This window comes from Lathyrus oleraceus, chromosome 3 (genome assembly GCF_024323335.1).
Source record: "Lathyrus oleraceus cultivar Zhongwan6 chromosome 3, CAAS_Psat_ZW6_1.0, whole genome shotgun sequence".
Lineage (NCBI taxonomy): Eukaryota > Viridiplantae > Streptophyta > Magnoliopsida > Fabales > Fabaceae > Lathyrus > Lathyrus oleraceus.
The window spans coordinates 262,827,487-262,899,575 of NC_066581.1; the positions used below are offsets into that span (position 1 = coordinate 262,827,487).

Genomic DNA, 72,089 nt, shown 5'->3' on the forward strand with positions numbered 1-72,089 from the left:
CATATACTGCATGTCTCTTTATTTTCCCTCTCTATAAGCTATTTCGTTTACGTAACTGGGTTTTCTCTCTACTGCGATTACTCTCTACTGCGATTACTCTCGTCCTCCGTTCATTCTCCCTCCCTCACCGTCATCGTCGCCGTCGCCTTTTTCTGCTGCTGCGTTCACGTTCACGTCCACCGTCACTGTTCACTTTCTTCTCCATCGTTACCGTCACCTTGAAGGTATTTCTCTTCTCCATCTTTACCGTTCACTTTCTTCATGTGTTTGATTAGGGCATTTTCTAAACTTAGTTTTACATTTTGTGCATTATGTTGATTAATGTTGTTTAGGGCAAACTGAGTTTTTTATTTCTGATTGAAAACTGATATCATTTGAAGTGTGTTTGAGCTTGTGCTTGGAAGTTTTATGATTATGGATGCAAGTTTGTTCATGTTCCAAACACCATAAGTTTGCATTGGTCTTTTGCATGCAGTAGGTGTGTGTGAGTTTGTATTCAATAATGATAAAAAAAAGAGTTTAGATTGTTGTAACATGAGAGAAATGGAAGGTATATGAATGTGTTCACGTATTGAATCATTGTCTTACTTGGGTCTTATTGAATCATTTCTATATTACAGATAAAATGGCTAACCAAGACGATACCCATGACGCGAATGGATCACGTAACAATGTTGAAAAAGAAATCAAACGAGGATTGACTGTTATGAAGTCAATCATTCGTGCAAGAGACAAGGGTGTAAAATTTGAAGTACATTGGAGTGCTGAAGACCAACTAATTGAGCCTAACGGTTCAATGTTGGCAAGTTACATTGGTTTCCTTGTTCGACAACATATTCCGATTACATGTGATAATTGGAGAAGTCCGGACTTGAAGGTTGGCAAAGAAAAAATATGGTCGGAGATACAGGTACTTACCATATATTGTTATATGTTTTTTTTGTTGACTATTTGTTGACCATATATTGTTATAATATTACTTTATAATAACACACTCCATGTGTATGTTTTTTAGAGATCCTTTCACATCGATGAAAGCCGGCAAAAATATTGTATTCAATTGGCCGGAAAAAGACTCCGAGGATTTCGATCCTTTTTGTCCAACAAATTTCTCAAGGATGAGGAAGGAAAATTTGTTGAAGCAGAACGGCCAATGAAGTATGCCGAGATTATTTCAGCCGATGAATGGAATAACTTTGTCGCCAAACGAAGAAACGAAAAATTCCATGTAATGTCTATTAATTATGGTATTATACAATTGTTAAGTTACTTGGTTCTAATATGCCTTAAACTTTCTTATCCAGGAAGTAAGCGACATAAATCGGAAAAGGGCATCAAAACCCGCGTATCCGTACAAGAAAGGGCGTACGGGATATGCACGGTTACAACAAAGAATTGTGAGTATATTCAAATGCTATGAGCTTATACATTGTCACAATATGTTATAATTGATGATCTTATAATCTAATTCAATGTGTAGCTAGCCGAGGAGAAAAGTGACGCAACATCTCTTCCGGAGCACGTATTATGGAAGGCTGCTCGGGTTGGGAAGGATGGGGCTGTCGTTGAAGCGGTCCAAACTGTTTATGACGAATGTGTAAGTATATGTAACATTATTTCTTTAATTATATCGAAAATTTTGTTAGACATATAATTCATTTTTAATCTCCTCTAATAATATTTCAGGAGACTTTATCCCAAACCGTACCTTCAACCGAGGTCCAGGATTGCAGGAGCATACTTAGTCGAGTACTAAATGTTCCTGAGTATTCCGGTCGTGTGAGGGGTAAGGGTTTTGGTGTGACTCCGTCGTCATTTTATAAAAAACCAAAAACAAAAAATCCTACCAACAAAGAGGTGATGGAGACCTTGGCGGAGTTAAGGGCACAAGTACTCCAACTGCAAAACGAGAATGCAAGGTATAGAGAGGAAAGGTGCGCCTCCAAGGCAAAAGATACTAGTGACCGAGCTAGTATCAATTGTCAACCGAAATTTCCCGAGGTAATTATATATGTTATTATGAAATTAAAATAGCACTTTTTTACTTGACACATATACACGTTAACAATAACATTTATTATGGGTTTAGGGCATTTCACCTTGTCAGCTGTATCTATCGTCACCAACTTATCGCATGGTTGGCAAGGGAAAAGTGCACAACACTTCGGGTGAATTACTTCACCATAATCCCCTCCCGGTGGGATATATGAAAGTTTCGGTTGACCTTGTATTAGATACCGACGCGCTTCTACCATTACCTGACGTTGTTTCAGAGACAACGTTGATGCGAGAAGCAGTCGGATCCTTTGTTGGATGGCCGTCAGATCTAATTTTCCCAGATGCCGAGGTATATATGTTCTAAATGATTATGAATCTTTAGTATTCACATTTCAATTCAGCTACAATTATGATATTTAATCAATCCTTATTACATGGTAATGTTAGACTCCTACAAGACCCACGCATAAAGCTGGTAAAGGGATTTCAAGACGCATCGAGTCGGTTGCATCTCTAAAAGAGGTACAAATATATATACCTATTGAATTATATACGCAACAATTCTGTTGCATCACAAAAAGTCATGATTTAATTTATATGAATTTTTAGGTTCCCGGTCGAAAGTTGAAAAAAGCTGGTAACGATATTCCTCCAACGACGTCCGGGACAAAATCTCAAATTATGAGGCGTCTTGAGAAAATGGTGAATGAGTCCGATATTATGCACGGGGCCATTCGTAGTATAGATTTTGATGAAGGTGTTTTCGGAGCTGCTCATTTCGAAATAATTGCAAAGGAGGACATGCAACAACTTTTTAAACACGACGAATTGGGCATCGCTGTCATTCATACATACATATGGTACTCCGATCAATCTATAATTTACTTAGTTGAACAATTTATTTACACATTTCAATGAGTAGTCTAATGTTTATTATGTTTCTATTTAAGGTATATGTATGTAACATTGCTGCGGGGAACTGAATTGTGTAACTGTTTCAATTTTATTGCTGCTTCCCGTATCAACGCAACGTTAATAACGAAAAATCCAACATCCGTAAAGAATGATCTAGTCGATAGATTCATGGCGGCCGGCGATAAGACTACACCCAGTTTGTATTTTTTACCGTTTAATTCTGGCAACGGGTTAGATTTTCTTTCTAATAATTTCATTCTAATCTATGTATATCTTTTACGTAGAAAATTTTCATTCATCTAAATTTTTGTTTTATTTTACAGTGGTCACTGGGTGTTGGTTGCTATGGATCTTTCGAGACTAATAGTGTATTATCTCGATTCGTTATCGGGTGATTGGAGTAAATATCCGAGTATGAAGAAGACGGTTGACGCGTAAGTGAAATTCCCCTAAATATTCGTGTGTATTTGTATATTTAATTATGTCTGTCAGATTGATCTCAATATACGTTTTTATTTTGTTAGGGCAATAATAAAATTTAGATCGAAAAAGAATTATCGCAATAGGAAGGACATTACCTGGATCAGAGTTCAGGTATATATTAAGTATCTTATTTTTGCTTATAATAGTGTTTGTTTTTTTGCTTATAATAGTGTTTGTAAGAAATTAACTATATATATATATATATATATATATATATATATATATATATATATATATATATATATATATATATATATATATATATAATATATATATATATATATATATATATATATTGTTTGTTTTTCTGTGTAGTGTCCTCAGCAAAATAATTCGGTCGATTGCGGATTTTTTGTATTGAGATTTATGAGAGATATCATTGCGTTGAATCGTATAGACATCCCAAAAATGGTATGGAATAATAACTTAGGGTTTATTTTAATATTATCGGATATTTCATCTAATTTGTTACTAAATCATGAATATGTTTTATTCTCTTAATTGTAGTACTTTGAGGAATACAAATCTTACTCAAGAGCTCATTTGGATGAAATGAAGGATAAATTGTGTCAATTCATTGTTGATCAAAGAATCATATAGCTAGGTTGTATATTGTTGTACATATATGTATGGAATGTTGTTGTTGTATGTTGTTGTTGTATATATGTTGTATATTGTTGTTGTACTTTTACTAACTCATGAATATGTTGTTGTATATTGTTGATCAAAGAATCATATATTATGTTGTATATATGGAGGATTAATGTTGTATATAAATGGATTCATGTTGTATATATCAATGGATTAATGGTGTATAACATTGGATTAAAGGATGAAATCTGTAACACCCTTCTAAAATACCCCAAATATTTAATTAAAATAACAATATATCAATCAGAGTAATTATGCAATTAAGGGTGTCACACAATCATTACACACCATTCACCATAATAACTGTCATGCTCTTTTATTAATTCAAAACATAAAACATTTGCACAATACGCAGCGGATAGAAATCAAATCAATCATGCAAAACATGTAACACATTACATGTAAAATTATTCAACAAGGTAAAACATCCCGTCCCGATGTTACATCTATCAGAGCATGACCCACTAAGGAGACTACACTAGACTCCAAGCACTAGCTTCTACTCAATCACTGCTCGTTACCTGAAAAATAGTTGTAAGGGTGAGTTCCTCAATCGATATAATAAGCATTATAAAATATCATGTAATGCTAAGTAAATAACACATTAATCACCCTAATCATATCACACATTCGGTAACGGCAACCTCCACTCAAACATCATAATCATGCTCAACATAAACATCAAAACACACGTATAATATTGGAACACATCCATTCATATTATACACAATACATACATTATGCAATGAGACTCCATGCATGCGGTACCTGTAACACCCCGATAATAATAAAATAATTATTTAAAATTGAGTTAATAATTTATTTATTAATTTAATTAAATAATTGGGAATTTTATTATTATTATTATTATTTGTTGGATTATTATTATTATTATTATTATTTGGAAAATATATAAGTTGGAAATAAGAGAAAAGAGCCTCATTTTGGAACAGAAGGGTTTTCACGTGAAAAGTTGAGAAGCTGCAGAAAAGAGGAAAAAGGGCAAGAGAAAAACTGAAGAGCACGGTTGAAGAACGGAAAAAGCTAAAGCTTAGAATCGCCGGATTAACTCAGGTAAGGGGGGTTTATCGTCGATTAATGGGTATTATGGGATAATATGTCGTGGGTAGTGATAAGCCGTTAAGTTAGCCCTAATTGGAACTGTATATGCTGAAATTGATGTTGGTTAAACTGTGTAAAATCTGTAAATTGAATCGGTAGTTGTGTGAGTCTTGAATGTTAGACTAGGGCAAGAACCCCAACCAAAAACTTGAATCGGTACTACCAATTTACCAAAACAAATTGTTATGTTTAGAGATGGTTTCAGATGAGGAAACGGCCGGAAAACCGGGTCTGCGTAAGCCGACAGAACCCTGGAATAATGCAGAAAATCTGAGTCTGCGCGCGAGCGGTCGACCATAGGGTCGGCGTGTGCTGACCCGTGAAGCATGCGCCGACTGCATGCGTCGACGCAAGGGACTTTTGCGCTGACCCGTGAAGCATGCGCCGACTGCATGCGTCGACGCAAAGGAGTTTCGCGCTGACTCCCTCCAGTTGAGCAGAGTGGAAAAATTGGATATTTAATGTGGTGTACATAATTGAGAGCTGACCTATGTTGGTATACGATGTGATAGGGAATTATACCCCGCTGTTGTGAGCAGTATAAGTATTAGTAGAGAGTGCTAATACTGTGTTTAATTGAATTGCATAATAATGATGTGTTGATGATGTATGATGGCATGCATAGTGATGTGAATATATATATATTGCCTGTGTTGTGAATGGACTGTTGTATGGCTTATATGTGTGAGCTTATGTCCGTTGTGAATTGTTGTTGATGCTGCATTGCTAGATGATTAGCGTGCATAGCATAGCCTTCGGGGCTGTAGCTAATTCCCATGGTGAGGAATTAGTGAGTGAATCATTGTGGAGTTGTCGTTGATGTTTGCATACTAGAGGATTAGTGTGCATAGTCTAGCCTTCGGGGCTGTAGCTAATTCCCATGGTGAGGAATTAGTGAGTGAGTCATTAGATCTCAATGAGTGGGACTAATGAGCTTAGTAGCCGTATCCGGAGGGATCGGTGAGCTTGAACTATATGTTCAAGAATAGTCGGTACCGCATGTGTAGAGTCTCATTGCATAATGAAAGTATGGCATATAATATGAATGGATGTATTCCAGTATTATATGTGTGTGGTGTGTTGTGTTGTTGATGTTGATTGTGGTCGAGAATCTACTGTTAAGTATGTTGTTGGAACGGATATTGCTGTTGCTGAATGCGTAGTATGATTAGGGTGATTTAATACGTTAATTACTTAACATTACATAATGTTGTATAATGCTTATTTATCGATTGAGGAACTCACCCTTACACCTATTTTTCAGGTAACGAGAAATGAATCGAGTAGAAGCTAATGCTTGGAGTCTAGAGTAGTTCTTATGGGTCATGCTCTGATAGATGTAACATCGGGAGGGGGTGTTTTAATTAATTTGATATTGGTCGTTGAATGATTTACATGTATCGTGTTACATGCTTTACATTGATGTTGGATTTTATTCCGCTGCGTATTATGCAACTGTTTTATTTGATAAATAAATGAGCATGACAGGATGTTTTGATAAATGTTGTGAAATGATGGTGTGACACCCTTCGGGGCATAATTACTCTGATTGATAGGTTATTATATTAAATTAAATATTTTGGGGTATTTAGAAGGGTGTTACATTAGTGGTATCAGAGCATAGTCGGTCGTGTCGAGTCGTAATTATTCTGTTTCCCCTGTACGGATAGGTGTTGTGTAACCCTATCAGTACTTATTGTTTTGGTTTGTTGGGTTTTCAGAATAGAGATGGCTGGAAGAGGTAGAGATGATGCTGCAATTGCTGAGGCTCTGGGTATGCTAGCTGGAGTGCTTGGAGGAAATCAGAATGTTATGGGAATGGGAGCTGCTCGTCAACTGAGTGAGTTCCAGAAGAACAATCCTCCAATGTTCAAAGGAGCATACGATCCAGATGGTGCTCAGAAGTGGTTGAAGGAGATTGAGAGAATCTTCAGAGTAACTGAGTGTGCTGATAACCAGAAGGTCAGGTTCGGTACACATATGCTGTCAGAAGAAGCTGATGATTGGTGGGTTGCTACCCGCACTGAGTTGGAATCTGCTGGGAATGCTGAGATTACTTGGGCTGTGTTCAGGGAGAGATTTCTGAGGAAGTATTTTCCAGAGGATGTCAGAGGGAAGAAAGAAATAGAATTCTTGGAATTGAAACAGGGTAACAGGACTGTTACTGAGTATGCTGCGAAGTTCACAGAGCTGTCAAAGTACTATACTCCCTATAATGATGCTGCTGGAGAATTTTCGAAATGTGTGAAGTTTGAGAACGGGTTGCGTCCTGAGATCAAACAAGCTATTGGATATCAGAGGATCAGAGTGTTTTCTGACTTGGTTGACTGTTGCAGAATTTTTGAACAGGATTCCAAGGCTAGAGCAGAGAGCTATCAGCAGAGGGCTGATAGGAAGGGTAAGAATCAGATGGATCGTGGAAAACCGTATGCAGCTGGCAGAGGTTTTCAGAAGCAGAGTGGGATGAAGAGGCCTAGTGGGGGAGACTCTAGTGCTCCTGTTAAGTGTTATAGATGTGGTCGGGCTGGACATCGTGTTCACGAGTGTACCAGTGCTGAGATGAAGTGTTTCAAGTGTGGGAAAGGTGGTCACTTGGCTGCAGAGTGCCGATTGAAGACTGTAACTTGTTTCAACTGTGGAGAGTTGGGTCATATCAGTCCCCAGTGTCCTAAGCCGAAGAAGGAGAATCAGTCGGGAGGCAAGGTTTTTGCTCTATCAGGTTCTGAGACTTCTGCAGATGATCGTTTGATCAGAGGTACGTGTTATATTAACGGCTTTCCTCTTATAGCTATTATTGACATAGGTGCTACTCATTCTTTTATATCTGTGGATTGTGCTGTGAAGCTTAAGTTAGAAATAGCTGAGATGCGTGGGAGTATGGTGATTGATACTCCTGCAAAGGGTTCAGTGACTACTACTTCGGTTTGTTTGAGTTGTCCTTTGAATATTTTTGGTAGAGATTTTGGGATAGACCTTGTGTGTCTTCCATTAGTGCAGATTGACGTTATCTTGGGAATGAACTGGTTGGTGTTTAACCGAGTCTATATCAACTGTTTTGCTAAGACTGTGATATTTCCTGAGATTGAAGAAGGAAAGAGTTTGTTTCTATCAGCGAGGCAGGTGAATGAGGAAGTAGCAGATGGGGCAGAGTTGTTTATGCTGTTAGCGACTTTGGAAGCTAAAGATAAACTGGTGATTTGTGATCTGGCTGTGGTGTGTGATTTTCCTGATGTGTTTCCAGAAGAAGTGAATGAATTGCCGCCAGAGCGTGAAGTTGAGTTCTCGATTGATTTGGTACCTGGTACTAGACCGATATCGATGGCTCCGTACCGTATGTCCGCTGTTGAGTTAGCTGAATTGAAGAGTCAGCTGGAAGATCTGTTGGATAAGAAATTTATTCGTCCGAGTGTGTCACCGTGGGGTGCACCAGTGTTGTTGGTTAAGAAGAAAGAAGGTACTATGAGGTTGTGTGTGGACTACAGGCAACTGAATAAAGTGACGATCAAGAATCGGTATCCTTTGCCGAGGATTGATGATTTGATGGATCAATTGGTTGGTGCGAGTGTGTTCAACAAGATAGATTTGAGATCTGGGTATCATCAGATACGTGTGAAAACTGAGGATATTCAGAAGACTGCTTTCAGAACGAGGTATGGACATTATGAGTATTCTGTAATGCCTTTTGGTGTGACTAATGCGCCTGGAGTATTTATGGAGTACATGAATAGGATTTTTCATCCGTACCTGGACAAGTTTGTTGTGGTGTTTATTGATGACATTTTGGTGTATTCGAAATCTGAAGAAGAGCATTCTGAGCATTTGAGATTGGTTTTAGGAGTTCTACGAGAAAAGAAGTTGTTTGCTAAACTCTCTAAATATGAATTTTGGTTAGAAGAGGTTAGTTTTCTTGGTCATGTGATTTCAAGAGGTGGTGTTGCTGTTGATCCTTCTAAGATAGAAGCGGTATCTAAGTGGGAAGCTCCTAAGTCTGTTGCTGAGATTCGAAGTTTCCTTGGTTTGGCCGGTTATTATAGGAAGTTCATTGAGGGATTTTCTAAGTTGGCGTTACCGTTGACGATGCTGACCAGAAAGGGGCAAGCGTTCGTTTGGGACTCAAAATGTGAAGAAGGTTTCCAAGAGTTAAAGAGGAGGTTGACTACTGCTCCTATTCTGATATTACCGAGTTCGTCGGAACTATTTGAGGTTTATTGTGACGCTTCATTGTTGGGTTTAGGTGGTGTGTTGATGCAGAATAAGCAGGTTATAGCTTATGCTTCGAGACAACTGAGGATTCATGAGAGGAACTATCCGACGCATGATTTAGAGTTGGCAGCTGTGGTATTTGTTCTGAAATTATGGAGACATTATTTGTACGGGTCAAGATTCGAGGTTTTCAGTGACCATAAAAGTTTAAAGTACCTGTTTGATCAGAAAGAGCTGAATATGAGACAGAGGAGATGGTTAGAGTTTCTGAAGGATTATGACTTTGGTTTGAATTACCATCCGGGTAAAGCAAACGTAGTGGCTGATGCATTGAGTCGGAAATCGTTACATATGTCTATGTTAATGGTTAAGGAATTGGATTTGATTGAACAGTTTAGAGACTTGAGTTTGGTGTGTGAGAGTACTCACAATAGTGTCAAATTGGGAATGTTGAAGTTAACGAGTGGTATTCTGGATGAGATCAGAGAGGGTCAGAAATCCGACATGCGTTTGGTAGATAAGTTGACTTTAGTGAATCAAGGTCAAGGTGGTGAATTCAGAGTTGATGAGAATGGTGTTTTGAGATTTAGTGATCGGGTGTGTATTCCGGATGTTATTGAGCTTAAGAAGAGTATTCTTGAGGAAGGACATCGTAGTGGTTTGAGTATTCATCCTGGAGCTACGAAGATGTATCATGATTTGAAGAAGTTATTTTGGTGGCCGGGAATGAAAAGAGAAATTGCGAGTTTTGTTTACTCCTGTTTGACTTGTCAGAAGTCAAAGATTGAGCATCAGAAGCCGTCTGGGCTAATGCAACCGTTGGCTATTCCAGAGTGGAAGTGGGACAGTATCAGTATGGATTTTGTTTCTGGTTTACCGAGGACGAGTAAGAATTTTGAAGCTATTTGGGTGATTGTTGACAGATTGACGAAATCGGCTCATTTCATTCCGATCAGAATGGATTATCCGTTAGAAAGATTAGCCGAGTTGTATATTGAGAAGATCGTAAGTTTGCATGGTATTCCGTCGAGTATTGTTTCGGACAGAGATCCTAGATTTACATCGAAGTTCTGGGAAAGTTTGCAGAGGGCGTTGGGAACTAAGCTGAGATTGAGTTCTGCATATCATCCGCAGACTGATGGCCAGACTGAGAGGACGATTCAGTCATTAGAGGATCTGTTGAGGGCTTGTGTTTTGGAAAAAGGAGGTGCTTGGGATTGTTATTTGCCTTTGATTGAGTTTACCTACAACAATAGTTTTCATTCGAGCATTGGTATGGCACCGTTTGAAGCTTTGTATGGTAGGCGATGTCGGACACCTTTATGTTGGTATGAGTCCGGTGAGAGTGCTGTGGTTGGACCAGAGATTGTTCAACAGACTACAGAAAAGATTAAGATGATTCAGGAGAAGATGAGAATTGCTCAGAGTCGTCAGAAGAGTTATCATGACAAGAGGAGGAAGTCACTTGAGTTCCAAGAGGGAGATCATGTGTTTCTTCGTGTTACTCCGATAACTGGTGTTGGTCGAGCTTTGAAGTCAAAGAAGTTGACACCTCGATTCATTGGTCCTTATCAGATTTTAGAAAGGATAGGAGAGGTAGCCTATCGTGTCGCTTTACCGCCGTCGCTTGCGAATTTGCATGAGGTTTTTCATGTGTCTCAGTTGAGGAGGTATATTCATGATCCGTCGCATGTAATCCAAGTAGATGATGTACAGGTGAGAGATAACCTGACTGTTGAAACATCACCTATGAGGATCGAGGATCGAGAGTTGAAGCAGTTGCGGGGTAAAGAGATTGCCTTGGTGAAGGTAGCTTGGGGAGGGCCAGCAGGTGGCAACGTGACTTGGGAACTGGAGAGTAAGATGAAGGAATCTTACCCAGAGTTGTTCGCTTGAGGTATGTTTTCGAGGACGAAAACTCTTTTAGTGGGGGAGAGTTGTAACACCCCGATAATAATAAAATAATTATTTAAAATTGAGTTAATAATTTATTTATTAATTTAATTAAATAATTGGGAATTTTATTATTATTATTATTATTTGTTGGATTATTATTATTATTATTATTATTTGGAAAATATATAAGTTGGAAATAAGAGAAAAGAGCCTCATTTTGGAACAGAAGGGTTTTCACGTGAAAAGTTGAGAAGCTGCAGAAAAGAGGAAAAAGGGCAAGAGAAAAACTGAAGAGCACGGTTGAAGAACGGAAAAAGCTAAAGCTTAGAATCGCCGGATTAACTCAGGTAAGGGGGGTTTATCGTCGATTAATGGGTATTATGGGATAATATGTCGTGGGTAGTGATAAGCCGTTAAGTTAGCCCTAATTGGAACTGTATATGCTGAAATTGATGTTGGTTAAACTGTGTAAAATCTGTAAATTGAATCGGTAGTTGTGTGAGTCTTGAATGTTAGACTAGGGCAAGAACCCCAACCAAAAACTTGAATCGGTACTACCAATTTACCAAAACAAATTGTTATGTTTAGAGATGGTTTCAGATGAGGAAACGGCCGGAAAACCGGGTCTGCGTAAGCCGACAGAACCCTGGAATAATGCAGAAAATCTGAGTCTGCGCGCGAGCGGTCGACCATAGGGTCGGCGTGCGCTGACCCGTGAAGCATGCGCCGACTGCATGCGTCGACGCAAGGGACTTTTGCGCTGACCCGTGAAGCATGCGCCGACTGCATGCGTCGACGCAAAGGAGTTTCGCGCTGACTCCCTCCAGTTGAGCAGAGTGGAAAAATTGGATATTTAATGTGGTGTACATAATTGAGAGCTGACCTATGTTGGTATACGATGTGATAGGGAATTATACCCCGCTGTTGTGAGCAGTATAAGTATTAGTAGAGAGTGCTAATACTGTGTTTAATTGAATTGCATAATAATGATGTGTTGATGATGTATGATGGCATGCATAGTGATGTGAATATATATATATTGCCTGTGTTGTGAATGGACTGTTGTATGGCTTATATGTGTGAGCTTATGTCCGTTGTGAATTGTTGTTGATGCTGCATTGCTAGATGATTAGCGTGCATAGCATAGCCTTCGGGGCTGTAGCTAATTCCCATGGTGAGGAATTAGTGAGTGAATCATTGTGGAGTTGTCGTTGATGTTTGCATACTAGAGGATTAGTGTGCATAGTCTAGCCTTCGGGGCTGTAGCTAATTCCCATGGTGAGGAATTAGTGAGTGAGTCATTAGATCTCAATGAGTGGGACTAATGAGCTTAGTAGCCGTATCCGAAGGGATCGGTGAGCTTGAACTATATGTTCAAGAATAGTCGGTACCGCATGTGTAGAGTCTCATTGCATAATGAAAGTATGGCATATAATATGAATGGATGTATTCCAGTATTATATGTGTGTGGTGTGTTGTGTTGTTGATGTTGATTGTGGTCGAGAATCTACTGTTAAGTATGTTGTTGGAACGGATATTGCTGTTGCTGAATGCGTAGTATGATTAGGGTGATTTAATACGTTAATTACTTAACATTACATAATGTTGTATAATGCTTATTTATCGATTGAGGAACTCACCCTTACACCTATTTTTCAGGTAACGAGAAATGAATCGAGTAGAAGCTAATGCTTGGAGTCTAGAGTAGTTCTTATGGGTCATGCTCTGATAGATGTAACATCGGGAGGGGGTGTTTTAATTAATTTGATATTGGTCGTTGAATGATTTACATGTATCGTGTTACATGCTTTACATTGATGTTGGATTTTATTCCGCTGCGTATTATGCAACTGTTTTATTTGATAAATAAATGAGCATGACAGGATGTTTTGATAAATGTTGTGAAATGATGGTGTGACACCCTTCGGGGCATAATTACTCTGATTGATAGGTTATTATATTAAATTAAATATTTTGGGGTATTTAGAAGGGTGTTACAGTACCGACTATTCGTGAACATATAGTTCACCTCACCGATCAAATCCAGATACGGCTACCAAGCCCACTAGTCCCACTCATTTGAGACCTAGTGACTCACTCACTAATTCCTCACCATGGGAATTAGCTACCACCCCAAGGGCTATGCTATGCACGCTAATCACCTAGCATGCAAACATCAACAACAATCCACAATGATTTACTCACTAATTCCTCACCATGGGAATTAGCTACCACAATAAAGGCCACAATATGCATGCTAATTCACCTAGCAATGCAACATCATCAACAACAATCCACAATGGACATATGCTCACACTCTAAGCCATAAAATAGTCCATTCACCAACACATGCATAATATATACATTCACAACATCATGCATATTTTCACACATCATCAGCATATTTATCACATAATCATATCATGTCATGCCAATTAATCAATCACAGTATTAGCACACTCTACTAATACCTATATTACTCAAAACAACGGGAAATGATCCCTACTATATCACATACCGATATAGGCCAACCATCAATTATGTATACAACATTTAAATACCAATTTTCCCACTTTTCAACAGTGTTAACCGGTTAACGCCCTGGGTTAACCGGTTAACGCAGACCAAAACACGCTTCCTGGCAAAACTTAACAGTGTTAACCGGTTAACGCCCTGGGTTAACCGGTTAACGCAAACAGAACAGCAATTTTCACAAATCACAACAGTGTTAACCGGTTAACGCCCTGGGTTAACCGGTTAACGCAAGCAAAACAGCAATACTTCACAATTCCTAACAGTGTTAACCGGTTAACACCCTGGGTTAACCGGTTAACGCAAGACAGAAAGCTGTTCCTGCGCTAACACAAAGCAGAATGCAGAATTCTCCGCATTTTCCGCCGTTGGAGGACTTCCGGACCTCCGATTCCGATTCCGTAAAAAGCTATACGTTCGGGAAATCACTACCCATCCAATTACAGATTCAATTTCAGTTTTAACACAACTTATCCAACACAATTTTTCAGTATTCAACCTCCCAATTAGGGTCAAATCAATGGTTCATCACTACCCATTACATGTTAACCCATAATACCCATTAAACGACGATAAACCCCCCTTACCTGAGTTAATCCGGTGAATCTTTAAGCTTCAAGCTTTTCTCTTCTCCAACCTTCTTCCTCTTGCTCTGCCTCTTTGCCCTTTTCCTCTTTTTGAGCCGCTTCTCTGTTTTCACGTGAAAACTCTTTTTAACCAAAATGAAACTCTTTTTCCTTATTTCCAACTTATATATTTTCCAATAATTATTATTCCAATAATAATAATAATAATAATAATCCGATAATTCCAATTATTTAATTAAACTAATAAATATAATATTAACTTAAATTAAATAATTATCTTATTTTTATCGGGGTGTTACAAAATCAATATGAATTTTACACTTTTGCAGCATGCGAACAGGTTACCAATTAAATATCCACTGTTTTTCAAACAAATTTTTTTAAAATAACTAACACTTTAGAGGGCGCTTTCTGTAGGAAGCGCCCTCTAAACATTTTACATTGACAACTTTAGAGGGCGCTTTATCCAGAAAGCGCCCTCTAAACACTTTACATTGACAACTTTAGAGGGCGCTTAACACTTTAGAGGGCGCTTTATGTAGGAAGCGCCCTCTAAACATTTTACATTGACAACTTTAGAGGGCGCTTTGTCCAGAAAGCGCCCTCTAAACACTTTACATTGACAACTTTAGAGGGCGCTTTTTCCAGAAAGCGCCCTCTAAACACTTTACATTGACAACTTTAGAGGGCGCTTTTTCCAGAAAGCGCCCTCTAAGATGTCCCTTTATGGACCACTCCAGAGGGCGCTTTTTTCTGAAAGCGCACTATAATGTGGCCCTTAAAGGGCCACTTTAGACAGCATTTTCTCCAGGAAAACAAAGCGCTGTCTTTACCTATGCCAGCGCCACTTTAGCGGGCGCTTAAAAGCGCTGTTATAGGCCAAAATAAGCGCCCTCTTTTCCCTTATTTGGCGTAGTGACGTTCTACTTCAACATGATTAAAACTTCTCAAAAGAAGTTGGAAGTGTTTTTGAGAGGAAAGATGGCTCAATACTTAGAGAAAACTCTCAACATGGAGTTGAGAGTGAAAGAATTTGAAGAATTATACCAATCCCTTTTTGAAAAGATTAATGATGAAGACTTGGAAGTTATTAGATAATCTCTATGTCTCCTAGGGACGACATGGTTGGATACAACCAAATCTGTTGAAAAGACTATATTTCAAATGGATTTGAGGTCTATACCAAAAGTGTGATGCCAATTATGAAGCATTCCCTAATGCCAACTACATACAAAGAAACTATCAACAAGGTTAAGTTAGTATTACATCACTGCTTGCACACCTATCAACATTATCCAAATCATCTTCCAAGAGATACATGCATGGGAGAAGAAGAAGGATATAATGCTTTACTTTCCATGCCTAATTAGTGCACTATGCAAAATTCATGGAGTTCCAAAGAAGCCAACAAATGAAATCTCCAACCCTCAAGCATGATTTGATAAGACTGGTGTGTTAAACTTGCTGAAGACTAAAGGGAGAAAGACCGGATAAGAGATGTGCCAGAAGCCATATGAACTAAGTTCTTCACACAAAAACAAGAATCTCTTGTGGTAAACTCTACAATAAATGAAAAATGACCAACAAGAGTTCTTCATATTTGTGAAGAAACAACACACTTGGCATAAGAGATTGTACAACCTCCATAAGGGTTGAGTTATGAACAGACCTCCTGTGTTTTTGGATCACACTTTGGGTGACCAACCAACTGAAGAGAAACAACACCAGGATGAGAAACCTGCAAGGAAATACAAACCATAAGGAAGCCTAAAAAGAAAAAGAAGACGGAAAAATTCTATAACAAGATGGTGTATTTCTTGATGACTGATGTTGTACCAGAGACGACCTCTGGCATGACTTTAGATGAACCACCAAATTTGAAGAAAAATACCAAAAAGGTTGCAAAGAAAGTGAAGAGACCATCCAAAAAGACAAGGTAGTAAAAAATCTTTATACCTCTTTGCAAGAGGTAAAGAAAGTTCTAGCTCCATTCTATTTTCCTAGTTCAGTGGGTAGTTAGGTGATGCATCTGGCGAGAATGATGGAGGGAAAGACTGAGGCTCTTAATTCCTTTCAAAAGGAATTGGATTTCCTTCCCAACCAAAATGCTTCTCTATCCCAAAAATTGAAATAATTTTCTTTCGTGAGCCTTAAGGCAGTTATAGAGTCATTCGAGAATGCATTGTAGTAGGTGGAACATTTGCGCCGTCCACTAGGTGTTTCGAGAGAGCAGATCTGGTCGGATCAGATACTCTTAGATATGAGGATTGTCTCAATTCTCGAATAGCCTAATGCCCCCCCTCCTTTCTTTTTTATTTTAAATAATACTTTGTTTTTATTTGTATTATTTACCTTCTGCATCCTTATTTTTTTATTTTTCATTGTATTCCTGTCAATCGTAAGGAGTTCCAGGGTTTTTTGAACCCTACACTTTTATAATTTATCGATATATATAAATAGAGGCAAATAATATTTGCTTGAAACGTAAAAAACCTTAAGTTTTTCGCAAGGTCATGAATGGTTGTCTCATTTGCAAGCGTGTTGTGTTAAGATGTGTGTGTTGTCCTAGAAGAATGTCAAGCTGGTTAGGTGTGACTATAATTGAAACGTTTCTGTAATGATTTTGCTTGGAACCGGATGGATGCGACCATGCCTTAAATTGCACCTGTAATAAATTCGCGTGGTACCGGTTAGACGCGTTTATGTTTTGTTCGAAGAGATCATGTATAAAAGCAACATAAAGTTAACTGTCTAGTCAGTCTTCAAGACATCTTTACTTGTCTCAGTTTCTTGTTTTCATACGTCAACATATTGACGACATTGCTGATGTGGTTCAAGATGGAAATTATGATTTCTGTGCTATTATAGATTTACTTGGATGGGACGAAGAGTCTTAGCCTTTAGTTCAAACGCAGCTAGATGCTGAAGTGTATCAACACCATCAAATGTATTCTAATGTGTTTTATTGCATGATATCTGAAGTTAGGAGTTCGTTGCACATAGTTAGCTTGGGTGTGCAGGGTCATGAGAAGTGGATAATGATTCCTGATATGGGTTACTTTATTACTTATGGATACAGTGTCATATCGGACGCGTTGTCCAGGAACCTTAACATCATATTCTTCCTATTAGTGATATATCCATGTATAACTATGAGTAGACAAAAAATTATTGCAGTTGGTTTTGTGAACAACAATCACTGGATTTAGCTGAAGTTGAAACTCAATTGTTCATTGCCTTTTGTCACTGACCGATTGAGACATAACTGTAATGAGGGTGCAAGAGCATGAGAAACAACATTGGTGGGACGTATAAGACACTAGGAAGAAGAAGTTAGGAAGACAAAATTATTTGTTTTGAATGGATATTGTAGCATATTTTGCATTATATACATATATATTATCGGGTATATTTTATTTAAAATGTCAAAACTTAAGGATTTTTCAAAACTCTTCACTGCCTACCGGATTTTTCATATATGTAGAAAATTTGGTACGTACTCGAGTTTTCAAAATATCTGGTGTGTTTGATAGGTTACTGGTTTTTTTTTAAAAATATTCGGTATACATGCATAGGATATTTGAAAAAACTGGCATTTCTTCATGCAATTAAAAAAAACATTGTTTCTTTCAAAATTTTCTGATATTTCTTCAAAAAAATCTTAAAATATTCGGTGTTTTTTTGCGATATCTGATATTTCTTCATATAAACGCAAAAAAAGAAAATTTGGTAATCTTTTAAAAAATCCAATAATTGTCAATACTTTTTAAAAATGGACTAATTAAGAAAGGGCGTAACGCTAAAAGCATGGCTCATTTGGGGGTCACAGGTTAAATTTGATGGTGACTGGATAAGTTTCGCTCATATTCTTTAGGTGGTTCCTATTTGTTTTTTCTTCTTTTGAAAATTCTTAATACACACCCACTTAAACACTTTTTTTTAATCTTAAATTCACTTTTAGTCATCCTATTTTGATTATTTATTTTTTTCCCTATTTTAAAATCTAATTTTTTTGACCCTTTAAAAAAAATTATCCACCTTCACTTATGCACATGTGGTGTCCTCATGCACATGTGGTGTCCTTATTTAATACATGACACTACCATTGTGATGCCAAATAAGCAATCATGCCTTTTTAAAGACGATTTATTAGTTTTTAAATAAAATCTAAACAAAATTAGAATTAATTTATGTTTTAAATATTCCTCATATTTTTTCTAGATTTTTCCACGCTCATCTTCTTCCTTCCAAACTTATATGAACCCTAGAAATCCAGATTTTACAAATGATACTCTTTCTTCATCGCCCTCTCAAAGAAAATCAAAGAAAATTGAATCATCCTTGCTAATCAAGATAACACTCGGTTTTTACCACATGAAACATATGTTGTCCTTCGAGGTACGAATGCAAATGCGGTCTTGATGATTCATTGATGATGGCATGGACTGATGCGAATCCATGTCGTAATTTCTATGGTTGTGGGATGTATATGTTTTCGTTTTTGCAGACTTTGATGTTGTCTTATTTTACCCATGTCACGATTTGGAATTCATTAAACTTTTTTCATCTCCATTGATGTTTTCAAGTTTAAGGCTACAAGAAATGTAGTCATTTTATTTGGTTGGATGAAGAAATGAATCTTATAGCAAAGGAAATAATATCTTCATTACTACATAATTTAAACAAAGAGAAGTAAAAGGTTAATTATACCAAAGTAAAAGATAAAGATGAAGTTATTGAAGAAGCAATTGAAGTTTAAATGGATGATCACATTCATTATGTTGTTTCCTTTATTTGCTTCAACAATAATGAAATATGTGTTTATACGATCCTTAATTGTTTAGTTGATTAGGTCATAGGTGATGTTTAGGTTATCACGTATTGTTTAGTTGATCAAGTTATTAGGTTGCGTGTTTAGGAGATTATGTTGTAACAAGTGATCTGCTATATTGCGACACATTTGGTTAAGGAATGGAAAAATAATTTTATTTATGTGGTAATTTCTACCAATTCTATCAATTGAACAAGCAAATTTGGACATGTTTTGCACAGACTATCTATCTGTTAACAAATTTGGAGTCTATCAAGGTTTACACATAACTAGTTGGACTTGTGTTGCACATGACCTGTTTTGGACATAGGACATGTTTTGCTCACACGACCTCTTTTAATTCCAATGCAATGTACTTTTTCTTCCAATTACCATAAAGATTATTTACACACAACTTTTGCTCCACGTTATTTACACACAACTTTTGCTCCACAAGAATACTAATATATTAAATTGGATGGACCAAAACATGTTACATACAATGGAATTATAAATAGATGTAAAATCAATAAATCAGAAGCATAAACAAAATATATGATATACTACCTTGTGTTGGTCTGAAATAAATACATATGATCTTCGATTGAAGTTTTATAAATCTTAAAGGAGAAGTATAAGAATCACTCCCATAATGGCGGAGCCAGATAAAAAAATTTGGGATGACCGCTAACTTAAAATTATAAATAAAATATAAATAGTATTTTAAATAAAACATTAAAGTTAAAATAAATACAAAGTTAATTACTAAAAATTTAAATTACATGACTTAAAACTACCTTAAAGTAATGTTTTACGCGTTCCGAGTGACTTGAAATCGTCAATAATTGACTCCGAACTAATGCTTGCACTAATCTCCCTTTCAATATATACTGTCATGCTATCTCCAAGAAACCCATCATCCATCTTGTTTCTCAACTTAGTCTTAATAATTTTCATTGTTGAAAAAGACCTCTCAGTTGTGGCCGTAGAAACGGGAAGAGTCATGATAAGACGAAGTAGTCTATCAATCAAGAAGTAAGTTTCAGCCTGTCCAGATGCAACCAAACATGAACATAATTCTTGAATAGTTGATAAATTATTCAAGTTTGATGCTTGACGAGCAACAAATAGAAAATGTTGGAGTTGAAATTGTAAATTATTCTTCTCTTGATCACTAAAATCCATAGGATAATATTTTTCAACTAAAGAATAAATAGTATCAATGCTAAAAGCTTTATATCCATCCTTAGGAGATAAAGAACAAGAAAGAGTTAACAAATCCATTGCCTGCTCACTGAATCTGCTATTCAACTCTTGTAACTGTTTGTCAATGGTAGTGAAAAAGATTTCAACTTTAAAGTAATGTTGAATTGTGACTTGATTCTCTTCAAGACGGGAGCGTCCAAATTTTGTTGTTGAATGAACATCATTAAGATCAGGAATCTCAATACCATGCTTTTCACAAAAAGATACCACTTTAGTAAACAATATATCCCAACCATTTTCTCTCAAACCTTGAGTAAGATGTTTTGTTGAACGAACCAAGTTCATAGCATTAACTACATCTTGATTTTTTTTGTAAGGCTTGACAAAGCATATCTGTTATTCCCATGATTTCTTTCATCAAGTTCAAAATAAATATAAAATCAAATGCCTTCAAGTAATTGTAACAACTATCTGCATCCCCACGTGTAGCATAACTCCCTCTATCTTTTGCATTTTTTTTTAAAACTAAACAAGTTGCTTCATACATGTTTATCAAACTAGAAATTGAATCGTAATGTGATCCCCAACGAGTATCTCCAGCTCGTTTCAATGTACCAACTTGATTTGCACCTTTACTAGTTACAATCTCATCAATCTCTAACAAATAAGCAATTTCTTCTAATTTGGCAGCTTGTAACTCATCATGACGCTTTGTAGAAGAACAAACAACATTCACAACAAAGATCAGCTTCTCAAAAAATTTATGAACAGGTTTGACTTCTCTTGATGATGTAACTAATGCAAGTTGCAATCGATGAGCAAAACAATGAACATAGTATGCATAAGGACAATCCTTCATAAAGAGGGCTTGTAAACCATTCCATTCTCCTCTCATATTGCTAGCACCATCATACCCTTGGCCACGTATGTTAGAAACATCAAGGTTATGTCGAGAAAGTATATCACATATTGCTTCCTCAAGAGTTAAAGATGTGGTGTCTTTAACATGTGCCACATCAAAAAATATCTCTTGTATTAAACCAACTTTATCAACAAAACTTAATACAAGAGCCATTTGTTCCTTTTTTGACTTATCACGAGCTTCATCAACAACGATACAAAATTTGGAATCACCAATTTCCTCACGAATACTCTTTTTCACCCTACTAGAAAGAATTTGCAAGAGCTCTTTTTGAATTTGATGTGAAGTATACTTGCAATTTTGTGGAGCATTTTCCAACACAACTTTTGCAACTTCATCATTGTAGGATGCTAAAAGTTTCAATAACTCAAGAAAATTACCTTGATTTCTTGATTTGCTACTTTCGTCGTGACCCCTAAAAGCACAAGCTTGTAGTGTTAACCAACGAGCAGTGTCAATTGAAGTCTTGAGTCGTAACCGATTATTCATTCTTTGACTTGAACTTTGCACTTGAATAACATTTCTAATATGACCATCTTGATTCAACAAGTCTTGACAAGCTTTCATTGCATTGTTGTGTGGTGAGCAAGGATCCTTCCCTATGTGTTTAAGAAAGGAACAATGTTTTCCATTCATAACTTTCTTCCAATTTCTAAAACCCATAGAAATAAAAACAAGTGATCCGGGACGTCCACTTAGTTTTTTGCTAAAAAGGTAACATGGTAAGCAATATGCGGCATCTTCAGATGGTGAATATTCTAACCATGATGGAAATATGCTAAACCAAGTATGTTGAAACCTTCTCGGATGATCCTCGTTACCGGATAAAGAATAATTTTCTAAATGAATTTGATATGGACCCCATTTTAGATAAGCTCTTCGTATTGCATCCACTTGATTTGGTGGATATTGCCAAATCGGAGGACGCTTTCCAGGATCGCGTTCCAAAGAATTTTCAAAACCATGATGCTCTTCAATTGTTGGATTCTCAAGAACTGTTTCAATTTCGGATGTCGGGATTATAATTTCTTCATCTCTCTCTTCTCTTTCAATTTCACATGCTTTCTTTTGAAAAAAGAATCAATTTTCCTATTATTCATCTTTACTCTTCCTATAATATCATATCAGATCCAAAAATCAATTTAGAGAACATAAAAATTAAAAGAGAAAAAAATTAATAAACTTAATTAATCAACTTTAATCCGTTTTCAAATACCGGTAACTTCACTATTAGAAATTAACCGCAACAATGATTAAATAAACCTTATTACAGTGTATAACTATATTTGTAAATTACAGTGTTATGAATTGGCTTAATAAACCTCATATAGATTATTTTAACACATCAAGAAAGAAGAACCCTAAAAATCTCAAAAACACAAATCAAGCAATCACTTTAATTTGTTACTTTTTATAAAAGAAGAATGAATAAAGTTTTTTACCTGTTAGATGTCGATCACTTTAATCTGTCCCGATTCCGGTGCCGGTAGCAAACCCATATGAGAAAGAAAGGAAAGGTATGAGCTTTTTACCTTATCTGTATTTTAACCTAACTTTAAATGAAAAATAAAAAATAAAAAATAATTTTAATTTAAAATAAAGATGTTTTAGTAATTTAATATATATGAATTAAAAAAAAAGTTGAGGGGTGGTCGTGGCCTTCCCACGTCCCCCCTCAGTTCCGCCACTACACTCCCATGAGTCTTTGGTCTCAACTTCTACAACAACATATGTAATTGAAAATATTAGATTGTTTTCATCCCTACCTATGCTGCCATTAAATTTCCACCATAATCCTCTTTCGAAGAAATAGACATATAAACCTATAAGAGACCTACATGTCCTTGCAAATCCAACATTTGTAAGCCTTCAAACAATATATATTCTTTCAAATACACAATTCTCATTGGATTCAACACATTGTAAAATTATAGTGCTATTAAGATTTGATTTTAGCAATTTTTGTGTATAACTTTTCAAATGGTGAATTGTTCAATCCTAGCATCATAAATCAAGTTTCTCGTCCTTATTTTGGCAGGATATGTCTAATCATATAAAAATTTCACTCTCTGCCTTTCAATGGATTGAGCTATGAACTCAGTTGGTTTAATATATGGACTATGTCTAAGAATATGTACAAACATTTTTGCAAGTGACTCGGCTTTTACATTCCTAGTGTGTAATCTTGTGGCATGTGTGGTCATCATTAAAACTCACAATTTTTCAAATTTCAAATCACGTTATAATGAACGCATTTTTCTAATTTTCTATGGCATAATCCTTGATTGCATCCCTTATCACCCTCCTTATTGGTAAACATCATTCCTAATTGAAACTTCACTCCCTCACCAATCTTATAAGTAGGAATCTTCATACAATCTTTTCATCATCAATCCCAAGAGAGGTATTCAAATTGTCTTATAAGTAGGAATCTTCATACAATCTTTTCATCATCAATCCCAAGAGAGGTATTCAAATTGTCAGAATCTTCTCATTCTTCATGATCCATATCAATTGCAACATTGTCTTTGTTACCACTAAAAACCTCAGTTAAATTCTCAGGAGGTTGGACTGCAGTCCAATCCATTTGGTCAGACTCATCACTACACTAAGACTCATTATCCTCATAAGTGTCAATTCCACTTGCAACACAATCATCATCGGTTCCTTCTTGTAAGGGCTCATATGAAGTCTCTCCAACATATGTCAATCTTGAGAAAATCTTGTTTTAAGTTATACCAACAAAGTATTATTATTTCATTGTCTCTCCAAAAAATTTTTAAGTTCATATGAAGTCAAAGTCAAGTCGCACACTGTTAAGAGTCCCACATCGGACAATATATGGTCTGAACATGTGTTTATAAATGGAGGCAGTCCTCACTCTACCAACCGGTTTTGTAGAGTTGAGTTAGGCCCAACCACACATTCTTAACATGGTATCAAAGCCTCGTTTAAGATCCGGTGGGCCACCTACTATGGTTTCCGCTGTCGGGCCACCCACCATTTATTTCCACGCTCCAGATGTCCAGTCCTGGACATGAGGGAGTGTGTTAAGAGTCCCACATCGGACAATATATGATCTGAACATGTGTTTATAAATGGAGGCAGTCCTCACTCTACTAACCGGTTTTGTAGGGTTGAGTTAGGCCCAATCACACGTTCTTAACACCTTTGCCAAAAATGACTTTTTAAAGCAATGTTATTTCATATTTTGTTTAGTCTTTCTTGTTAAACCGTGGTAATAAAATTCGGTTTAGTCACGTCTTTAACAAACACACAAAAATCATTTGTCATTATCATTGTGTATTACCCATTCATGAATTCATGAAGATGTTAACTCAAATTAATGGCGGAGTGAAAAATCGTGCTCAAAATAACAGCAGAGTCAAAAAAGGTTTCGTTAAAGTGGGTCGGCGTTAATCAAGTTTCAAAGCCATATATACATGGGAACAAAAAAGACAAGAAAGATAATACACTAATGTATACAAAAATGCAAAACATTAAAACATCTTCAGTAAGCTGCCTAGAAATACTTTACAATGAGAACATAGTATATACATAAGAAACAAACCAATGTTCAACCTTCAGTTGTCACATCCATCTTCCGAGTCTGCGAATGAAACATTTCAACTATATCGGCAGCTGTGCTACATTCTTCTGGATTTCTGTCTGACACGCTGCAAATAAATCTCGGAAATCTGATTGAGATGCCTCGAGATGGATGAACTAAACCAATAGCAGCATGATGAACTGGTGATACTGTGAAGTCTGCACCTCTTATTTCCCAAACAAGTTGCGGACAAAACCACATGTCTGGTGTCTCTCCTGTTTGATAATATGGTGGCTTTTTTGACAAGACTTTGTCCCCAGAAAAAATTTCTTTCATCTGCATCACAATATCAATCTTCATGTCAATGATGATAAAAGAAGGTTGCCACCAAACCACATTCTCTACAGATGATTACAAACTAATTTCAAAAATTTGATTTCCCTAAAGATGTCCGAAAGAGAGCGTCAGACCAGGGAGGTACCCAAAATATGTGATTTTCTGCAATTTAATTTTGAATATTCTAATTATGTAACAACATAGGTTGTTTCCTCTGCCATGAAAAATTGCTCTGGTCTTCACCTCAAGTTCTACTTTCCGGAATATTAATGACTACTAGCTTCTAAAAGTCTACACAAGTAAAAGTAACAGATATTTGATATGGCATATTGACGACTTTAAGTAAAGTGAAAGGACTGAAATAAATAATTATGATAATATCCTTCAACTTTCTAGATGGAATGTCTAGAGTACTTTAGGGGTTAGCTGGCACAGCCAAGAGGGTTCTGTATCTTCTGCACAGATACATAATTAGCATGCACAGAGTATTTAAAGCATATGTCAAAACTATTTGTACCTCTATGTAAAAAGAGTCTGAGAACCCAGACATCACTCGGCATACACTTTGATACTCCTCAGTTTCAGGATTGAAACATGCCATGAGAAATGGACTATACCTGCAAAGTAAAAGATTCAGACCAACTACAGTGCAGCAATTCACTCACTTATAAAAAAGGATTATCATAAACAAAGGGGAAAAGGGCATATAATGCCATCAAGCTCCTGCCATGGCAGGATCCAGGGAAGAGTTATTGCACATCCTCGAGATTGATTCCACAACTCAAACCCGTGACTTCTAGTTATAACTAACAGCATCAATCACTGCATCAAGCTCCCCTACTTAAAAACAAAATATCATGAAGCCGCTGAAAAATGCAGGTTTTTTTTTCTGCCACTTCCTTTTCCATTTGATGTATGTTATTCTTAAGTATTACATGCAGTTCTAACGTTGTTTATCCAATGAAGTTATGAAAAGGAGCTGCTCACCATGAAATACAGTTTAACCTAAACTACTTAACTTGGAAGTTCTTATTAGCCCAGCCCCTTCTTTTTTACGATCTAATATCTAATATAATATTCTTTCATGGGTCATCTCGTGTTTGGTCAAGCCCAGAACTAAATACGCTCACCAATTTTACTGATTGGAAGTAAGTTCTTGTATTCATAAAGTTGTTCAAATTATATTTCTTTCCTTTAACACTTGTGCCTTTGAATGCCACAGAGCTTCTCAAGATGCAAAACCGTTCTTGAGTCTCCATCTAACAGTCTAAGCATTTAGAGAGCTGTTTATTAATAGAACTAATGTAGTAATGCGAGAGAAAATGCTTTAAATTTTAGGACAGTTTTATTGCAGTGTCTTAAAAGATTTCAAAAGACAAAAAAGAAAGATGATATACTACCATCCAGCTTTCCTTCCATTTCCATGCCAAGCACCAATTGGTACTAAATCAAGAGTATCATTTAATCCTTCTACATAATCTCGCTTGACCTATAAAATGAAGCCATAGGATATTAGACAGGTTTAATACCTCCATCTCTGTGTGTATCTTGTATAAAGCAACAAAAGTCCTGTAAGACAAATAATAACCTTTAACCATTTGTCTGATCGCTTCGATGGAGAATACCCAGCATCAATATCCAATGTTTTCACCATAATTCCTTCACATGAAGAGCGGAGTGCATCTTCAAGGAAAGCATTTATTCTAGTTAATGTGGCTTCACATGTTAAGCAAGCATCATCTGCTTCGATCTAAAATTGAAGTGTTCATTTATACATAAGTACATTAAACGAGTTTCACTCAAGAAAGATAAAAAGAAAATAATAATAATAATAATAAATTGAAACACCTACAGTTGTTTCTTTTGCATATTCAAAATACCCAGGTCGTTCATCATAGAACAAATCCTTCAGATCTGATGATTTTGAAGACATGAAAAAGCATTAGTGGAAGTAAAATTATGAGCTATCGTAGCTTATTGTCTTGCCTGAAAATGCAGAAAATTCGTAATCTAAATGACCAGACACGCATACACTTTCGTCTTAGGCGGAGTGGAAAACCCAGTAACCTGCAAACAGCACTTCAATGGATCAGCACAGACTGTATTTGAAACGCAATATCCACTGCTTGACACGAATAATGTTAGTGTCTTAAATATTATAAAAACATTAATACTGACTGAATACATCTACTTTCCTTTTACTTGAGATCTACATCTTAATTATTATTGATCAACTGCAACACTAAGTAATAAGTATAGAAAATGTCACATTATTGCCCTATCGGTTTTTCTAGATCTAAACACAAGATAACATTAACGACACCACCTTGCATTCTATCAATCAATAGACCAAAAATATGATAAACTAGAAGCTTATTAGGTGGATAGTTTAGCGGTGTTGTCAATCGTGGATAGAGGATTGTTACAAATCTGCTGCACAATAGGGCTATAGTGTAGCCGCTTATTAACAATATATTGTACTAAATGGCATATTGCAAAACAACAGTGGTTTGTCTAAACTTCGCTGTGCTATAGCAGTATAGGGCCGCTTAGGGCTGACAATGAACCGAACCAACTCAAATATAGTTCAAACTCGATTCGACAACTGAATCGTTGAACTTGGTTCATGAACCAAATGAGTTGAATATATATATATATATATATATATATATATATATATATATATATATATATATATATATATATATATATATATATATATATATATATATATATATATATATATATATATATATATATTAGTTCTTTATTTTCTTTCAATGGTATAACTTTTATTTTATTTCAATTTTGTTTTAAATGTTAATTTAAAATGTCAAATATATATAAAAAAAATTAAAAATGACTTATAAGTCTGTGAAGCAAACGAGTTGAACCTAACAAGATGAATCTAATGAATTGAACCAAGTTGTTCGTGAACTTAAAACGTGTCAGGTTTGAGCTTAAAAATAAGTTTGTGTCAAACTCGAGTCGAGATTTGAGCTGAATCAATTTTTATCAAGTCGAGACGAGCTGAGACAAATTCGACTCAACTCGACTCATTTTCAGCTGTAGACTCATTTTCAGCCCTAGGGCCGCCATTTAACAACACTGGTTTAGCATATATACTCTCTTTTTATTACTGATTTACTATATTACACTGCCATATACAGTACAGTGACCCAAAAAAGCCAATGCAGCAAAAATCACTTGTATATGGTCCATCAAAATTCCTACCAAGTTTGCAAATAATTCTCATAAAATTGGGTAAAATAAAGTTTTAGATAATTACTGTTCTCCATTTGCAAACATGATATCAAAGACAAAGACGCAAATGCCCACCTGTAAGAACAATATATTAGAAACAGATCCTGAGAATTCAACTAAAAAGAGTCAGAATAGAAGTACAGAGTGTTAGAAATCTCCCTAGAACGGTAACAAAGGCTCAACACTTCTATTAAATGAAAGAGAAAATGATAAATCGTGATATTTATAAACTAAAATACCACAATTGAAATTTCCATTGTCGTTGATGAAAATGAAGACTTAAAACACAGAAAAGGGACGGTATCCAAGATGTTTGTGATGAAACCAAATTTGGCTGGTAGAATTCTTGTGGCACGTGTTTCCCACGCATTGGCACATGAAGCAGAAAAGCAATAATTGGTAAATGTGTGCTGTGTCTTACCAGAATGATCTTATATTCTTATGAGAGTTTTAGGAGTACACAATAATAATGATACTCCATTATTGAATATTAATCAATCCTACTACTCACTTAAAGAGTTTTAGGAGTACACAATAATAATGATACTCCACCATCCTAAAGGTGGTTTATCCATTTCATAAATATGTTTAACTAGTTGTCTAGTTTTACTCCCTCTGTTCCTTTTTAAGTGTTCTTTTATGATAAATTTTTGCTTCATTTTAACTATCATTTTCAAAATTCAATGAAATATTAATTGCAGTTTTGTCAATATTACCCTTAGTTATTTATTAGAGAGAAAAAAGTCAAATGAATTAATAAATACCTAGGGATATTATAGTTAAAAGAACAACTATCGTTTGAAAAGTAACAAAATTTATTAACTTAATGTGTAAAATGTCAAAAAAATAACACTTAAAAAGGAACGGAAGGAGTATTTTCCGAGTTGCCTTAAAATCTGTGTCCATAATTGCACTTTTAATGTATCAATATTTCCTAGAACTTAATTAAGGGACACAGCATGTAAAATTTTACTTGAATAAAAACACAACAGATTAGGAGGATTGTCACCCTCTTCCACTGTAATTATTTTCCTTTCTCAATAAATTTCTTCTTTTATCTACAAAAATATAGATCTTAGAGACAACATTACCCAGAAACATTTGATAGAAAAAAAAATCCAGCATTTTGAAGAAAAAAAATTATCATCTTTGGTAAATTTCAACTAAAGGCTCTAAAGTACCGAGCATATGAAGCTTGATGCATACGAGAAAAAATTCTAAGCAAGCAAGCAACCCACTGTCACACATTCCTGCAATGGATCAAGTGAATGATATCCATGCCAAGCCTTTTTCCATCTACGTTTCAGTTCAATCAGAGACAAACACGGCGTATTGACTACTTCTCAATCAGAGAATGATAAGAGTTACTCATCATGTACCCGGTTAAATCCTGTGTATCATAAGTAGTAGGCAAGTTCTAGGACACTCGAGAAAACACCAAAGTTAGCTAAGTATTGACTGTTAGTGGTGATAATTGTGTTAAAGACCTAGTTAGATCTGAAATAACTAACGTGATTCATAGCATAATTAGAAATAAATCCAGACTCAGATTTTCTTTCCATAATTCTACCTATCATGGAATTCTCTTGAGCATGAATGTTTTTCTGTCTCTTTTGTGCATGCAAGTTACTGACCTTTATGCTCTCTTTAGTAACTAAAGTATCTTTGCCTCCTCTCCCACGTGAAGATAGCTCCTGGAAAGACATAATCCTATATCCATTTTTTCTATCAATAGCAACAACCTGAAAGGAACACAAACCATAAAATTAGGAGGGAATAACAGAACATTAATTAACCAAGAACAAATAAAAATTATTATATGGCAGAAAACAGTTATGTACCTCTGCATCGATTATGAAAGCTGATGCAACAGGCTTGCAAGATTCCTTGATCATGTCAATCAGATCAGGGAATCTCGAAGTTGATTCATCTCCATTTCTCGAAAAAACATGAATTGATCCATCGACTAATCTGTGAATTTGAGCTCGCTGACCATCATACCTGGAATTATATTCATCTCAGTTTGGCAAGTCATGAAAAGGAGGTATGATTCGTCCCTTTGCAACAGAGACAAGTAATGCCAAAGGATCTCAATATATTTAATAAAATCACTAAATTTAAACGTATTGCCAGTAGACGGGACATATCAAATGAAAATGAATTTATACATGATTCACTTAAAAAAATGTTTTGATCCTAGCCATCCAAGTTAATCTAATGCTTCCTATCTATTCTTTTCATTCTCATATAAAAAAAAAGTCATTCTCACATAATATGTCCCCTGCCAGAAGAATAAGCAAGATCAGAAATTTTAAGTTCTCACAAGTACTTGGGAATGCCAAGAGTTTAGACTTGTTGCACATAAAACTTAAATTACAAATGTTACAGTTTAATTTTTTTCATTTCTTACCACTTCATTTTTGTAAAACAGTGGAAGTAGGTTTATGTACAACAAGTGTTACCATTTTTTCACGACTGTAAGTATTCACTATATCATCAAATATGCAAAATTGAGCTTATGAAATGGTCAGAAAATAAATGTATACATTGGTTTAAATATAAGTGTAATAATTCATCAGGAACTAGCTCACACTAGTGTGAATGACTCTAATCCCAAACTAAGGAGCACAGAACAAAACAGCAAAACAATAGTACAGCTAGATTAGAAATTGCTTTTTATAAATTACAAGATTTGCACATCAGAATTTAAATGACAGAATGTTAATGGTACAGTTTTGAATTGGCAATAATCTAATGAGTCTGCCTTGCACCACCTTCCTATCTAAAAGCCCATTTTGAAAAAGTACATAACTTTGATTCAGCTAATTTCAACTAATTTTTCTTTGATTATCGATTTCTTTTTTATTACTTCTATTCATCTCACAAAATATTTTGATTAAAAAATCAATCTGCAAATCTTTTAGCATGTGTTTTAATAAAACATTATATAGTAATGCCTGAGCATGCATACACTAAATCTCTACCAGACTCCTCATATTAAATGTTCTGTTGCTATAACACTCACTTTTAACTTTCAAAGGACGTAGAAGTAATGTAGATCAAAACATCATATCACTCATTATTATTATTATTATTATATCCAAACAAGACTTTAAATGACTACATGCTACACCGTGTCCATGGTTGTATGCAATGAGATGTCAAGGGAGACATGAAGAGAATAAAGATAAGTGGAAAGTAACATATTAAATAATAAGACATACTTATATTCACATGTAAATGCTTTATTTTGAAATAGCTTCAATGCTTGGGGAATGCCATTGGTGATCCTACAAAGAAAAATACAAAGTAAAAAAACCAGAGGTTGTTATAAATTGAGTACCCTTGTGTTAAGAAAAGAAGATTCTAGAAACTTTGAAATTAATCATAAAGCACTCAAAAAAGGGCCAAAATGTGGAATAGTATATACTTTGCAAGCATAGGCTTAATTGGGATTCCTGGAACCATTGATAAACTCGAAACTGAAAACTCAATGCCTTTGTTCATGAGAGATGGGACTATGATATCCTGCATAAAAAGACAATGAAAATGTGAAACATCACGAGAATACTGCATTATTGGTCATATGAGGCCAAAACTATTTACATAAACAAATAAGACTTGTTAAGCGTCTCACATTGAATATAAGGCATGAAAATATGTTTATAAGTGGTGGACAAACCTCACCTTACAAGCAGATTTTGTAAGGATTGGGTTAAGCCCAACATAAATTCTAAAGAAGACCATCAAGAGAAATTAATAATGTTTTAACATGAACGAAGTTATAGGATATTCACATTGCTATGAATCTCACATTGGATGCGATATATCCTGAAAATTTAGAAGTGAAACCAAGATTCTAAGTTGGAATTCCAATCCAAAATCTGTTGGACCACCTGCTAACATATTATTTGGATCATGCTCCAAATATTCAATCGTGGACATGAAGGGTGTGTGTTGAGAGTCTCACATTGAATGTTGATATGACTTGAACAAAAATTTATTAGTAAGAGTCAACTCTCACCTTATGAGCTGGTTTTGTAGGGTTGAGTTGGAACAAACACAATTTCTAAGATGCATAATAAGCAAATCAGCAACTACTAGTAAAAGTTATATTCAACATAAATAACTATTTGGTCACATTTAATACTGGTGACCTAAACCTATAATGTTTCTGTATTCCAACCTTTAACATAGCTATTTAGAAACACAAATACATGCACACAAACATTTAGCACCAAACTATATATCTTTTAATGAGAGTAAGAAAAGTGAGAGCAACACACTCTCTAATACATTTTTCAACACTTCCTCCTTGGTGGGTGAAACTCATGTGAGCCGTCTCACCACTTTGGGGAGTCATTTTCAATATAATGGGACCTACACAAATTGTATCCAATAGGAGAGGGAGTGTTCAAAATATAGTTACTATTTGTCCTCATAAGAGTAATGTAGAATGGCTTAATGAGAGCAAAAATACAATAGTTTCAAGAGAAATGCTAGCCATACATTCTTTCAACACCTTTAATTATTGGTTGATATTCATGTGGCTCTCACAATTTAAGGAGTGAACTCTACTAACAAAAAGAGTGGAATCCACATGAATTTCACCCACTAATTAAGAGTGTGTCACTAACATTCTTCTTAGTTTTAGTCATACAATCTATATATAGGTAAGACTAACTATTCAAATATATTAAATACTTACCAAATTTGGGAGTATGTTATATGCTTCAACAACTGCCAAAGAAAGGACCTGGAGAGGTTGGAAAATTCATTAGTAAAGATACAGATCTATTTCGATTGGAGTGTTTTTGGCACACAAAACAAGCCCCGCCAACCTTGTGAACATGTAACAAATTATTAATGTCAATCCTAATAAGCATTGCCTCCCAAATAAAAGTGACAACGTTGCACGAGGCTTCATCATTCCACATAGAAGTTTTCAAAGCTTATTTTGGAGAATGCTTACAAGTCATTATATATTCATATAAAATTGACGAGGCAAAAGATGAATGGTAAGCCTTCAAAGTTTGGACCAACAGGAACATTAGATAAACGAAAAGGAACCATGAAACCTAGTAATTAAACATAATCTATAGATTGCCAAATCACTGAAGTTATACAGAAAGTTGGAAGCTGCCATACAATTGCTTTTGCGTTACCTGGGAAGTAATTACAAAAACAATAACTTTTTGGATCTCATAAATCTAGGCTTACCCTGAGTTTGACATGAAGATTTGTTAGTTGTAAAGGTTTTGGCAGGGAATGTAGAAGATAAATATCTCATGAATGTGAAATATTTTTGCTGCTACTTGGTGAGAGCATGGCAAATGAATAATTAAGAAGTTCCTTTCATTGGTTTCCCCATTGGACTGAATTTTTTATTTATTTGGAGGGGGCTCAGTTAAGTTTGGGGCCTACGGCATCTACCCGTGGAATCACATTTTCATCGGAATTACATAATAATTCAGATCAATGATTATACAGAATAGATAGGATTGGCAAACATTGCATAACTGATTTGATTTCTTTTCTATCATCTTGTTTTACATTTTTCTTTCTCTAACGACAATTTACAATCATCTTTTCCTGAACCTCTTTTTTGTAGTATATCTCATCATGCTTCTACTTTTCTTAAGTGTCGCTTTCCTAGGTATACAAACGGATTTAAAGGGATTTCGATATAATTGATGTCCACGTGTACTATTCATGTATATCTTTCATCATAGATTCTCCAATGAGGTAATCCTGTTTCCTATTGTCCCACTAAATGAAAGCTCCTCTATACCTCTACAAAGAAAATGGCAAATGAAAAGTAACCATTATGACAAAAAAATAATATCAACCACTACAAAATAGGCAGAATAGTAAAATAGCATATTAATATGTAAGTTTGGTCATAGTAAAAAAAAATGATTCCAGAATGAACCTGAAGCTCCGCCTTCAAATTCTCTGCCGTTCCTTCTTGGCACACAGTATGGCGAGAGTTCAAAACAACAGCGTGAGCCAATGCAGGCAAAACAGTTCTAAGCATTGCCCCAATCCTCAAGTTCCTGACCTACACAAAAAGAAAATTTGAGAAGCAAAGACACTTGCATACAGATAGAATCTAGAAAAAATGATATTTGATACTCCCTCAAAAAATGATATTTGATACTCCCTCCGTTCCTTTTTAAGTGTCTCTTTTTTGAAAAAGTTTTGTTCCTTTTTAATTGTCATTTACAAAGCTCAAGGTAGTATTAGTTGTATTTTGTCAAAACTATCCCTAGGTAATTATTACATAGAGAAAAAAAGTAAAATGAATGTATAAATAGTTAAGGATATTATAGGTAAAATGAGAATTATTGTTGAAAAAGTAACAATAATGATTAATTTTATTGGTATGTGTAAAAAGTCAAAAAATGACACTTAAAAAGGAACGGAGGGAGTAAATATAATCAGCCACCATCATTTTTTTTTACTCAGAATAGTAAATCTTGAAATATGATGTGTTGAGAGAGGAGACCATCAATCTGAAGTACAGTAATTCATGAAATAACTTCACATAGTTCCAGGATTTGAGATAAAACAGAGAATGGGAAGGGTGTAATCTGTATTATGATTAACTGAATGTAAAACGGTTACATCAATGCTATATACAGTAGAACTGTTATGTGAATAACTAAGGGTGCCAGCTGTAACTAAATACAGTTAGTTACTAGTAGTACTATATTATAACTAACTGACCTGAAAAGATATATAGAGATACGTGATACAGCCCACACATGACAATATATAATGAAATAAATGTCTAATAAAATCCACGTCCTCACATGAAGGCTATTGCTTTAGGAATAACCTCTGTAATAATGATAATTTTAATATTGGTAATTTGGAATCTAAACAGAGGCTATTGCTAAAACAAATGAAGGTCCACACCAGCAATTGTCTCTTTTAATTTTTTAGCTCTGGTGAGAACGTAAGGTATAACAATCATTTTAAGACATTATTAGGCATCAACTTTTGTAGCTCACAGATCCAACTTGAAATGGAATAACCTCCCCTCCCTCTAAACTCCTATGCACCCAAGAACGGGGAATAATTACCAAGGTCCGGACAAGAAACTTCATCTCCTTTTCACGGCAGGAACGCATGAGATGAACAATGATGCCTTTCTTTCGTGATGTGCTTCCATTGCCTGTTTGCACACTGATGAGCATTATATAAGAACATGTGGAACAAAACTAAAAGATTAACCAAGTAGAAATAGAAAAATAAAAGAATTAGTAGAAAAGAAAAGCAATAAAAACACAAGAGAAATAAATATTACTGCTAATTAGGTTTAATACATTTATGGCCCATTTACTTCATAATTGTCTGATTTTGGAGCAACTGTTTGTTCTGGAAACAAGACTACGACCAAGAAACTGATCTCCTAAATACCTAATAGTGACCATGATCACTGTATAAGATGCCACAACCTGGAGCACTTATTAAAGGTTTAAAATGTGTTAATAACTTCATTGTGTGTGGTTAAAAAAAGAGTATAGGACATAAATTGAAATTACATAGAAAAGGTAATGTCACTATGTCAGCAACTGTGATTTTGAACAAGTAAATCCTAGTGAGCCTCTTCTTCAATATCTCCGGATCCTTTAGAAAATGCCCATCGCCAAACATGATTCGTGCAGTTTGGCTTTACCAGTAATCGTAAGATTCCCCAAAATACTTGTGCAGTTTGGTTTATAGATTGGGGTTTTGACAATTCCTAAAAGAATTATCTGTAAGTCAAAAACTTTAAAGTTGGTCCATTCCAAATGGTATGAGCAGTGGTAGCCAGTCAGCCCTGAGGAAAATTCAATTTTTTTTTAGGAAAATTCGAAGGACCAAAGACACACTAACTTGAAGGAAACCTTAAGCCAATAATTCAAATATTCAAACAGTTAATATAAACAAAACTACAACTACCACTAGCAAATACCACTCAATGCACACATACTTTACTTTACTCTATAACAAACATCATCTAGTTTAAGTCGTCAACTAGGAGTTTTGTTACAAGTAGCTCAGGTTCATGGTTCATTTATTAAAATATATATAATTTAAATAAAGTCAATGGCATGTTACTACCACATTTAGGGTTCATACTGAACCTAAGTCCACGGTAACAATTCTCAACTAAGCACATGAGGAGCAAACCATTGAGTGGTATATTAACTATACCCCTAGTAAGGATATGAGTTACAATACAAAAGAGAACAGTTGTTGACACCTTATCTTTCGTAGTGCAGAGTAAATATCCTTAATCAGAAGTGGCGTAGGTGGTGCGAGCAATCTCTGTGTTTGACGACACTCTTGAGCAACATCACCTTTAAAAAACCAGGTTATTTCAATTATTCAGAATCCTCAAGAGCTAAATAGGTTTAGTTAAAAAATCAAAACACTATAATAATATCCAACCAAGGTCGCCAAGTTTGTTATACATCTCCCTAATTTTCAATCGATTTGTCCCGCATGCCTCTTCAAGTGCTGTAGTGACTAAACTTCCACCAATATTTAGTTCCTGCGTTAAATGCATGCCGCACGGAACTTTATTAGTGCATAATAACCCTCATTGCCATATAGTAAACTCCTATATTTAGTGTCAAACATGACGATTTTTCATCTGGAAGAAGCTAAAGAAACATAAATAGTAATTAACAACCAGAAATAGTAATGTACTTTTCCATTAGAAACCTCAATAAAATGACCATTAAATTGACTTTTGGATTACAGAGACAACTTTTTTAATTAGTACTATGAATCCCTGCTTCGTACATGCCCATGTGTTATTTACCATCAAATAATCAATAAATAACTCTGGTCTTGAAACCAAGGTTACACTCCTTGCAGCCATGACCCAGAGAAAAGGAGGATCAAAACAAAAAGGGAATATAAACTCAAAAGCTAAGAGATGAAAAAGGGTGGGTTTTGATCCAAAGAGGCAATAACAATGAAGGGCTAAAATACAATAAATTAATGTGTTTTATTTTAGGAACTTCGGTTTGTCACTTTCAAGAGAAGAGAACTTTTAAGTCTTGACACCACACATAAAAAAGCACATGAACAGTATAAAGGTTCAGCACTTTCAAGTGAAGTTTCGATGATCAATGCTAAATATGGTGAAAGTAACAACTTCCAGAATATCAAGACTGAAAATAAACCTACCACATTTTCATGGTCTGCGGCAATTTTGTTTGTACATAGATACACAGCAGGAAGCACATCTTCTGGAGACAAGGCCAACAAACTATAGAAACATTATATGTACATCATTTTTCTCAATCAGCCAAATGCTGGTAAGACTATTTCATTATTCCAAAAAGAAAATGGAGGGAAAATGAATAATACAAAGACTATGATCAGTATGAAAGGACCTTCTGAACATGTTGCATAGCATTGAAGTAGCTTTTATCTTTCCTTTTTCATCCTCAAGCAGGTTGAAGGTTCGTGCAAGATGTAAATATGGTGCAGGCTGTCCATCAATCCAACACGCTGCTCATTTATGCCAGTTGTAAACATATTTTACAAAACAGATCTTGACTAAAAAGTGCAAATATATAGTAGAATAATTACTTCTTATTTATAAAGGGAGTAAATTTAGAGTTAGTGAGGGGGAATAAAATAAAATCAACACAAACCATGTTCTTTGGGGTTGTATTTCTCAGATGGTAAAGATACGTGAGTTACATCTACATTATCTTTTAACACTCTATGCATAGAAATATCAGGTATAACTCTCAACTCTTGTGACACATTCTTCTTCTCTATTGGTCTGTCGATATCACACTCCCCTTGAACTGATATTTCACTTTCACCAAGATTGCAAGAATTACAGTAATATATATCCAATGCCTTATTGATATCTCCTTTTGCCTTTTCAATTATAGTAATTGCTTGCTTTTTTAGTGACTCGTCCCCATTTATTATTTGTATAAACTGATCAATCTCATGCTTATACAAGTTTCCAGCAGCAGTTGGCAACAATTCTTCAACTTTGGGGCTTTCCCCCGGATTTGTTTCACATTGATCAGATTGGGTATCACCAGGAATCTCAGGCATTGCTTTGCTGAAGAATTTTGTTATTGTTGCCTGCTTTGAACCACTCGATTCTGATTTTGCTTTGACTTTTACTTTCTTGTTTGGCTTACTTTCACTACTCCTCTTTCTTTTGGAAGGGGAAATCTGATTTGGTAGTGTGTGCCTTAGTTTAGTCAATTTGGAGTTGGTCAATTTAGAGACTTGACTTGGAAAAATGTCCAAATTTCTTAAAGGGCTGTTTGTATTGTTGAGGCTTGATTTTGAAATAGGACTGGAGTCATTCGATGGGCAACACCTGGGTGTTGGAACTGAAGTTTGACCAGAATTTACTTGCTCATGAAATTCAGTTTCACGTTCAAAGAAATTAGAAACTGCTTCAACGATATTGCTCCCACAGATGCTGATCAAATCTAACATTTGGCTTCGGGTGACCCATGCTGGCAAACAACAACTCAGTTCTTGAATGACCCTCTCTTTTTCTTCTTCATTTAGCAATGTAGGATCTTCTATGCAAGTATCTCCCAAACAAGATGACAGACTCACAATAACATCCGGATTACTATTATCCTCTCCCACATCAGATGGCTTCACTTTTTTCTCGATGCTCTGCCCCGGTTCCAAATCATCAGTTGCATCCTTCCCAGCCTCGATACCCACTACACCAGAGTCACACCGCTTAAACCCCCTTAAAAACTCTTGCTTGTTGGCCTTCTCATCAACCAAACCAGCAAAATACTTCCTCATTTTGTCAACATGTTTACTATCACTCTTCTCAACATCTAAACCCACAGTCGGAACAACCCTCTTTGGTTTCAAAAACCTCACATATTCCCTAAGCTCATCGTAGTTTGAATGCTCGCTATACGGCACAAGATGAATCTGACAAGAATCCTTGGACCTAACCGCAAACTTATCACGCTTCACTTCATAAGTCCATCCAGTAGGCACAAAACCAACAACCTTGGAGTACCCTCTCTCAATCATGACCTCCTTCATCCTAACAAAATTAGGCCTAAAATAAGGCCAAGTCTCCCCCAACATATTCCACCCAACAACATGAATATTAGTCTCTAAAACATCCTCGGTGAACTCACCACTCTCTCCATACCCAAGAGCCTTCAAAACCTCCATTTTCCTAGCATCCACATGTACCTTCTTTCCAAACTTCCTAGCAAGCTCAAGCAAAATCTTCTCCTTACCAACAACATAAGTAGCAACAAGAAACAATACATCATCACCATCACACTGGTTTACAGCATCAACAATATAATTAATAGACTCGTCTTGCGAAGGGAAAACAAACTTAGGGTGACAATAAGTTGTATCCAAAAACACAGCATCAGCACCAATAAATGAGGCAAGTGCAGGCTCCAATATCATTTCAGGAGTAAACCGAAAATCACCAGTATGAACGTACCTCATGGATTGTTGTTCGGACAAGGGAACCTGGAAGAGGAACTGAACGGCACCGGGACAGTGATTGGCGTCGATGAGGGTGATAGAAGAGCCATCGATTAGAACAGGTTGGTGAAGAGGGAGAGGGTAGATGAAAGGGGAAGGGATGTTGAGGATGCGGATGAGGAGGGTAGCGGTGGTGGGGGAACAGAAGATGATACCGCGAGACCAGGAGGATGTGAGACCGGTGTAGTGATCGGAGTGGAAGTGAGAGAGGAAGTAGGAGACGGAGAAGTCGCCTGAGTGACGGAATGCGTCGATGAGGAAGCGGGTGTTGGGGATGAGTTTGGAGTGGGGAATGGAGGAAGATGATGGGAGTGGAGGGAGTGGGAGGGAGGGTTTAGGGAGATTGAGGGATTGAAGAGCGGTGGTGAATAACTGGGTGGAGTTTAACTCTAGGGTTTGGGATTTGGAGGCCATGAAATCGATACAATGGATCAGATATTGTGGTGATGATGCAGGGGTTGGGGTTGGAAATGGAATAGGATAGGAAGTAGAAGAAGAATCAGGATCATGCTTCGGCCCAATGATCAGAAGAATGAGTCATGAGCGGTTCGTTGGTGTTTTTCTTGGCTTTTCCTAACTATGGCGCCAAAACAAACTTCTTCCTTTTGCCACCGGAGTGCTCTTTATTTTCTTCTCTTTAGTACTCCTTTTTTTTAGAATTACATTTTCAATATTTATTTTCCTATTTTTAAAATCCTTGACGAAAAACTAAAAATGTCTCTAACTTTTTGAGATTATCTCCTAATCTATTGTTATTTCATTTTTATAATATTTAATTCGAAAAAGATACATCTTCGTATTTGTTTTTGAGTTTGTTCACGGATGCATCTCCAAAATAATCTTAATTTAAATCCAAAAAAAAAAATATCGGAGATACATCTCCGAATATGTGTTAATGTATATATACTACGTCAAATTCTCCCTCTTTTCCTTCTTTATTTTCTTATCCTCAACTTCATTGGAGATCGTAGCAACATACTTCCAGACCATTTTTCAAGCTTCTACAAGGATGGGCATTATCATTTCAATCTCAACTCTACTTATTCATCCCAACACTTTTTTGAATAAGTTTCTGATTTAACTTATTTTGATTTTTGATTAATGTACTAGGTGAAATAGTTTGTTATAAATGTATTAGGTAGTAGTCAAATTCATAATAAATAAATTGTTGGAGACATGTATTGTGATTTGATTGCATTTTGGGTTGTTACGGCAAGACTCGTATCAGATTTTGTCATTAATCCAAAACGAGCTTTTTCGGATATGCATCTCCGAATTGTTGGTTTACTAGTTTTCGAAGATACATATTCAAAACTTACCTAAATGCTAATTTATGTCTTTTCCTGGTCTTGTTGTAAGTGTATAGTGCACTTAAGAGGGGTGAATTAGATACTTTGATCAATTTTTTAATTTTAATGAAATGTTAGTTTAACTTTCTAGTTTGATAGTGTTTATGGAAGCTGTAAAATGCATAAAAGTAAAGAACACATAGGGATTATCCTAGTTCATCTCATAATCTGAGATTATGTTTAATCCCCTTACCACATGTAAGATATTTCACTATTTGTTAAAATCGTGTACAAGTCTGATCTTAACCTCTATACATAAGTTACTAACTAAATCAATAAGGCACACTTCCTTATGATTTTACAAAGTAAAAAAAGAAAAAAAATCTCGTCTTTTTTATTCTCTTATTTTCAACAATCCTGGATAACAATGTATTTACACAAGCATCTGATTTTTTGATATAATGAGATTTTGTAGCAGAATGGTGATACTAAATCCTAATTTGTAGGATTTCTTCTCTTTCAATCAATATAATATTTTACAAAAAATATTTATAAATGTTCAAGAATCTTTGTTTTATTTATAAAAATAAAGAACTAGTTCTTGATGCTCGGAAGTTTACTAAGTAGTGAAATGCAGTGAGAAATTTTAGGAAGAGAATTTGAAAGAGGTGAATTTTTCAGATAAAAATGCTTCTCCTTCTATATTATCATTCATACCTCTTTGAATCAAGACAAATCTCTTAATGATTCATGATAAGGTGTTAAATTTATATGAAAAAATATAATGAAGGAGGTATGAAAAGATGTAATCAATGAAAGTATTTTTCTTTTATGGTGACAATCAGTTGTAGGGGTATATGCAACGTGTATAAAAAAATTGAAATTTATAACTATGTTAATCTATTGTAAAGCTCTTCCAATCTATTGAAGTAAAAGATTTTCCAAAAATAAATTGTGTCAATGGATTGATGAATCCAATCAATCTATAAACGCCTTAAAATTTTCCAATTATAGATTATGTCAATCGATTGATGAATCCAATCCAATCAATCTATTAACCCCTTAAAATTTTGGTTTTAAATTTCTAAACTAAAAAGTGAAATACACAAGATTCGATCCATGACAATAAAATAACTTAAGACATGATTTTCAATCATTAGAGTATATTCATCATTAATTAAAAATATGCCTAAGATATATGTAATGGCAAAAATTATTATTGAGATGAAAAAGTAAAACATGAAAAGTTGTGTCTTTTGTATGATATGTTATGATTATTTTTAAGATGGTTTGAGCACTTAAGATATATAATCATAATATAACATATTATACCATTTTTGCTTGATCATCCATAACTAAATCATTTGAGAAGTTTCTTCATTATTTCTTATTTGAACATGACTTCAGTATCTTGATTGTCTTTATCAAAACACCTTCGTTGAAAGTTTGAAATTACATTCTCCCCATTTTTTATGATGACAAACAAATATATGATTGTTGTGCTTGTTTGACAATAATTTAAAACACTCCTCCTACGTTGGACAATTCCCCTTAATATATGAATCTTCTTAAGATTGAATTTTTTAAATTAGTCATGAATTTACAGGGATAATATACAAGCAATACAAGCATACATATTTTCCCCCTTTTGACATTACCAGAAAAAAGGAAAAGATGGATGAAGTAATTATAAAAATTAAGAATTCTAAACATATATAACAATATATGAAAAATAATAATAGGCATATGCATAATAATTTATAATAATATGCATATGGATAACAATTGGAAATGGTAATAAGATATTAAGAAAAATTAATATGTTAGTATGAAAAACTAACATACTTTAATAATATGTGAAAATTAAGAATAAACAAGCATAACAAAAATAAAGACAATAATAGTCGTGCATAACAATTAAAAGTTTAATCAAAGCATTATTTTAAAATATAATTTAAACATAATCAAATATAAAATGCATAATAAAAAATAAAATAATTTAGGCATAGAACTTAGTAAAATATTATCAAATATAAATAACGGAGAATAAAAATGGATATCCTATTTAAATGGGAAAAGAGTTGAATATTAACCAACAAATTAAAATAAATAAATAAATAATTTGAAAAATTAAACAACAAAAATCGATTTATAGACCCATTCAATAGATTGTCAGTGGGGATATCAACGGGGCAGGGAATGTGCGAAAGATGTTTCCCCACTCCCTGCCCCGCCCCCCAATATTTTCTCCTTCCTGTCTCTATTCTCCGTCACGGGGGAATATTATTCTCCATCCCCATTTCCATGGAGAATAGAGATCCACGGAGATCGAGTCTTAAAAAAAATTCTATATTTTTTTATCAAAACTATGTCATTGGCATTTCGTTGTTTTTTCCTTTTTAAAAAAGAATATTTTGCATCTTTCCTTTTTATAAAATAAAAACACATATTCTATCAATAACAAAAAAAATGCAAAAACACTTGTAATTACGAAAACATAACCAATAATTTACTAATTGAATGAAAAACAAGTTATTAGTTGAAGTATATTGAAATTGAAAAGTAATCATCATAACCACAGTGAACAAATTAGAGTGGTTGTTATGATGATGATAATGGGAATAAAAGAGTTAATAGAGAAGGCAAAGAGAATTGATAAAATACAACAAGGAGACGGTATGTACGTTGTATGTAATGAGAGCACTTTTTTAGGGTTTGCTACTTGGGTAGTGAAACAAAAAGAATAAAATAATCCATCAGTAACTCTTCACTTTCTAATATATTAATTATTACTTTGTGGAAAAAAATATGCAAAATTATATAATTATATATAAAAGTTAAATAATATTGTCGGAGTCAGGGTTTCCGCGGGGCGGGGGTATTTCCCGATCCCCGTCCTGAAGTGTCATCGGAGGGACTTTTTCATCCATCCCAACCCCCACGAAGAAAATATCCCCGACTTCGGAGCTCCACATAGATAATTTTCACGGGATCCCCATTAACATATGCAAATTGACATCCCTAATTGTCAGTTAAAAGATTTAGAAAAACAATAAGTTGTGTTAATCAATTGATATATCATTGCAATCGATTGACAAAAAATTACGCTGCTCACTGCCAAATAAAAATCACGATTTCCAAGTCATTCAATCGATTAAAGTTTTGGAATTAATCAATTGTTATCACTTTTTGACAATTTCATTCAATTATTAGACTAATTCAATCGATTGTTTGCATTAAGATTTTTAAAAATTATTAAATGCAATATTGGAAAGAGATTTTTTTAATAAAAAGGTACTTAATGCACAATATAATGAAAATAAATAATCATATTATAAATTATATATCATGATTATTATAAGGATTTGAGTGGGAATTAACACATATTGTATTATTATCGCACATATTCAAAGCATCATCATAATTATTTAAAAAAATCAACGGAAATTTAAACACATAGAAGAATGGGGTAGAAGTAGATGAATCGGGATTTTAAATTAACTGAACAGTAAATTAATTTAAAGCATACATGCACCTTTAATTGATGATACATGAATACTTATGAATGATCATATGTCTCGTTCATCCAAGATTCCCAATTCGCGCCAAATTTTGTAAAAATATTCTTTTGACAATGGTTTAGTGAAGATATCTGCAATTTGATTATATGTACCTATGAAGGTGACTTCAACATCTCTTTGAAGAATATTATCACGTAAGAAAAGATGTTGTATGTCGATGTGTTTTGTTCGGGAACGTGTGACTGGATTCTTTGTTATGTTGATTGCACTTATATTATCACAAAGTAATTGAATGCATTCAAGATTGAGTCTATAGTTATGTAGTTGTTGCTTGAGCCATAGAATTTAAGCACAACAACTTCTTGCTGCAATATATTTTGCTTCGGTCGTGCTAAGAGTAATGCATGCTTGTTTCTTACCAAGACCACGATACTAAATCATTTCCTAGGATATGACATGTACCAACTAAATCATATATACTATATTTTAGATACCGTAGTCCAACATTTGTTGTACATTTCAGATAATTCATGATCCGCTTTACGGTGGTGAGATGAGATTCTTTTGGATTTGCTTGAAAGTGTGCATAAAGATAAACATTAAACATAATGTCATGACTACTTCCCATCAAATCAAGTAATGAACCAATCACACCTCGATATTTAGTGATATTAATGGAAACACTGAATTCATCTTGATCTGCATACATTCTGGAACCCATTGGAGTAGTCGTCGCTTTGCAATTATCCATATAAAATATTTTCAACATTTTTTTCCAATACTTAGATTGGTTGATGAAGATGTCATTCTTCAATTGCTTAAATTTAAGTCCAAGAAAGTAGTTCATCTTACTCATCATAGACATCTTGAACTCTCTTTTCATCATCAATGAAAATTCTTCACATAGTTCTTTATCTGTTGAACCGAATATGATATCGTCAATTTAGACTTGAACCAATAAAGTGTGACTTTTATTTTTCTTAATAAACAGAGTATTATCAACTTTACCTTTTTCAAATCCTCTTTCACAAAGAAAGTTGCTAAGTTTATCATATCATGCTCTTGGTGCTTGCTTTAAGCCATAAAGAGCCTTTTTCAACTTGAAGATATGTGAAGGATTCTTATTGAAGGTAATTGAAACACGATAAATGGGGGGGTTCGATTTGGGTTTCAAGAAATAAAATTTTTGCAACCCAATGATACAAACAGAAAACAAAGAATAAAAATAATGAACACAATTATTTTTATCCTGGTTCGCTCTTAACAAAGCTACCTTCAGTCTATCCGCCAAGGTGATTTCACCTTCTCACAAGGACTTAATCAACTATAATCAAACTTCATCAGTGATTCTTGAGTAATTATGACTAAACCCTGGCCACTCAAGAAAATACAATCACAAAGATTAAGATACAAAGTGTGTTTACAAAATGCTTCTAAGAAAGCAGAATACACAAATCAATTACAAGTATGTCACAAAAATATATTCTATGAAGAGTATGAACAAAAGTTCCTTTTGTGTAGGTTTCTTTTCTCTCAAATATTTCATAAAATGCATTGTTCACGTGTATGATAATCTCTTAGAGTGTTGTGTTGTTCCATTCTTCCAAGTCTTCTTTATATAGACAATGAAAAGATATGTTAGAGGGTAGAATTGGAATATTTAAATGCAGTTGTATCCTTGCATAACAGTTTGTGAGAATGGGAGACAAAATGGTACAATAATATAATCTTTAGCCCATAAAATCAGTGTAGTTGAAGGAATATTGATCTTATATTGTGTACTATTTTCTCACGTAAAATCTTTTGATCTTATCTTCAATATTCAGGGGCTTCTAATAGAGAGGTGATGAAGCATGCATAAAAGAATAGTAAGAGTCTAGTTGAGAGAATCTTCAGAAACATGGTCTTTAGAGTCTTGATCCAGTTCATCAAAACCTGGTCTTCAGAATTTGGTGACACAATTCATCAGAGTTGTTGGAGTGCATGGATTTAGAGCTTAACAAATTCATAGGCTTCAGAGTCATAAATCTTTGGATAGATAATGTTCAGAAGCAATGAGTACAAAATCCAGAGCTTGATTATCTTGTAAAACACACATATCAGAATCAGAATGCACTAGGCTCTAAGTTTGATGACGTCACACGTTATTCTATCATAGTCTGAAATTTTATCTAGTATCTGCATACTAAACAAAACCATTAGGGTACACAATTGTTCTCTAAGAGTATATCTATTTTTATCATCAAAACACGAGGCTAGATGCAGAACCAAATCTTGTTCTTACAATCTCCTTTTTTTATGATGACAAAACCATGAATTTTGATGAACATTTTTTACTTGGTTTAAGCATAAAAGCATTAGAGTGAGGGTTGTAAGCTCCCCATGAGTTTTACACTGTTAAAATTATTTCTCAACTTAAAACTTCAGAGTTAGGTTTGCAAGTTCCCCCTGAGTTTAAGACTTAAAATATTTTTAACACATAAAATATTTTAATTATCATGAAAGAAATAACTTTCCTGAACGAGAAAGTCTGGTTAAAACTTCTTCTGATCTTTCTTGACTTCATATATCAGAAAGTCTAGTTATCAAGAATATGTCTTGTATCAAAGTCTTGGTTATACTTGCATTAGGACTTGATTAGAAATTCTCAATTTATCATTTCAATGCCTTATTGGAATCTGGCTTGAATCAGAACTTGGTTTAAAAAGCATATATACCTAGTTAACGCATTTTAACTATGAAGTCATGGTTAACTTATACAAGGTTTTGGTTAACTTAACTTCTGAATAACCTGGTTAACTTGACTGAAAAAGATCTTCTTAGCAATATTGGTTAACTTTATCAAGGTTTCCATATTAGTGATTAGAGTCAAGAAAGTAAGAAGTATCAGAGTCATATGTTTGGGATTCATAAGAGAAATAGGTATATCAAAATCGTGTCCGATCTTCTCCCCATTTGTCATCAATCAAAAAGATAAAAGAAATAAAGATAGGGGATAACGACAAAAGAAACTTCATTTTATTCAAGAAGATAAAGATGCAGAAACAAAGCATAAACACTTAATCAGAAAACAAGAAAGCAACCTTAAAAAAAATGGTGTCTAAGTAGGGGTGGTAATCTAGACAAAATAACTTGAAGCATTTCTTCAATCTTTGTGTTAGTCTGAGCTTGTTCCTTGAACATATAATCTAGCTTGTACATGTGCGTCATAACAACCTCATTCTCTTACTTTAACTCTTGTAGTGTCTTCAGCACTAGATGAATGGGTTCATCTTCTTCCACTCGCTTTGTTCCATAAATAGTTGCAATCTCAGTTTCTTGAAGAGGTAAACATCTCCACAATTAGCTACATGACTCCATCAATGTTGTCATGAAATCTCTTCACAACAGCCTTGTAGTAGATTTCTCTCAACTCCCAGGAACAATAATTCATCTATCTTCAGAGCTCAGCCCAAGCAGCATCACTTTGAGTAGGATTTACATATTTTGTGCAATCTTGTATTATAGAGTGTAGATGCTCATTTGCTTCTGACTCAAACTATCTGACTAAATCATATATTTCCTCAGGGTCAATGATAGGTTTAAGTTCTTTCTCAATGTCATATAAGATATTGATGGTTTGGAAAAAGGAGTCAGGGGTTGATGGTTCATTATTTCGGATATGCTCCATGAATGTATCAATGACCAGTCCATCTATGTTGTTAGGTTGAGGTGGTGAAGTTGGTGGTATTGGTGTGTCTTGTGGAAATGCATGATCTTCAGGAATATTCATTGTGAAGGAAGTGTGAATGGAATGGATGGTTTCAGAATGGGGTTTTTTGGTTGATTTGGTTGAGAGTTGTGGGGATTGTTTTAGTAGTTTATGGTTGTGTTGGTTCAGATGGTTGTTCAATGGTTATGGTGGGGGGTGTTCGGATGTTGTATTTTCAGTTTGTGGTATCTTTTTTTTGGTTCAGTTACTGTAGTTTTAGATGATATTGGTACATGAGAAATGGTTATTTCATATACAATAGGTTGTTTTTGTATGGGGTTGGATATGGTTTCAATTGGAATTGAAACACATGGTGTTGGAATGGATTGGAGAAGAGTAAGTGAAGTAGAAAGGACAAAACGAGCAGAATTAAAAGGAGTCTTAACTAAAGGAGACTTACCATGGGGTCTATTATGAGTAGTAGACACTACAACTGGTCTAGAACTCCCATAACCAACGGCTTCTGCTTCTAGTCCCATTGTGTTTTGCAAGATGTTAGAAGCTCTAGCAATCTTGGTTGGGGGGTTTGTTTGTTCCAGAAGGCCCATAACCTATTGACTTGGACTTCCTCTTTCTTTTGAGATAGTATATATCATGAGCAATTTTTAGAAGTTCATCGAAGGAGTAAGCTACTGGAGTTACACTTGTTGCCAAACAATAAACAATGTAAGACTCTAGAACTTCTTGAGGATCCTCCTTGGTGAAAAGAGGATAATCCTCAATAGGAATCCTTCTGGAAGCAATAATCTTCATATCTATAATCTTTTAAGGGTTAGTGACATCAGTCATCAATTGCATGTTCTTCAGATTCCTTCCATTGAAGGTCTTTCCAATGTCAGACTCAACTTCTTTTGTCAAACCTACCTCTATCAGGGTTTGATCCAACTTTCTTTCGAAGAGAATATCTGAAATAAGTCTTCCTAAAGGTCTCCATTTACTGGTTTTTGAAGTTCCATCTCTGGTTTCCTTGACCAACTCCCTTAGATACTTGAACAGTATATAAGGTAGATTCATCTTGATTCTAGATGAGAGACAGTACATCATATACTTCTGATTTATGTCGATGTAGTCATACGAGTTTCTTAAGGGTTTGTGGTGTACATAACCCAAAAGAGTCCTAAACCATACTATGAGATGGTTTTATAGATTCTTGGCGCTTGAAGAGTTCTTTCCAACTTGAAAAATCACTTCAGCAATCTCATCCATCTTGGCCTTCTAAGCAGGCATGTCAAAGCACTTATTCCTAAAACCATCTTGATTGAAAAGTTTTGCTATAAACTTCTCGTAAATGCTGATCTTGTGCCCTAACATGAATGAAGTAACTTGGAGTTTTGAAGCTTTAGCAAAAATCCAAAATTGCTTCACTAAATCATGGTAGACTGGCCCTTTAAGACAATCAAAGAATTATTCCTAACCTTGAGACTTTACCCCTTTAGTAAGGTCAAAATTGTTGGCTTTTAGGTTTTCAAAATCCACAATCAGTTCACAGTGAACTTATAATTTGTTAACTGCAGTAAAGAGAATGAGTTCTTGAATTCCTTCCTTCACTTGCTCTTGATATTGAGTAGATTGTTTTTCTTGAGTAGCTTGAGTAGATTTTTGTTCTTGAGTAGCTTGAGTAGATTGTTGTTGTTGTTGTTGAACTTGTTGTTAAGAATCAGCCATTGTAAGGAACAAAGGTTTTGGAGTTGTAGAGAAATTGGTTTGAAAGAGAGAAAGTGTAGGATATGAATAGCGTAAGTGTGTGAAATACGAGTGAAGTGGGATTTATAAAGGTTTCTCAATCATGAGAAAATCTATAATAGTTCAACAAATCTGACAATGGAAGAGGGAGAAAGATTTTACTTATTCCCAAGAAATCACTTCACCCAATGCGGCACTCAGCAGTTAGAAGCGTTCCAGTTCTTAAGACAGTTGTCTTTAAAACTGATCGACAAACCAAGGTTGATTGACATGTTATTAATATAGCAATTGTTCAATATCCAGAAGAAATAACATTTAACCAAGAGTTCTGATCGGATACTTATGAACCATGAAACCTTCTTACTTCAAAATACTCAATGTTCAGGGCCAAAAATCTTAAAGTCACGTTTAATCAGTTTGAGAGATTATACATTCTAAGATATTCATATTTTTCATTTTGGACATAAATTCATTTTCAAATTCTTCATAATGAAAATAAATTTGTCTTCAACAAGGGGTTTTGTAAAGATATCAGCCTATTGATTGATTGTATCAATAAATTTAAAATTTAAAATTCCCTTATGAACATAGTCATGTATAAAGTGATGTTTAATATCAATATGTTTTGCTTTAGAATGTAAAATGGGATTCTTAGATAAACAAACCGTAGAAGTATTATCATAAAGAATATGAACGTTACCCTCATGTATCTAGAAATATTCTAGCTGACTTTTCATCCAGAGCATCTGAGTGTTGCACCTAGAAGCTGTAATATATTCAACTTATGATGTTGATAGTGCAATAGTTGATTGGCTATTGCTGGACCATGAGATCAAGTTGTCTCCCAAAAGCTGACAACTTCCAAAAGTGATTTTTATTTCAAGTTTATATCTAATATAATAAACATCACAATAACCTACAAGCTTGTAGTCTTTTGATTTTCTATAACACACGCCAATGTTAGTAGTACCTTTTAGATACATGAAGATCCTCTTAACAACTATTATGTGGGATTATTTAGGATCTGATTGGAAGCGATCGCATTAAAAGACACTAAATAAAATGTCAGGTCTATAAGTAGTTAAGCATAAGAGAGAATCTATCATGCCTCTATATACCTCTTGTTCTACCTTTGTGCTTACCTCATCTTTCTCCATAATACATGTATGATACATTGAAGTTTCCTCTATCTTGGATTCTGACATATCAACTTCTTCATAATTTCTTTGGTATATTTACTCTAATGAATATATGTTCCTTCTAGACATTGATTAATCTTGATACCTAGGAAGAACTTGAGTTCTCTCATCAGACTCAACTCAAACTCTACCTGCATTGACTTAGCAAATTCCTTGCACAAAGTAGAATTAGCATAACTAAATATGATACCATCCATATAAATTTGAACAATAAAAATATCATTTTTGAATGTTTTACATAACAAAGTTGTATCAACCTCCCCTCTGGTAAAATCATTTTCTAAAAGAAAATTGCCTAGTCTTTCATACCATGCTCTAGGAGCTTGTTTCAGACCATACAAAGATTTCTTAAGTTTGAAAACAAAATATGGATTTTTATGATTTTCAAAATAAGGAGGTTGGTGTACATACATTTATTCAGTTATGTAATCATTCAGAAATGCACTCTTAACATCCATTTGATACAAGATAATGTTATGATTAACAATAAAAGAAATTAAGAGACGAATAAACTCTAACTTGGAAACTGGTGCAAAGTTCTTGGTATAGTCAATCACATATTGTTGACTATAGCCTTGTGCGACCAGTCTGGACTTATTTCTTACCATTTTTCCTTTTTCATTCAGCTTGTTTCTGAATACCTACTCTGTCCCAGTGACATGAGTTCCTATGGGTTTATGCATAAGATTCCACACATCATTACTAGAGAATTTCTTCAGTTATTCCTGCATTTCCAGAATCCACTCAGTATCCAGAAGTGCTTCATCAACAAATGTAGGCTCTACGAGGGACACTAAACCCATAAGCGTATCTTCAGAAGGTTTGAATGAGGATCTAGTTATGACCGATTCAGTTTTATCTCCCAAAAATAATTCTTCAGAGTATAAGGATCTTTGTTTGGGATTCCTCAAAGGAGTTTGAACTTCAACAACTTCTGGTTGAACAATTTCAGAGTCTTTTGCCTCAACATCTTTAGCTTCTGATGTTTTACCTTCAGAGCCTGAATAAGTGATTTCCAAATCTATAAACTTCTAAACTAGCTTTGACTTTCCAGGGTCAATCCTATCATCAAATATAACATGAATTGATTTATCAAAAATTCATGTTTTAGTGTTATATACTTTATAGCCTTTAGAGTGTTCATAGTATCCTAACATTATACACACTTGTGCCTTAGAATGAAACTTGTTCAAATTTTGCTTAATGTTTAGAATAAAACAAATACATCCAAAATGATGGAAATATGAAATGTTTGGTTTTATATTCTTCCACAACTAATAAGGAGTCTTACCCTGAGTATGTCTTATAAAGATCCTATTCTGAATATAGCATAATGTGTTTATTGTCTCTTCCCATAAATGCTTAGCCACATTTGTCGCACTGATCATGGTTTTGGCCATTTCTTGCAAGCTCATATTATTATTCTCTACAACTCCATTTTGTTATGGAGTTATAGGACAGGAGAAATCATGGGAGATGCTGTTTTCATCAAAGAGTTTTTCAAGATCTTTATTTTTAAATTCACCACCATAATCACTTATGACTTTAACAATTTTAAAGTTTTTCTCATTTTGAATTTTTGAGCAGAAGGTAGAGAACACAGGGCGTGACTCATCCTTATGTCTTAAGAATTTGACCTATGTCCATCTGTTGTAGACATCAACAATGACCAAACCATATTTATTGCCACTGACATAAGCAATTTTCACTAGTCCAAAGTGGTCAATGTGCAAGAGTTTCAAGGGCCTAGAGGTAGAAATAACATTATTTACTTTGAAAGAAGTTTTTGAAAACTTATCATTTTGACATGCTTCATAAAGAGCATATGAAGCAAACCTCAGATTTGGAAGACCTCTGATTAAATCAAGCTTATTTACCTAAGAAATCTTTCTCATGCTAACATGACCTAATCGTATATGTCAGATCCACTGCTCTTCATTAATAGACATAATACATTTTACATTATAATTTTTAAGATCAGGAAGTCTAATTTTATAAATGTTATTCTTCCTCTTGCCATTGAAAATAATGGAGTCATCCTTCTGACTAACAACTTCACAAGACTTTTGATTAAAATTATATCATAACTATTGTCACTTAATTAACTTATGAATAATAAGTTATGCATTAATCCATCAACTAATAAAACAATAGTAATAGAAGGGAGATAGTTGCCATCAACTGTTCTGGAACCTATGATATTCCCTTTATGATCACGTCTGAAATCCACTAAGATACCTGGCTTAATTTCCAGATCTTGGAAAATATGCCTTCTTCTCATCATGTGTCGTGAGCATCCAGAGTCCTGGTACCATGATTGGTGTTTAATTTGAGATGCTAAGGATGTTTGCAACATATATTATCTTGTCCTTGGGTACCCACATCTTTTTGGATCCTTTATGGTTAGTTCTCCTAGAGTTTTTAGAGAACTTCAGTTTTTGTGCAGTATAATCATTTTGTGTATATGAGTAAGAGAAATGGGAATTCATAGCTTTTGGTTTTGCCTTATGTTGTGAAATAGGTTTTTCTTTAGGCACTTAACCAATTCCCCTTATTCCACTTCTACTAACTCCAAAGATCATTGAAGCCATCTTACTTCTATCTGTGTTTCTAGCCATAAATGTCTAAAAAAGATTTGTCATATTTCTTTATGAAAATTTCAGAATCCATAGAAGCTTTTGAAAGAATTTCTTCCTTAAGTTTATAACTTTTACTTTGAATAACAGAGTTTTCATTTTTCAGAATAAAATTTTCTCCATTCAAAGTGGAAAAATCTTTCTTAAGCTTACTATGTGCTTCAGACTCAGATACTTGGATTTGCTCCATACCCTTGTATTTATTCTGAAGCTTTTGATATTTCTCCAGAATTTCAGAAAGACAAGATTATAATTCATAGAGAGATAAGTTAGGAAATACCTTTTTAGAGTCACTCATATTCTTATTCTCATTGGATCTTTTCATCAGGTGCTTTTGTGCTTGCCATTAGGGACACATTATCTTTCTTTTCCTTGGAGTCATCTTATGAGGATTCAGAGTCATCCCAGGTAGTCATCAAACATCTCTTCTTCCTTATGAACTCTTTCTTCTTTGGTTTGTCTTTCCTTAGCTTGAGACACTCATTCTTGTAGTGACCTGGCTCCTTGCACTCAAAGCAGATAATTTCTTTGCTAGGACCTGACTTTTTTAGTCTATATGTAGACTGAGAGCGACCTTTTATCCTTCTAGAGCCTATGAACTTAATTTGTCTTTTATTATAGAGTTGGTTAACACTTTTGGACAGAAGAAAATATCCATCTTCTTCTTCAGAATCCTCTTCTTCTTCAGCTTAAAAGGCTTTAGTATTTTTAGAATTTCCCATGAATTTCAGAGCCATATATTTAACTTTTTATTTGATTCTCATCCTCTTCAAACTCTATCTTGTGACTTCTCAAAGAACTCACAAGTTCTTCAAGAGTTATGTTGTTTAGATCCTTAGATAGTTTCAACACAGTTACAATAGGCATTCATCTCTTGGGTAAGCTTCTGATCATTTTCTTAACATGATATGTAGTAGAGTAACCTTTGTCCAAAACCTTCAGTCCTGCAACAAGAGTATGAAACCTAGAGAACAGGTTCTCAACAGTTTCATTGTCTTCCATCTCAAAGGTTTCATACTTTTGTATTCAGGAAAACACCTTGGTTTCTTTCACTTGAGCATTTACTTCTTGAGTATACCTTATAAAATTAAATATAGACTTTGTTGTGTCTCTATTTATGATCTTTTCATACTCAAAGTATGATATAGAGTTCACCGGGATGGTTCTTGCTTTATGATGATTCTTGTAATCTTTCTTTTGTTGACCAATCATCATTCTTCTTTCTACCTTGTTACCATTGCCATAAATAGGATGAATGTAGCCATCAACAACCATATCTCATAGATCGATATCATGACCAAGAAAAAATCTTATATTTTATATTTCTAATAGTAAAATATTTCTCCATCAAAGACTGATGGTTTTTCACTATAATGGTCTCTTTCATTATTACTAGCGGGTGCAGCTGGTGGAGGAATTCCTGCCATATTATTTCATAAGTCTAGGTCTTTATCTGACACAGTGATATGTATGATACGCAATCAATACTATAACTGGAGCTCTGGTGCCAAATGAAGGTAATGGAAACACAAGAGATAGAGGGGGGGGGTGCATTGGGTTTAAAGAAATAAAACTTTTGCAACCCAATGCAAACAGAAAACTAAGAATAAAAATAATGAACACATTTATTTTTATCCTGGTTCGCTGTTAACAAAGTTACCTCCAGTCCATCCTCCAATGTGATTTCTCCTTATCACAAGGACTTAAACCACTATAATCAAACTTGATTACAACAGAAAGACCAACTGGAAATGTCTTCTTGAGTTATTTTGACTAAACCCTAGTCACTCAAGGAAATAAAATCACAAAGATTGAGATACAAAGTGTGTTTACGAAATGTTTCTAAGAAAGTAGAATACATAAATGAATTACAAGTATGTCACACAAATATATTCTTTAAAGAGTATGAACAAAAGTTCCTTGTGTGTAGGTTTATTTTCTCTCAAATGTTTCATAAAATGCATTGTTCACGTATATGATAATCTCTCAGAGTGTCGTGTTGTTCCATTCTTCCAAGTCTTATTTATATAGGTAATAAAAAGATCTATTGAAGGGTAGATTTGGAATACTTAAAGGCATATGTATCCTTGCATAACGGTCTGTAAAATGGGAGACAAAATGATACAATAGTACAATCCTTAGCCTAGAAAATCAGTGTAGTGGAAGGAATATTTATCTTGTACTCTGTACTCTTTTCTCATGTAAAACCTTTTCGATTTTATCTTTAATATTCAGGGGCTTCTGATTTTGTACTGTGTACTATTTCCAAAAAACTTACCAAGCCTTTTCACAAGGAGCATGAAGTTTCCATCTTCTTCTGAAGAATCTTCTTCTCGTTCTTCTTTTGAGTCATTTTTCAAAGCAATGCCTTTAGATTTCTTTTCTTGACTCTCATACTTTCAAGTATTCCAAGTTTAATTTCATGCTCTTGAAGTTTTTAAACTAAGGATACATATGTCATGGTAGAACGACTTTTCTTTTCAAATATTACTATCACCTTTGGTTGCCATTCTCTAGTTAAAAACCCAATCACTTTAAGACTAAGTTCAATATTAGTAAAAGTCTTACCGAGAGAAATCAAGTGATTGGTCAAGTGTAAAAATCTCTTTTGCAATGCAAGGGTTGATTCTATGGGATGTATTCTGAATAACACATACTCTTGACCCAAGGTATTCAATCTTGATCTCTTTACTTCAACAATTCCTTCATGAGTTTCCACCAATGTATCCTATATTTATTTTGTCGTTGTACATTGAGAGACACAAAAGAACTCATCCATGCTAAGTGAAGTTTGAAGTATGTTGATGGATTTCTTGTTGTAGAGGATCTTTTTCTTATCATCTTCATCCCATGAAATTTTAGTCTTTGATGTCCCAACATCATTGACAACACTAGTAGGAACAAATAAACCATTTTGTACAACATCCCATATTTCTTTTCCTTGTACTTCTAAATGTGTCTTCATCAGAATTTTCCACAAATCAAAGTATTCACTAGAAAATAATGGAGGTTTATTATTGCTGTCAGCGTCTTTGAAAACTGGATATGCGAAAGCCATTATGGATCTTTAGGAACATGTTACCCCTAACCTGCTCTTATGACAATTTTAAGTGCGGAGTGCACCTAAGATGTGGGGTGGTGAATTATGTACTTTGATCAATTTTTGTTTTTAGTGAAATTTTACTTTAACTTCCTAGTTTGATGGTGTTTATGAAAGCTGTAAAATGCAGAAAAATAAAGAACACAGAGGGATTATCCTATTTCATCTCACAATCTGAGATTACGTCTAGTCCCCTTACCACATATAAGAGATTTCACTATTTGTTAGAACCTTGTACAAGCCTAATCCTAACCTATATACACAAGTTACTAACTAAATAAATAAGGCACGCTTCCTTATGACTTTACAAAGTAGAAAAAGAAAATAATCTCGTCTTTTTCATTCTCTTGTTTCCAACAATCCTGGATAACAACGTATTTACACAAGTATCTTTTTTTTTTTGATATAATGAGAATTTGTAGCAGAATGGTGATACTAAATCCTAACTTGTAGGATTTCTTCTCTTTCAATCAATATAATATTTCACAAAAAATATTTCTAAGTGCTCAAGAACCTTTATTTTATTTATAAAAATAATGAACGAGTTCTTGATACTTGAAAGTTTACTAAGTAGTGAAATGCAGTGAGAAATTTTAGGAAGAGATTTTTTTTTGAAAATTATAACTATGTTAACCGATTGTAAATCCCTTTCAATCGATTGAAGTAAAATATTTTTTCTAAAAATAAATTATGTCAATGGATTGATGAATCTAATTTATCTATTGACGCGTTAAAATTTTCCAAATATAGATTGTATCAATCAATTGATTAATCCAATGAATCTATTGAACCCTTAAAAAATTGGTTTTAAATTTCTAAGCTAAAAAGTGACATACACATAAATTTCTAAGATAAGAAGTGACATACACAAGATTCATACCCATGACCATAAAGTAACTTAAAAGATATCTTTCAACCATAAGGTTAGAGTATATTCATCATTAATTGAAAGTATGCATAAGATATATGTAATGACAAAAAACATTTTTGAGATGAAAAAGTAAAACATGCAAAGTTATGAATTTTTTATGACATGTTATGGTTATTCTAAAGATGGTTTGACCACTTAAGATATATAATCACGAGATAACATATTATATCATTTTTGCTTGATCATCCATAGTTAAATCATTTTAGAAGTTTCTTCATTCTTTATTATTTGAGCATGACTTCACCATCTTGATTGTCTTTATCCAAACATCTTCTTTTAAAGGTTGGAATTATAATTGTCTTAGGAAAAATAGCTGCAAACAACATTGACAGACTAAGACTCGATTGTGAGACCCAACATATTCTTGTTTGATGTGAGATGGCTAGGCTTTAGAATGAGCAGACGAGAGTTACGCGGGGAGTTATCCCTAGGCCTTATGAGGGGGAAGCACCGACTTCTATAACCCACTTGTGACATCGATCCTCATCCCAGGGGCACGTCTTTCCTGATCATGTAGATCATGATGAAGCTCCTGTTTTTGCACATGATGATGTTCCTCCAATTGCAGACCCTTTTCTAGGAGGGCCATTTGGCACCTTACAATTATTTCTTATATTATTATTACTATATTTTATTTTATTTATTTGGAGTGTTAATTATTTAATTGGTTGTTAGGTAGTATCGGATTGCAATACCACCATCACTTTCTAATCTTCATGATGTGTTCCATGTGTCTCAACTGAGGAGGTACATTGCAGATCCATCGCATGTTGTTCCATTAGATGATGTTCAAGTGCGGGATAATTTGACGGTTGATACATCACCTATGCGAATTGAAGATCGAGAAGTGAAGAAGCTTCGTGGTAAGGAGATTGCTTTGGTGAAAGTGATACGGGGCGGAGTCGCCAATGGCAATATCACTTGGGAACTCGAGGATAAGATGAAGGAATCGTATCCGGAGTTGTTCGTTTGAGGTATTTTCGAGACCGAAAATCTTTTAAGTGGGGGAGAGTTGTAACAACCCAATTTTAGTAATTATCTCTTATATTATTATTACTATATTTTATTTTATTTATTTGGAGTGTTAATTAATTAATTGGTTGTTAGGTAGTATAATAATTGATTATATTAATTAATTTGGTGTGTTAATTAATTATTTAGTTGATATGAGATATAATTAAATAATTATATTAATTAACTTAGTGTGTATATTGTGTTGGTTTAATTTATTTGAATTAAATAGAGGTATTATAATATTAGGTCTTATTGGGCCTATTAATTAAATTAGAGATATCATGCTTTAAGCCCAAATAGAATACTAGTATATAAGAGGTGAGGAGAGTGAGAATTAAGATTCATTTGATCATTTGACAACAATAGAGAAAGAGAAGAGGAAAAGTAAGGAGAAGAGGGGAAGAACAAGAGAGGAGCTAGGGTTTCCAGAAAAATTGAAGAGGTAAGGGGGGAATCCTTATTGTCATGGGTTAGTATGATCGGGTCAATGGGTAGATGTATGTTTAGGTTAAAATCCCTAATTTTGCATGGTTTTGGAATTGTTAGGTCTTGATGCATATTCTCGATTTGTGGTGATTTGCTTGTGTTAAAACTGTAAATTAATGTTATATACTTAGAGTATTGTATGAGTTATAATTTTCTGAACGTTTGGCTTTTTACGGAATCGAAATCGGAGGTCCGAAAGTCCTCCAACGATGAAAAACGCAGAAAATTCTGCATTCTGTTTTATAGTAACCGGTTACTCACCGATCATTAACCGGTTACTTGCTTAAAAATCTGTCAATTTTGTTTTACAGTAACCAGTTACTCACCGAACGTTAACCGATTACTTGCTTAAAAATCTGTTAATTCTGTTTTATAGTAACCGGTTACTCACCGAGCGTTAACCGGTTACTTGCTCAAAAATCTGTTAATTCTGTTTTACAATAACCGGTTACTCACCGAGCATTAACCGGTTACTACTGTTGAAAAGTGAAAATTTAAGATTTTATTTGTGAATGATATATTGTTATGAATGTGTATATGTACCATTGGTGGATAATTCATAGAGTTGAATTATGGTAATATGTGGAATGTTAAGAGGGTAGAGATGATCTTGATTGCATATTATGTGAATGGTGTATTTGTTATGAATGTTAAGATGGTAGAGATGATCTTAATTGCATATTATGTGAATGATGTATTTGTTATGAATGTTAAGATGGTAGAGATGATCTTAATTGCATATTATGTGAATGGTGTATTTGTTATGAATGTTAAGATGGTAGAGATGATCTTAATTGCATATTATGTGAATGGGATTACTTGTTATGAATGTTAAGATGGTAGAGATGATCTTAATTGCATATTATGTGAATGATGTATTTGTTATGAATGTGTATATGTACCATTGGTGGATAATTCATAGAGTTGAATTATGGTGATATGTGGAATGTTAAGATGGTAGAGATGATCTTAATTGCATATGTTGTTGGTATTTGTACATTCATTCATGGCATGGTCGGCTTCATGGTGGAAGCGGTGAAACTGTGGGTTCACATGGTAGCACACATTGATCCTTAATTGGAAATAGGCGTGGTAGATGTAGCACATGTTGATCCTTAATTGGAAATAGGCGTGGTAGATGTAGCACACGTTGATCCTTAATTGGAAATAGGCGTGGTAGATGTAGCACACGTTGATCCTTAATTGGAAATAGGCGTGGTAGTAGACGGTGATCCTTAATTGGAAATAGACGTAGCACATGTTGATCCTTAATTGGAAATAGGCGTGGTAGTAGACGGTGATCCTTAATTGGAAATAGACGTAGCATACGTTGATCCGTAATTGGAAATAGGCGTGGTAGTGGCTTCGATCTTGTCCGGATCAGAAGCGTGGCTTGGATTCTAGATATTGAATCGGAAAGCGATGAAACGTTGGGTTCACATTGCGGTACCACATGCATAGAGTCACATGTCTGGCATTGAGTCGCATTAGAGTTATGTGATAATTGAGTGTATGCATTATTGTAATTGTGATGTATGTATGAGATATGGTAATTGAATTTGATGATGTTTGGATACATAACTTGGCAAAGTATGTGATTATGTGATAATTGTAGTTATGTGTATTTTTGGGAATCTAATATTGGATTTGAATATTATACTACTTGAGTTTTATGTGTGCTTGAAACATGTGAAATAAATGTTGGTTAATATTATTTACATGGTTATATGAAGTGTGATGAATTCCTTTAATTGTTGATTTAATCATTGTGTCTTATTATACTTCTTCATAATGATTTGAATTCTCACCCTTTCTGTTTGAATGTTACCTTTACATGGATATCGTGCAGATACTCCAGAGTAGTATTGCTGAAGTAAGTGGACGGTCGCTCACTCGAGATTAGCCGGAGAGTTTCCGTATTTTAGTTTGAAGACTAGGTAATGAGTCAATACTCTGGTGATGTAACACTGGGTAGATTAGTAGTATTGAAGTCATATCTTATTTGGATATGCATTATGTTGTTACTTGTTTTATTTTATCTTGAGGTGATTATGGAGAGATGATCATGGTATGGGACATGGATCATTTTATGAAATACATGAGTATTCATTATTTTCCGCTGTGAACGCATATTCTTGAATATTCATGGCAATTGAAATGTGTTATTTTAAATGACCAGGTGTATTATATATTGATGATGAATGATGCTAGTTTTTGAAAGCTTTTAGTTTTTGAAAACGTCGATGTGACGCCCTTTTGTTTATATGCGTGCTTATTTACTCTGATTATATGTTAAGTATTTTGGGGTAGAAAAAGGGGTGTTACATTAGTGGTATCAGAGCAGGTCGGTTCGTCCGACCAGGTTGTTTAATTATGTTTGTTCCCTAGTATGCGACATGTGTGTGAGAACACTGTCGATGCTTGTTTTATTTTCCATTGGCAGGTTGGGAATGAAATAAGTGGGGGAGAAGCGTCTGCTTCTCTTGGATGTTCCAATTGTATCGAGCTTGGACATTATGTTGTTGCATGCAAGAGTGCAGTGTTGGCTAGTTAACCTGTTTTGAGAATGTTGTGTTTTCCTGAACCCGAAGAGAGGTCGGATTCGAGGATGGTGTTGGTTAGAATTTAATCGGGTGTATATCAGCTGTTTTGAGAAGACGATTATTTTTCCTGAGGTTGGTGCTAAGGAAGATTGGTTTGTGTATGTTAAGCAAGTTGATGAATCAGTGCAAGATGGTGCCGAGTTGTTTATGTTGTTGGCAACTTTGGATATTCGCGAGAAGAGGACGATTGAAGAATTTCCAATAGTTTGTGAGTTTGCGGAGGTATTTCCGGAAGATACAAGTGATTTACCGCCGGAACGTGAGGTTGAGTTTTCGATTGATTTAGTTCCTGGAACTAGTCCTGTATCGATGGCTCCCTATAGAATGTATGCTTCTGAGTTGAAAGAGTTGAAGAGTCAACTTGAAGACTTGCTTGAGAAGAGGTTTATTCGTCCTAGTGTGTCGCCGTGGGGTGCACCTGTTCTGTTGGTCAAGAAGAAAGAAGGTTCTATGAGATTATGTGTTGATTATAGACAACTGAACAAAGTGACGATTAAGAACAAGTATCCACTTCCGAGGATTGACGATCTGATTGATCAGCTGGTTGGAGCTTGTGTGTTTAGCAAAATTGATTTGAGGTCTGGGTATCATCAGATTCGTGTAAAGGCTGAGGATATTCAAAAGACTGCTTTTCGGACAAGGTACAGTCACTACGAGTACTCCGTGATGCCTTTTGGTGTGACTAATGCACCTGGTGTATTTATGGATTATATGAATAGAATTTTTCATGATTATCTGGATAAGTTTGTTGTTGTGTTCATCGACGATATATTGATTTATTCCAAGAGTAAAGAGGATCATGCCGAGCATTTGAAGGTTGTGTTATCGGTGTTGAAAGAGAGGAAGTTGTTTGCTAAACTCTCTAAATGTGAGTTTTGGTTGAGTGAAGTAAGTTTTCTTAGACATGTGATTTCGAGTGGTGGTATTTTTGTGGATCCTACGAAGATTGAAGTTGTATCTCAGTGGGAAGCTCCTAAGTCTGTTGCTGAGATTCAAAGTTTCCTTGGCTTGGCTGGTTATTATAGGAAGTTCATTGAAGGATTTTCTAAGTTGTCGTTACCATTGACGCAGTTGACTAGGAAAGGTCAAGCTTTCATGTGGACTTCGCAGTGTGAAGCGAATTTTCAAGAACTTAAGAGAAGATTGACTACGGCTCCTATTCTGATTTTACCGGATCCGTTAGAAACATTTGTTGTGTATTGTGATGCTTCTTTGTTGGGTTTGAGAGGTGTTTTGATGCAAAAAGGGCAAGTGGTAGCTTATGCTTCAAGGCAACTTAAAGTTCATGAGAGGAATTATCCGATGCATGATTTAGAGTCGGCCGCCGTTGTGTTTGTGTTAAAGCTTTGGAGACATTATTTGTTTGGATCGCAATTTGATGTGTTTAGTGATCACAAGAGTTTGAAGTACTTGTTCGATCAGAAAGAATTGAACATGAGGCAAAGGAGATGGTTGGAATTCTTGAAAGATTATGATTTTGGTTTGAATTATCATCCTGGAAAGGCGAATGTTGTAGCCGATGCATTGAGTAGGAAGTCATTGCACATGTCTATGTTGATGATTCGAGAGTTTGAATTGTTGGAGCAATTTAGAGATTCGAGTTTGGTTTGTGAAGCGACGCCTTCGTGTGTTAAGCTTGGTATGTTGAAGCTTACGTGTGGTATTCTTGACGAGATTAGAGAAGGTCAGAAGTCAGATTTGAAATTAGGCGATGTTATGACATTGATTAATCAATGCAAAGGTGGTGATTTTCGGATTGATGAGAATGGTATCATGAGGTGTCGTGATCGAGTTTGTGTTCCGGATGTTGCGGATTTGAGAAAGAGGATTCTTGCGGAAGGGCATAGAAGTGGTATGAGTATTCATCCTGGTGCTACTAAAATGTATCAAGACTTGAGAAAGATGTTTTGGTGGCAAGGTATGAAGAAGGATGTAGCGGAATTTGTGTATTCATGTTTGACTTGTCAAAAGTCAAAAATTGAACATCAAAAGCCGTCTGGTTTGATGCAACCATTATCTATTCCCGATTGGAAGTGGGATAGTATCTCTATGGATTTTGTTTCAGGTTTGCCGAGAACATCGAGTAATTGTGAGGCGATTTGGGTCGTCGTGGACAGGTTGACGAAATGTGCTCATTTTATTCCGATGAGGATGGATTACTCGATGGAGAGACTTGCTAAGTTGTACATCGAGAGGATTGTGTGTTTACATGGTATTTCGTCGAGCATTGTTTCGGATAGAGATCCGAGGTTCACTTCGAGATTTTGTGAAGGTTTGCAAGGTGCTTTGGGTACGAAGTTGCGTTTGAGTTCGGCATATCATCCACAAACTGATGGTCAAACGGAGAGGACTATTCAGTCACTTGAAGATCTTTTGAGGTCTTGTGTTTTGGAACAAGGAGGAAATTGGGATAGTTTCTTGCCTTTGATCGAGTTTACATATAACAACAGTTTCCATTCGAGTATTGGAATGACACCTTTTATGGCTCTTTATGGGAGAAGGTGTAGAACTCCTTTATGTTGGAACGAATCGGGAGAGACTGTTGTGGTTGGACCCGAGTTGATTCAAGAGACTACGGATAAGATTAAGATGATTCAAGAGAAGATGAAGGCTTCTCAGAGTCGTCAAAAGAGTTACCATGATAAGAGGAGGAAAGCTCTTGAGTTTGAGAAAGATGAGCATGTGTTTCTTCGAGTTACGCCAATAACGGGTGTTGGTAGAGCTTTGAAGTTACGTAAGTTGACGCCGCGTTTCATTGGTCCTTATCAGATTTCCGAGAGAATAGGTGAAGTGGCATATCGGATTGCATTACCACCATCACTTTCTAATCTTCATGATGTGTTCCATGTGTCTCAACTGAGGAGGTACATTGCGGATCCATCGCATGTTGTTTCATTAGATGATGTTCAAGTGCGGGATAATTTGACGGTTGATACATCACATATGCAAATTGAAGATCGAGAAGTGAAGAAGCTTCGTGGTAAAGAGATTGCTTTGGTGAAAGTGATATGGGGCGGAGTCGCCAATGGCAATATCACTTGGGAACTCGAGGATAAGATGAAGGAATCGTATCCGGAGTTGTTCGTTTGAGGTATTTTCGAGGCCGAAAATCTTTTAAGTGGGGGAGAGTTGTAACAACCCAATTTTAGTAATTATTTCTTATATTATTATTACTATATTTTATTTTATTTATTTGGAGTATTAATTAGTTAATTGGTTGTTAGGTAGTATAATAATTGATTATATTAATTAATTTGGTGTGTTAATTAATTATTTAGTTGATATGAGATATAATTAAATAATTATATTAATTAACTTAGTGTGTATATTGTTGTCATACGGTGAACTGACTTGGGGTGTTTTGCTTTTTATCGCAATGTCGCGGATAGCAAGAGTCGCCACCGACTTTTCTTTTATCCAATAAGGAAAGGTGGAAAAGAACAGGAAAGACCTCAATAGATTTTGGGTTCGGGAGGTACATTATACAAAGGGAAGGTGTTAGCACCCTTTGTATCCATGGTTATCCATGGGCTCTTAATTGTTGGATCACTTATATTTTCGTCTGAAAAGTGTTCGTGAATTGTTAAAAAAATGTTTCGAAAAGAGAGTTTAACTTTGTAATGATTCTCGTATGAATGTATACAAAGTATTTATCTCGTTTGATTTTGAAAACGGTTTAGAAAAATGTAACTTGGTAATGATTCTAGTATGAATGTATACCAGGTGGTGATTTTCTAGGATTTGCGGAGTGTGAGGGGTGGGAAATGTTTTAGGTTATGATCCAGTAATTGAGAGTTATACCTTCCTAAGGTCGTTATGGGCATTTCCTATCCTTATGAGGGTAAAACTGTCCTTACTATTGTGAAGTAAGTAATTTTACCCTTTGGATGTTTAAGGGTCATCGATAGGTCATTGAAGGCAACAGTTGTAAGGATACCTTAGCATTCGAAGGGACGATCATCATTTAACCGTAGGCTACACCGAAGGGTCATCGAGGGACGAAATCATATATTCGAAGGCAACATCCGAGGGACTATGATTTATTTTATGATGATTTAATCGAAGGGCCATTGCTAAGTGTATCCCCACATTCGCGGGACATGACCGTAATACCATAATCGTAGGGTAACAAAGAGAGGTCCAAAATCACATGTTTAAAGGTCATATTTTAAAGTCAATTAGGTGATTAGGATGAATCTCCACATTAAAATCAATACATTAAAATTAATACATTAAAATTAATTAAGCAATTTAGGGTGAATCTTCATAAGGGTATCCCACAAATAAAGTGGAAGGCCTAAACAACACTCTTTTCCTGGGATATGTGAACCTTTACAAAATTCAGCAAACGGGTTAGAATACCAATCAGGGTGCAATCGAGGATTACACCGCAAAAGAAAACACAGCAGCATGAATGTCAGGCAAAACAGTGCATAATTAACATAGAATAGATCAGGTTACGCATAGGACATAACAAATATCAACGGCTGTCCCGTTCGCCTCTGCCTCGCCTAGCGAGGGCCTAGCGAATGCTCGCTACATGCTCGCTTAGCGATGTGCTAGCGAGCGGCTGCGGGTTTTGAATTTCAGAACAGTATGATCTCAGCATGCTGCATGCCTTATTGCATTCAATTACAGAAATAATATGGTCAAACACTCAGGATATTCAGGCGTACTGGAATTCACATGCAAAGTCTAATTACATATCCAAAAATTAAATCATGATGCATTATGTATTTAGAGATTTACAAATTGGAAGCATAAAACAATAATGATACACAAACCTGTTTACAATGGAGTGGTAATGCTGAATTGGCAAGTCACTTTTGGTATCGGGTTGAGTTGGGCGGCGGTAACTTCGGTGCGGATGAACGGCCGTCAGGGTTTCTTCACTCCGACTTCTCTGGGCTACTCTCCGGGGTTGCTATGCCAGGGTTTCCGGCCGTCTCCGTCTCGGTTTTTCGTTCTCCCCTTTTCGTTCTGGAGTTGGGGTATTTATAATACTCCTTTGATGACCTAATGGGCTCAGAATGAAGCCCGAAATTTTCTGTTGTCTGTCAGCTTCGCTAGGCGAGCGTGTAGCGAACGTTCGCTAGGCGAGCGTGTAGCGAACGTGTAGCGAACGTTCGCTAGGCGAGCGTGTAGCGAACGTGTAGCGAACAGGCCAGTTTGGGCCATTTTCAGGATTGGGCCATTCGTGAGCTGGGCCTTTGTTCCTTTAAGATCAGTGTCATAAAAATGAGTCGGAGTGCCTTGAAAAATGTCTTAAAATATTAATGGGCAAATTTTGGGGTATGACAATTGTGTTGGTTTAATTTATTTGAATTAAATAGAGGTATTATAATATTAGGTCTTATTGGGCCTATTAATTAAATTAGAGGTATCATGCTTTAAGCCCAAATAGAATACCAGTATATAAGATGTGAGGAGAGTGAGAATTAAGATTCATTTGATCATTTGACAACAATAGAGAAAGAGAAGAGGAAAAGTAAGGAGAAGAGGGGAAGAACAAGAGAGGAGTTAGGGTTTCCAGAAAATTGAAGAGGTAAGGGGGGAATCCTTATTGTTATGGGTTAGTATGATCGGGTCAATGGGTAGATGTATGTTTAGGTTAAAATCCCTAATTTTGCATGGTTTTGGAATTGTAAGGTCTTGATGCATATTCTTGATTTGTGGTGATTTGCTTGTGTTAAAACTATAAATTAATGTTATATACTTAGAGTATTATATGAGTTATAATTTTCTGAACGTTTGGCTTTTTACGGAATCGAAATCGGAGGTCCGAAAGTCCTCCAACGATGAAAAACGCAGAAAATTCTACATTCTATTTTACAGTAACCGGTTACTCACCGAGCATTAACCGGTTACTTGCTTAAAAATCTGTCAATTCTGTTTTACAGTAACCGGTTACTCACCGAGCGTTAACCGGTTACTTGCTCAAAAAACTGTTAATTCTATTTTACAGTAACCGGTTACTCACCGAGCATTAACCGGTTACCACTGTTGAAAAGTGAAAAATTGAGATTTTATTTGTGAATGATATATTGTTATGAATGTGTATATGTATCATTGGTGGATAATTCATAGAGTTGAATTATGGTGATATAAGGAATGTTAAGAGGGTAAAGATGATCTTAATTGCATATTATGTGAATGGTGTATTTGTTATGAATGTTAAGAGGGTAGAGATGATCTTAATTGCATATTATGTGAATGGTGTATTTGTTATGAATGTTAAGATGGTAGAGATGATCTTAATTGCATATTATGTGAATGGTGTATTTGTTATGAATGTTAAGATGGAGGAGATGATCTTAATTGCATATTATGTGAATGGTGTATTTGTTATGAATGTTAAGATGGTAGAGATGATCTTAATTGCATATTATGTGAATGGTGTATTTGTTATGAATGTGTATATGTATCATTGGTGGATAATTCATAGAGTTGAATTATGGTGATATGTGGAATGTTAAGATGGTAGAGATGATCTTAATTGCATATGTTGTTGGTATTTGTACATTCATTCATGGCATGGTCGGTTTCATGGTGGAAGCGGTGAAACTGTGGGTTCACATGGTAGCACACGTTGATCCTTAATTGGAAATAGGCGTGGTAGATATAGCACACGTTGATCCTTAATTGGAAATAGGCGTGGTAGATGTAGCACACGTTGATCCTTAATTGGAAATAGGCGTGGTAGATATAGCACACGTTGATCCTTAATTTGAAATAGGCGTGGTAGTAGACGGTGATCCTTAATTGGAAATAGACGTAGCACACGTTGATCCTTAATTGGAAATAGGCGTGGTAGTAGACAGTGATCCTTAATTGGAAATAGACGTAGCACACGTTGATCCGTAATTGGAAATAGGCGTGGTAGTGGCTTCGATCTTGTCCGGATCAGAAGCGTGGCTTGGATTCTAGATATTGAATCGGAAAGCGGTGAAACGTTGGGTTCACATTGCGGTACCACGTGCATAGAGTCACATGTCTGGCATTGAGTCGCATTAGAGTTATGTGATAATTAAGTGTATGCATTATTGTGATCGTGATGTGTGTATGAGATATGATAATTGAATTTGATGATGTTTGGATACATAACTTGGCAAAGTATGTGATTATGTGATAATTGTAGTTATGTGTATTTTTGGGAATCTAATATTGGATTTGAATATTATACTACTTGAGTTTTATGTGTGCTTGAAACATGTGAAATAAATGTTGGTTAATATTATTTACATGGTTATATGAAGTGTGATGAATTCCTTTAATTGTTAATTTAATCATTGTGCCTTATTATACTTCTTCATAATGATTTGAATTCTCACCTTTTCTGTTTGAATGTTACCTTTACATGGGTATCATGCAGATACTCCGGAGTAGTATTGCTGAAGTAAGTGGATGGTAGCTCACTCGAGATTAGCCGAAGAGTTTCCGTATTTTAGTTTGAAGACTAGGTAATGAGTCAATGCTCTGGTGATGTAACACTGGGTAGATTATTAGTATTGAAGTCATATCTTATTTGGATATGCATTATGTTATTACTTGTTTTATTTTATCTTGAGGTGATTATGGAGAGATGATCATGGTATGGGACATGGATCATTTTATGAAATACATGAATATTCATTATTTTCCGCTGCGAATGCATATTCTTGAATATTCATGATAATTGAAATGTGTTAATGCTGAATTGGCAAGTCACTTTTGGTATCGGGTTGAGTTGGGCGGCGGTAACTTCGGTGCGGATGAGCGGCCGTCAGGGTTTCTTCACTCCGACTTCTCTGGGCTACTCTCCGGGGTTGCTATGCCAGGGTTTCCGGCCGTCTCCGTCTCGGTTTTTCGTTCTCCCCTTTTCGTTCTGGAGTTGGGGTATTTATAATACTCCTTTGATGACCTAATGGGCTCAGAATGAAGCCCAAAATTTTCTGTTGTCTGTCAGCTTCGCTAGGCGAGCGTGTAGCGAACGTTCGCTAGGCGAGCGTGTAGCGAACGTTCGCTAGGCGAGCGTGTAGCGAACGTGTAGTGAACAGGCCAGTTTGGGCCATTTTCAGGATTGGGCCATTCGTGAGCTGGGCCTTTGTTCCTTTAAGATCAGTGTCATAAAAATGAGTCGGAGTGCCCTGAAAAATGTCTTAAAATATTAATGGGCAAATTTTGGGGTATGACAGCTGCCCCTGTTCAATATTCTTGAACCGAGAGAGTCAGAATGGTATGTACGCCATTCGTGGTCTGGAGGTGGAAGATTATTGAACACTTAGAACGCCCCAAAATTTTGCACTTGTCAATTAGTTAGTCTTGATGGAGATGGGCTTAAAGATGCCATCTAGGAAGTTTGATGATGAGAGCTTCAGAGTGCGTCGTATGTTAGAAGATATCTGAAGTCATGGGTGTCACTGGGTCATACGCCAGACCGTATAGTGAGTCATTCATTAGGCTGTCGACTTCACTGGGGAGTTAGAATGGGTCATACGCCGCTGGGGATAACAGATCAGAATGGATCATACGCTAGATCGTATCTGAGTTGCAGAATGGGCCGTCTGTTAGGCTGTATCTGACGAAAAGTAGTCGTACGCTAGACTACACCTCGGGATGTACCGTACGCTAGGTAGTATCTGAGGAATGAAGATCCGAATGGGTCGTACGCTAAACCGTATCGGACTTGTTGGGGGAGTAATATGTTGTGCCGAATCAAAATGAGATAAGAATCCGAATGAGTCATACACTGCTGGGGATAAAGGATCAGAATGGATCGTATGCTAGATCGTATCTGAGTTGCAGCACAAGTCGTCAGTTAGGCTGTATCGTTACTGGGGGTGAAGGATCAGAATGGATCGTATGCTAGACCGTATCTGAGTTGTAGACTGAGCCGTCCGTTAGGCTGTACCTGATGATGAAGGGGGTAGTCATACGCCAGACTACACTTCAGAATATACCGTATGCTAGGTAGCATTTGAGGCCTTGAAGGTCCAAATGGGTCGTATGCTAGACCGTATTGGAGTTGTTGAAGGTCGGAATGGATCGTACGTTAGATCGCATCTGAGTTGAAAGAGTCATATGTTGAGCTGAATCAGAATGAACCGTACGCTAGGCTATATCTGATAGTATTTGTATATGTTGTATTTGCAATAAATGTCTGGGATGGGCTTATAGATGCCATCGTTAGGAGGATGTCAGAATGAATGTTGACATGGAGTATATCTGAAAGATGTAGTTGAATCCTGAACGTAATTGATGAGGATGTCCGTCTGAATGACTCTCTATTTTGACTGTATCAGGAAGATAATTAACCTGAAAAATAAAGTTAGCTTCATGCCATGTCATGATGCATGAGATGTTTTATGCTTTCGAAAATAACTGCGAACGATGTATGCATGCGTATGCTGTGAAATGATGTAATGAATGAATTATGCATCTTCCTGAGGACTCTACTGGGGAAAATAAATCTCAATCTTCTGGTTGGGAGATACTGGTATCGATGACCCTTTCTTAACCGGGGAGGCTTGATTTCTGTCTGATGGTAGAAATGTTCAACAGAAGCCCGGCTGGGGGTGGAAGAGATGACCCATTAGTCTAGTAATGCCAATTGCTTTTGAGGAATAACTGGCTTTGCTGGGGAATAGAATTAGCAACGGATTCATTGGAAAGCATGGTTAGACCTTTTCCTCGATCCTGAAGTCTCGTAGTGATTGCTATTTCTATTTTATGCATGCATTTTGGTACACATCGATCATATTCAAATGCACATATCAATTCAAATTAAATCAATGGACGTTTATGCAAACAAAACAGAAAAAGTAAAAACAAAAGCATCTTTTTGGAAATAAAATTATATTGATTTGGAAGAGGGCCTATAAATAGGCAATTTGTGTACA

At 35.3% G+C, this 72,089-nt stretch overlaps 1 protein-coding gene across 13 annotated transcripts; it reads right to left on the reverse strand.

Annotated features, from left to right (window-relative positions):
- Window positions 1-24,707: 24,707 nt before the first annotated feature.
- On the reverse strand, window positions 24,708-40,626 carry LOC127126819 (DNA ligase 6). Of its 13 annotated transcripts, XM_051055815.1 has the most exons (19): window positions 38,138-40,625; window positions 37,874-37,991; window positions 37,665-37,746; window positions 36,918-37,020; window positions 36,730-36,826; window positions 35,564-35,666; window positions 34,408-34,536; window positions 33,184-33,231; window positions 31,906-32,003; window positions 31,700-31,765; window positions 30,317-30,476; window positions 30,110-30,217; window positions 28,501-28,550; window positions 27,244-27,278; window positions 27,064-27,125; window positions 26,800-26,961; window positions 26,612-26,700; window positions 25,729-25,828; window positions 24,708-25,211 (listed from the first exon to the last, which is right to left on the reverse strand). In XM_051055815.1, exons 1-19 carry the CDS (start codon window positions 40,410-40,412, stop codon window positions 24,903-24,905), a joined length of 4,194 nt encoding a protein of 1,397 aa, XP_050911772.1. In that variant the 5' UTR covers window positions 40,413-40,625; the 3' UTR covers window positions 24,708-24,902. The 13 variants fall into 13 exon arrangements, 6 of the variants coding, with proteins under 6 accessions (XP_050911772.1, XP_050911773.1, XP_050911774.1 ...); XM_051055816.1 differs by lacking the exons at window positions 24,708-25,211; window positions 25,729-25,828; window positions 26,612-26,700 and having other exon boundaries at window positions 27,198-27,278; XR_007805106.1 differs by lacking the exons at window positions 24,708-25,211; window positions 25,729-25,828; window positions 26,612-26,700; ... (5 more) ...; window positions 30,317-30,476; window positions 31,700-31,765 and having other exon boundaries at window positions 34,408-34,531; window positions 38,138-40,626.
- Window positions 40,627-72,089: the final 31,463 nt, after the last annotated feature.

Excerpts from the sequence above, each read along its gene's own strand:
- LOC127126819 (XM_051055815.1), bottom strand. The coding sequence starts at position 40,412 with ATGGCCTCCAAATCCCAAACCCTAGAGTTAAACTCCACCCAGTTATTC. Across the intron at positions 31,766-31,905 it reads ATTAAGCCTATGCTTGCAAA|GATCACCAATGGCATTCCCC; the intron begins GTATATACTATT and ends TTTTCTTTGTAG. Across the intron at positions 27,279-28,500 it reads ATGTTTGCAAATGGAGAACA|GTTACTGGGTTTTCCACTCC; the intron begins GTAATTATCTAA and ends TGCTGTTTGCAG.